At 58.9% G+C, this 55746-nt stretch overlaps 6 protein-coding genes across 10 annotated transcripts; 3 read left to right on the forward strand and 3 right to left on the reverse strand.

The window, feature by feature from the left end:
• Positions 1-532: 532 nt before the first annotated feature.
• Positions 533-6833, reverse strand: LOC120503949. Its single transcript, XM_039713040.1, has 8 exons — positions 6663-6833; positions 5756-6140; positions 5459-5493; positions 4964-5038; positions 4081-4211; positions 3884-4001; positions 2732-3088; positions 533-986 (listed from the first exon to the last, which is right to left on the reverse strand). Exons 1-8 carry the CDS (start codon positions 6831-6833, stop codon positions 534-536), a joined length of 1725 nt encoding a protein of 574 aa, XP_039568974.1. The 3' UTR covers position 533.
• Positions 6834-7871: 1038 nt separating this feature from the next.
• VPS72 (vacuolar protein sorting 72 homolog) lies at positions 7872-13036 on the forward strand. 2 transcript variants are annotated; one of them, XM_039713030.1, is made up of 7 exons: positions 7872-8021; positions 9343-9420; positions 9640-9714; positions 9786-9891; positions 10761-10940; positions 11560-11701; positions 12583-13036. In XM_039713030.1, exons 1-7 carry the CDS (start codon positions 7905-7907, stop codon positions 12935-12937), a joined length of 1053 nt encoding a protein of 350 aa, XP_039568964.1. In that variant the 5' UTR covers positions 7872-7904; the 3' UTR covers positions 12938-13036. The 2 variants fall into 2 exon arrangements, with proteins under 2 accessions (XP_039568964.1, XP_039568965.1); XM_039713031.1 differs by lacking the exon at positions 9343-9420 and having other exon boundaries at positions 7890-8021; positions 9562-9714.
• A 1705-nt stretch (positions 13037-14741) lies between these two features.
• Positions 14742-19245, forward strand: TMOD4 (tropomodulin 4). 3 transcript variants are annotated; one of them, XM_039713033.1, is made up of 10 exons: positions 14747-14912; positions 15371-15505; positions 15579-15735; positions 16220-16342; positions 17304-17393; positions 17662-17792; positions 17988-18095; positions 18296-18439; positions 18681-18825; positions 19165-19245. In XM_039713033.1, exons 2-10 carry the CDS (start codon positions 15383-15385, stop codon positions 19185-19187), a joined length of 1044 nt encoding a protein of 347 aa, XP_039568967.1. In that variant the 5' UTR covers positions 14747-14912; positions 15371-15382; the 3' UTR covers positions 19188-19245. The 3 variants fall into 3 exon arrangements, with proteins under 3 accessions (XP_039568968.1, XP_039568969.1, XP_039568967.1); XM_039713034.1 differs by lacking the exons at positions 18681-18825; positions 19165-19245 and adding an exon at positions 18550-18668 and having other exon boundaries at positions 14742-14912; XM_039713035.1 differs by lacking the exon at positions 19165-19245 and having other exon boundaries at positions 14743-14912; positions 18607-18746.
• Positions 19171-23028, reverse strand: SCNM1 (sodium channel modifier 1). 2 transcript variants are annotated; one of them, XM_039713036.1, is made up of 7 exons: positions 22713-23025; positions 21694-21764; positions 21528-21616; positions 20954-21039; positions 19931-20061; positions 19739-19850; positions 19171-19424 (listed from the first exon to the last, which is right to left on the reverse strand). In XM_039713036.1, exons 1-7 carry the CDS (start codon positions 22761-22763, stop codon positions 19212-19214), a joined length of 753 nt encoding a protein of 250 aa, XP_039568970.1. In that variant the 5' UTR covers positions 22764-23025; the 3' UTR covers positions 19171-19211. The 2 variants fall into 2 exon arrangements, with proteins under 2 accessions (XP_039568970.1, XP_039568972.1); XM_039713038.1 differs by having other exon boundaries at positions 19244-19424; positions 21528-21567; positions 22713-23028.
• A 94-nt stretch (positions 23029-23122) lies between these two features.
• On the forward strand, positions 23123-24323 carry LYSMD1 (LysM domain containing 1). The gene is made up of 2 exons (XM_039713039.1): positions 23123-23487; positions 23867-24323. The coding sequence occupies exons 1-2, from the start codon at positions 23189-23191 to the stop codon at positions 23988-23990; spliced, it is 423 nt and encodes a 140-aa protein (XP_039568973.1). The 5' UTR covers positions 23123-23188; the 3' UTR covers positions 23991-24323.
• Positions 24324-25029: 706 nt separating this feature from the next.
• Positions 25030-51855, reverse strand: ARHGEF11 (Rho guanine nucleotide exchange factor 11). Its single transcript, XM_039713046.1, has 40 exons — positions 51651-51855; positions 50938-51036; positions 50612-50661; positions 50351-50408; positions 49679-49815; positions 48137-48208; positions 47140-47256; positions 46151-46255; positions 45545-45625; positions 45371-45436; positions 45147-45248; positions 43841-43939; positions 43392-43434; positions 43134-43230; positions 42077-42199; positions 41932-41958; positions 40670-40693; positions 40343-40496; positions 39862-39946; positions 39553-39582; positions 38726-38852; positions 37470-37646; positions 36581-36628; positions 35570-35799; positions 34882-35028; positions 34393-34475; positions 34038-34163; positions 33012-33129; positions 32133-32311; positions 31377-31452; positions 30929-31099; positions 29957-30044; positions 29408-29506; positions 29073-29143; positions 28746-28952; positions 28081-28566; positions 26962-27054; positions 26416-26546; positions 25950-26136; positions 25030-25439 (listed from the first exon to the last, which is right to left on the reverse strand). Exons 1-40 carry the CDS (start codon positions 51853-51855, stop codon positions 25414-25416), a joined length of 4644 nt encoding a protein of 1547 aa, XP_039568980.1. The 3' UTR covers positions 25030-25413.
• Positions 51856-55746: the final 3891 nt, after the last annotated feature.

Genomic DNA, 55746 nt, shown 5'->3' on the forward strand with positions numbered 1-55746 from the left:
ATTCCCAGTCCATCCCAGTCCATCCCAGTAAACCCCAGTGATTCCCAGTAAACCCCAGTGATCCCCAGCCCATCTCACTGGTCATCACTCTCAATGGTGCCCCCTCTCCCTGGATGGACTCCATGGCCGTGGAGTAGAGCGCTCCCTGCCCATCCCAGTCCATCCCAATAAACCCCAGTGACTCCCAGTCAATCCCAGTGATCCCCAGTGACCCCAGCCCATCTCACTGGTCATCAGTCTCGATGGTGCCCCCTCTGCGCGCCTCCCCCTGGATGGACTCCATGGCCGTGGAGTAGAGCATTCCCAGTCCATCCCAGTCCATCCCAGTAAACCCCAGTGATTCCCAGTAAACCCCAGTGATCCCCAGCCCATCTCACTGGTCATCACTCTCAATGGTGCCCCCTCTCCCTGGATGGACTCCATGGCCGTGGAGTAGAGCGCTCCCTGCCCATCCCAGTCCATCCCAATAAACCCCAGTGACTCCCAGTCAATCCCAGTGATTCCCAGTGATCCCCAGTGATCCCCAGCCCATCTCACTGGTCATCAGTCTCGATGGTGCCCCCTCTGCGCGCCTCCCCCTGGATGGACTCCATGGCCGTGGAGTAGAGCGCTCGCTGTGCCGCGGGCCGCCCGCGCCCGTCGCCGTCGCGCTCGCGCTCCCCGGGGCCGCCGGCGGCCGCGCGCTCGCGCTGCGCCTGGTCCAGGCTGTGGATGGCCACCAGCAGGCTGTAGTCCATGATCTTGAAACTCTGCAGCACCTGCCCGGGCCAAGAAACGGGAGCTGGGGAGCGGCACCCCGCTGGAAACGGGCGGGAACGGGGCTGGAGCGGGGTCTGGGATTTACAGAAACGTGTTCTGTAGAGAACCCCGGGAACACGGGGAAGGCAGGAACAAGCAGCACAAACGTCCCCACAAAAAACAGGAAAAAGCACAGAACACCCCTGGTTTCCCCCAAAACCCATGAAAAAGCATAGAACAGCACAAATCTACCCCCAAAAAACAGGAAAAAAGGCAGAACACCACCAGTTTTCCTCACAAACAGGAAAAAACACAAAACACCCCCAGTTTTCCCACCAAAAACCCATGAAAAACACAGAACACCCCTGATTTCCCCCCCAAATATAGGAAAATGCACAGAAAAACCGCAATTTTACCCTCAAAGGCCAGAACACCCCCGATTTTCAAAAAAAACCCAGAAGAAAAGCACAGAACAGCCCCGACTTCCCAAAAAAAAACCAGGAAAAAGCATAGAGCACCCCTGATTTCCCCCAAAAAAACAGGAAAAAGCAGAGAACACATCTGATTCCCCCAAAAACCAGCAAAAAGCACAGAACACCCCTGATTTCTACCAAAAAACCAGGAAGAAGCACAGAACACCCCTGATTTCTACCAAAAAACCAGGAAGAAGCACAGAACACCCCTGATTTCTACCAAAAAACCAGGAAGAAGCACAGAACACTCCTGATTTTCCCATAAAAACCAGGAAGCAGCACAGAACACCCCTGATTTCTACCAAAAAACCAGGAAAAAGCACAGAACACTCCTGACTTTCCACCAAAAACCGGGAAGAAACACAGAACACCCCTGATTTCTACCAAAAAACCGGGAAGAAGCACAGAACACTCCTGATTTCCCCCAATAAAACAGCAAAAAACAGAGAACACTCCTGACTTTCCACCAAAAACCAGGAAAAAGCACAGAACACTCCTGATTTCCCCCAATAAAACAGCAAAAAACAGATACGGGGGGGTTGGGTGGGGGGGTGAGTCGAAATTGGAAATGAAATGTGTCAAATCCCTCTGGTTTGGGGGTTTGGGGGTTGGGGATGCGTCAAAATCGCACATAAAATGCAGCAAGAGCATCAAATCCCTCTGGTTTGGGGGTTTGGTATGGATTTTGGGGGTTTTCCATGGATTTTGGGGGTTTTCCATGGATTTTTGGGGTTTTGGGGTTGGGGATGCATCAAAATTGCAAGGATTGGTATGGATTTTGGGGGTTTTCCATGGATTTTGGGGGTTTTCCATGGATTTTTGGGGTTTTGGGGTTGGGGATGCACCAAAATCGCACATAAAATGCAGCAAGAGCATCAAATCCCTCTGGTTTGGGGGTTTTGGGGTTGGGGATGCGTCAAAATCGCACATAAAATGCAGCAAGAGCATCAGATCCCTCTGGTTTGGGGGTTTGGTATGGATTTTGGGGGTTTTCCATGGATTTTGGGGGTTTTCCATGGATTTTTGGGGTTTTGGGGTTGGGGATGCATCAAAATTGCAAGTAAAACATGGGGAAAGCATCAAATCCCTCTGGTTCTGGGGGTTTTGGGGTTGGGGAGGCATCAAAATTGCAAGTAAAACATGGGGAAAGCATCAAATCCCTCTGGTTCTGGGGCTTTCCATGGATTTTTTGGGTTTTGGGGTTGAGGATGCATCAAAATCGCAGGGAAAATGTGGGAACAATATCAAATCCCTCTGGTTTGGGGGTTTGGTATGGATTTTGGGGTTTTTAAATGGATTTTTAGGGTTCTAGGGATGGGGATGCATCAAAATCGCACATGAAATGCAGGAAGAGCATCAAATCCCTCTGGTTTGGGGGTTTGGTATGGATTGTAGGGGCTTTTCCATTGATTTTTGGGGTTTTGGGGTTGGGAATGCATCAAATTCGCAGGGAAAACGTGGAAAGAGCATCAAATCCCTCTGGCTCTGGGGATTCCCATGGATTTTTGGGGTTTTGGAGCTGGAAACGATTGAAAATTGCAGATACAACACGGGAAGAACATCCAAATCCTCCTGGCTTGGGGGTTTTGTTTGGATTGTTGGGGTTTTCCACGGATTTTTTTGGTGTTTTCCACGGCGTTCAGGGCTTGGGAAGGGCTCGCAGCCAGGGGAGGGCTCTCCAGGGCCGGAATTCCCAGGAATGGCCGGGATGCCGGCGCTCTCACCATGTAGTAGCCGGGCAGGAGCTTCTGCAGGAACTCGGCCTCCTTGTGCTGCACGGTTTTGATGATGAACTCGTCGTCGCTGGACACGTAGAAGAGCGAGCCGCTGGCGCCCGAGTTGGAGAGCTCGATGAGGGGCTCGCTGCACAGCGAGTACTGCGGGACACGCGACACGTGGGACTGGGAATTGGGGATTGCCAAGGAAAAAGGGAAGTCCAGGGAAGGAAAAACATAAAAGGGAAAGGGAAAAAGGAGCGCCAGGGAAGGAAAAGGGAAAAAGGAATTCCAGGGAATTCCAGTCAACGAAAAGGGAAAAGGGAAAGGTGAAAAGAGAAAGGAGAAAAGCAAAAAGAGAAAGGGGGAAAGGGAAGTTCAGGAAAGGGAAAAGGGGAATCCAGGAAAGGGAAAAAGGAAAGGGAAAAGGGAAAGGGAAAAGGGAAAGGGAAAAGGGAAAGGGAAAAGGGAATTCCAGGGAAGGGAAAGGGAACAGGGAATTCTAGGGAATTCCAAGCAAGGAATAGGGAAAGGGGAAAAGAGAAAGGAAAAAAGCAAAAAAGGAAAGGGAAAAAGGGAAGTCCAGGAAAGGGAAAAGGGAAATCCAGGAAACACAAAAGGGAAAGGGAAAAGGCAATTCCAGGGAAGGCAAAGGGAGTTCCAGGGGAGGCAAAGGGAATCCCAGGGCGTTCAGGCAAGGCAAAGGGAATTGCAGGGAAGGCAAAGGGAATTGCAGGGAGTTCCAGGGGAGGCAAAGGGAAAAGGGAAATCCAGGAAACACAAAAGGGAAAGGGAAAAGGCAATTCCAGGGAATCCCAGGGCGTTCAGGGAAGGCAAAGGGAATTGCAGGGAGTTCCGGGAAGGCAAAGGGAATCCCAGGGAGTCCAGGGAAGGCAAAGGGAATCCCAAGGAGTCCCGGGAAGGCAAAGGCAAGGGAAGGAGAGGCTCCCAGCTGACCAGGTAGTCGTCGGGGCGGATCCCGAAGAGCTCCCGGAAGTAGCGGAAGGCCACGGGCGCGTAGGTCTTGAAGCGGAAGTCGTTGTAGTGGTGGGCGGGGGTCAGGTTGCTGCCCTCGCTGCGGGGACACGGAACGTTCCGGAATGGGACCGGGCTACCCGGGAACGCGGCCCCCGGAGGGCGCGGGGAGCGCTGACCTGGGGAAGAAGATGCTCTCCACCACGTAGAAGTCCTGCATGAGCACGTCGCGCTCGGGCTTGGTGCTCAGGCTGCCCACGGTGTGCGTGATGCCCAGCTGGATGGCACCCTTCAGCGCCGACGACGTGGTCTGGGACAGGGGACACGGGTCAGGGGGGCAGGAATGGGAACGGGAACATCAGGGACAGGAGAGGGGCTGGGACACGGGACACGGGTCAGGGGGGAATGGGACACGGGACAGGAGAAGGTCTGGGACACGGGACAAGGGTTGGGGGGAACGGGAACAGGGACAGGAGAGGGGCTGGGACACGGGACACGGGTCAGGGGGGAATGGGACACGGGACAGGAGAAGGTCTGGGACACGGGACAAGGGTTGGGGGGAACGGGAACAGGTAACGGGTCATGGGGGAACAGGAACGGGGAAAGGAATGGGAATGGGAACATCAGGGATGGGATGGGGTCTGGGACAGAGAGCACGGGTCACAGGGCCACAGGGACACTGGGGACAGGACAGGGTCTGGGACACGGGATGGAACGGGACGGGGCTGGGAATGGCTGGAGCACAGTGGGAATGGGAGGGACTTGGTGGGAAAGGTGACGGGGGTTCAATGGGAATTCAGTGGGAATGGGAACTCAGTGGGAAGGGGAGAGATTCAATGGGAAGAGATGGAACTCAATGGGAATTGCAAGAATTCCACAGGAATTAGAAGAATTCAATGAAAATAGAAATCCAGCGGGAATGGGAAGTGGATGAGAATTGAAATCGGAAAAAAGCCCCCCAAAAAATTCCCTTTTCCTTCATTTCCATGGAATCTTCTCCCATTCCCACAGCAATCCCGGGCAGAATTCCTTGCAAAAAGGGAAAAAAAAGTGGGAATTTACCTTTTTGTAGGTGGTTTCTCCTGTGGAATCCACTCCTCTGTGGCCTTTCCTGATGGTTTGGGATCCTCCTGGCATCTTGGGAAATAAAAAAAGGGGAAAAGAAGAAAAAAGTTGGAAAATTCAATTTTTTACAGGATTTTTTCCCACCCAAAACCACCTGGAATCCATGGAAAGCTGGGCCGGGTTTTTCCCATGGGAATTCCAATGTTCTAGGAGGAATTTTGGGAAAGGTGCAAATCCCAGTCTGGTGATTCCCAGCCCAAGGACCCCAGGATTCATCCAGGAGTTGTTAAATTGAATTTGTCCAGGGATTTTGGGGGTGGTGCCAGGATAGATTTGGGGTTTGGAGCAGGAATTCCCTTGGGAAGTGTAAATTCCCAAAATTCCCACGGGAGGAGCTGCTCAGGGTCAAGGCAGGCTTGGAAGAAGAGCAGGAGAAGGAGAAAAAGGAGCAGGAAAAGCTGAAATTTGGGATTTTTCCAGCCTGGAACTCACCTCAGGAGTCAGGGACTTTTTGAAGGTGTTGGATCCTGCCAAAAGAAAGGAAAAGCCACGCTCAGAGAGGATCAACCCCAGGAAAAGAGGAAAAATCCCACGAAAACAGGGGAAAATCCTACAAAACCAAAAAACTGAATTATCCCACCCACACACGCTGCTCCCCCGGGGTTTCTGGCTCCAAATTCCAAAACAAAAACATGGATAAAGAGTCAGAAAATCGGGAATCAGCCCTTAAATCCTTCCAGGGAAAAGCGAGGAGCAAGGAACTCCTTCCCAGCTGGAATCCTTACGGACCTGAGCCCAAAATTCCAGGTGGAAAAGGTGACTTGGAGCTGAAAAAAAGCAGGATAAAGGGCTGGATTCTCCCAGCAGTTCTGCCAGGCTGAGGAAAAGCCAGGAAAAGCGAAAACGCCGGCTCCGAAAGCCAAAAATTGGGGTTTTTATCCCAAAAAGAGCCCGGGAGGCGGCGCGTTCCCGGTTTTCCAGCCCTTTCCCTGGCCCCAGCCCCGCTGAGCAGACAATCCCCGTGCTGGTTTTGGGATCTTTCTGGGATTCCGGGATCCCGGAGCCGCTCCCGCCCCCGTGAGTCACGGAGTCGGATTTCCCTGGCACCCACACGCTTCTCCCTCCCCGCGCCCACTGCTTTTGGCTTTTTATTATTTTTTTGGGAATTTCGGGCCTCTCAGGTGCCCCCCCCGTGCGTTCCCAGGGGTTTCGCAGGGAAAGGGAAGCTCGGGATTTGGATTTTCCAGGGAAAAGTTGGGTCCGGACTCCCCCCACGGCACCTCAGACACCCCCAGGAAGCTCCAAATGCCCCAAAACTCCCTCAGGAAGCTCCAAATGCCCCAAAATTCCCTCAGGAAGCTCCAAATCCCCCCAAAACTCCCTCAGGAAGCTCCAAATCCCCCCAAAACTCCCTCAGGAAGCTCCAAATCCCCCGGGGTAAGCCACGCCCCTAGCGCCAAGTAACACTCCGTATGTGGGCAAAGACACGCCCACTCGGTGTTTAGCCCCGCCTCTTCTCTACGCGGCTCCACCCTCTCTCAGTTAAGCCACGCCTCTTCCCCATCTGCCCCGCCCCCTCATGGCTAAACCACGCCCCCGCCATGCGTAGCGCCACCAATCACGCGTGGCCACGCCCCGCTCTGTGGTAAACCACGCCCTTTCCGCGCGCGGCCCCGCCCCTCCCGGCGCGCCCCACGCGGCCGCGGGCGATGGGGGCAGCGGGGGCCACGCGGGCCGGCCCGCACGGCGCATGCGCAGCCCGGACAGGCCCCGCCTCCCCCCGATCGCATTCGGCCGCGGGTGTCACGTGACGGGCGGGGGCGGGGCGGAGTGACGTCACAACGAGCACACCGTTAAATGACGTCATCCTCATGCACCACATCCCAGTCAGTGACGTCATGGGAGCACACGCGTTCTCTCCTGTGACGTCATAGAGCGCGCGTACCCATCTTGTGACGTCACACTGCTAACTTGTGAATGGATGTCGCTAGTCTATGACGTCACAGAGGCACGACCCTGTTCTGACACCCCGTGACGTCACAGAGCGCCCACACCCCGTAACATGACGTCACAGCTCGCGCACGCGCCCAATTACGTCACCCAGCGGCATTACGTCACTCCCGGTGACGTCACCCGCCGTCCCCGCGCGGTGGCTCCTCCCCCCGCCCATCGATCGATCGCTCGGCGCTCCCGGCAGGCGGCCCGGCAGGCGGGCGGGCCGAGCGCCGAGATGAGCCTGGCGGAGGGCCGCGCCCCGCGGCGCACGGCGGGGAACCGGCTCTCGGGGCTGCTGCAGGCCGAGGAGGAGGACGAGTTCTACCAGACCACCTACGGCGGCTTCAACGAGGCGAGCGGCCCCGCCGGCCCGGCGCCGGCAGCGGCAGCGGGAGGGGAGCGGGAGCGGGGCCGGGAGCGGGGCCGGGAGCGTGAGGGGAGCGGGGCCGGGAGCGGGGCTGTCCGGGCACGGGGGCATTCCCGGGATGTGCGGTTATCCAGGGAACGGGGGCGTTCGGGGATCCCCGGGTGAGCCGGCCCGCGCGGTTCGGGACACCGGGTACCGGGGGATCCATCCCCGTGCCCCCGGGGGTCCGGGACAAAGAGTCCGTGGGGACCCTGGGCGGGATCCCGCATTCCCGGCATTCCCGGCATTCCCGGCATTCCCGGGACTCGGGACGAGCCCCGCGAGGAGTGCTCCGTGGGGCTCGCTGCTCCCGAGGCACGACCCTGTTCTGACACCCCGTGACGTCACAGAGTGCCCACACCCCGTAACATGACGTCACAGCTCGCGCACGCGCCCAATTACGTCACCCAGCGGCATTACGTCACTCCCGGTGACGTCACCCGCCGTCCCCGCGCGGCGGCTCCTCCCCCCGCCCATCGATCGATCGCTCGGCGCTCCCGGCAGGCGGCCCGGCAGGCGGGCGGGCCGAGCGCCGAGATGAGCCTGGCGGAGGGCCGCGCCCCGCGGCGCACGGCGGGGAACCGGCTCTCGGGGCTGCTGCAGGCCGAGGAGGAGGACGAGTTCTACCAGACCACCTACGGCGGCTTCAACGAGGCGAGCGGCCCCGCCGGCCCGGCGCCGGCAGCGGCAGCGGGAGGGGAGCGGGAGCGGGGCCGGGAGCGGGGCCGGGAGCGTGAGGGGAGCGGGGCCGGGAGCGGGGCTGTCCGGGCACGGGGGCATTCCCGGGATGTGCGGTTATCCAGGGAACGGGGGCGTTCGGGGATCCCCGGGTGAGCCGGCCCGCGGGGTTCGGGACAGCGGGTACCGGGGGATCCATCCCCGTGCCCCCGGGGGTCCGGGACAAAGAGTCCGGGGGGACCCTGGGCGGGATCCCCCGTTCCCGGCATTCCCGACATTCCCGGCATTCCCGGGACTGGGGACGAGCCCCGCGAGGAGCACTCCGTGGGGTTCCCTGCTCCCCCATCCCGTATTCCCGGCATTCCCCATCCCGGGACTCGGTGGGATCCCACGGCTCCCCATCTCATATTCCCAATGTTCGACTCGGGACGAGCCCCGCGAGGAGCGCTCCGTGGGGCTCCCTGCTCCCCCATCCCGTATTCCCGACATTCCCCATCCCGGGACTCGGTGGGATCCCACGGCTCTCAATCTCATATTCCCATATTCCCAATGTTCCTGTTTCCCCCGGAATCCAGGGATAACGAGCCCTGTGGGGATCCTTGGGTGGGATCCCACGGCTCCCCATCCCAACATTCCTAACATTCCTGTGTTCCCAGGAGTCGAGGGATGATGGGAATCCCTGGGTGGGATCCCATGGCTCCCCACATTCCCTCATTCCCAACACTCCCCGATTCCCTCGTTCCCAGGAGTCGGGGGATGACGAGCCCCGCGGGGATCCCTGGGTGGGATTTCCTGGTTCCCAACCCCAACATTCCCAACATTCCTGTGTTCCCAGGAGTCCGGGGATGATGAGTACCACGGGGATCCCTGGGTGTGATTCCATAGTTCCCATTCCCAACATTCCCTGATTCCCACCATTCCCACACTCCCAGGAGTCGGGGGATGACGAGTACCGCGGGATCCCTGGGTGGGATTTCCTGGTTCCCATTCCCTGATTCCCCAATTCCCTCGTTCCCAGGAGTCCAGGGATGACGAGCCCCGCGGTGACCCCTGGGTGTGATTCCCTGGTTCCCATTCCCTGATTATTCCCACCATTCCCACACCCCCAGGAGTCCGGGGATGACGAGCCCCGCGGGGATCCCTGGGTGTGATTCCCTGGTTCCCAATCCCAACATTCCCACCATTCCCACACCCCCAGGAGTCGGGCGATGACGAGCCCCGCAGGGTTCCTGGGTGGGATTTCCTGGTTCCCAATCCCAACATTCCCTGATTATTCCCACCATTCCCACACCCCCAGGAGTCCGGGGATGACGAGTACCGCGGCGAGCACTCGGACAGCGATGACGAGGTGGACTCGGACTTCGACATCGACGAGGGCGACGAGCCGGGCTCGGTTCCCTGATTCCCCAATTCCCTCGTTCCCAGGAGTCCAGGGATGACGAGCCCCGCGGTGACCCCTGGGTGTGATTCCCTGGTTCCCATTCCCTGATTATTCCCACCATTCCCACACCCCCAGGAGTCCGGGGATGACGAGTACCGCGGCGAGCACTCGGACAGCGATGACGAGGTGGACTCGGACTTCGACATCGACGAGGGCGACGAGCCGGGCTCGGAGCAGGACGAGGCCGAGCCCCGGCGCCGCCGCCGCGTGCTCACCAAGGCCTACCGGGTACCGGGCCTGCCGGGGGGGAACACCCCGAAATGGCGGGGCTGGGGCTCCTAGCCGCGCTCTCCCTGCAGGAGCCGCTCCAGAGCCTGCGGGCCAGGAAGGCGGAGGGGCCGCGGGCAGCCAGGGGCAGGGAGGTGAAGGGGCTGCCCCTGGAGCTGCAGGAGGACGGCGGAGACAGTGAGCAGGGGAGCAGGGATGGGGGGAGTGGGGATGGGAATGGGGGAGACAGTGAGAGAGGGGTGGGAGTGCGGATGGGGAATGGGAATGGGAATGGGGACGGCGGAGACAGTGAGAGAGGGGTGGGGATGGGGGGAATGGGAATGGGGAATGGCAATGGGAATGGGAATGGGGGAGACAGTGAGCAGGGGTGGGGATGGGAATGGGAATGGGAATGGGGAATGGGAATGGGGACGGCGGAGACAGTGAGAGAGGGGTGGGAACGGGGTGGGAATGGGAATGGGGAATGGGAATGGGGATGGATGGGTGGGAATGGATGGAATGGGTGGGGAGGGGTGGAGATGGGGACGGGGATGTGATGGGAATGGGGTGGGAGCAGGGTCTGGGTGATCCCAGCTGGAAATGGGATCCTCTGGGGCAGCTCCTGGTTCTCCAGGGGCTGGGGTTGGGATCCCCTGGGAGCATTCCCAGAATTCCAGCTGGCTGGAGTCTCTCCACGCTGGCAGCACATGCGCCAGTCCAGCACGGAGCACACCCGGCAGACATTCCAGCTGGGAATGGGATCCCAGGGGAGAGCTCCTGGTGCTCCAGGGGCTGGGGTTGGGATCCCCTGGGAGCATTCCCAGAATTCCAGCTGGCTGGAGTCTCTCCAGGCTGGAAGCACATGCGCCAGTCCAGCACGGAGCACACCCGGCAGACATTCCAGCTGGGAATGGGATCCCAGGGGAGAGCTCCTGGTGCTCCAGGGGCTGGGGTGGGGATCCCGGGGGTCCCTGGGTGCCCCCGGGGGTCTCTGGGTGCCCCCGGGGGTCTCTGGGGATCCCGGGGGTCCCCGGCTCTCCGGGCCCGTGGTGACCCGCGTGCCCCAGGCCGGAAGCACATGCGCCAGTCCACCACGGAGCACACGCGGCAGACGTTCCTGCGGCTCCAGGAGCGCCAGGTGCAGTCCAAGAGGAAGAAGGGAGGCACCAGCCACGAGCGGCCCCTGACCCAGGAGGAGCTGCTGGAGGAGGCCAAGATCACTGAGGAGATCAACCTGCGCTCCCTGGGTGAGGAATGGGATACTGGGAATGGGATACTGGGAATGGGAATGGGGCAGGGCTGGGATCACCGAGGAGATCAACCTGCGCTCCCTGGGTGAGGAATGGGAATGGGATTGGGATTGGGAATGGGGCTGAGACAGGGCCAGGATCACTGAGGAGATCAACCTGCGCTCCCTGGGTGAGGAATGGGATACTGGGAATGGGATACTGGGAATGGGAATGGGGCAGGGCTGGGATCACCGAGGAGATCAGCCTGCGCACCCTGGGTGAGGGAATGGGGTTGGGATTGGGAATGGGATACTGGGAATGGGAATGGGGCAGGGCTGGGATCACTGAGGAGATCAGCCTGCACTCCCTGGGTGAGGGAATGGGGAAATGGGAATGGGGTACTGGGAATGGGATATTGGGAATGGGAGTGGGATATTGGAATCGGGAGTGGGGCTGGGCTACTGGGACAAGGACACTGGGAATGGCACAGGGATCCCAGGATCAGAGCTGGCAGCCCTGTAACGTCGCCGTGCTGGGCTGAGCCGTTTCTGCCCTTGTTCCTGCCCCCATTCCCACCCTTATTCCTGCCCCTATTCCCTGTTCCCACCCCCATTCCCGCCCCCGTTCCCGCCCCCAGAGAACTACGAGCGGCTGGAGGCGGACAAGAAGAAGCAGGTGCAGAAGAAGAGGAAGATCGTGGGCCCCGTGATCCGGTACTGGTCCCTGACCATGCCCCTCCTGCCCGAGCCCGGCCGCGAGGACCCTGTGGACGTGGAGGGGTGAGTGCCAGCGAGCCCCAAATCCCAGAATCCCCGTTCTGGGGTGGGTTTGGGCACCTTGGAACCCCCGAATCCCACGGGAAAAGCAGGTTTTGATCCCCTTAATCCCGTGGAATAAGCATGTTTTGAGTCTCCTAATCCCATGGGAAAATCAGCTTTTGAGCTCCACCTTGGCCATCCCAAATCCCACACTGGAGAAGCAGTTTTTGAGGCCCCAAATCCCATGGGAGTCGCAGCTCACCACCTTGGCAACCCCAAATCCCCCGTTGCAGCTGCACCCTTTGAGATCCCATATCCCATGGGAGTCACAGCTTTTGGGATCCCATATCCCTCGTTGCAGCCACACCTCTTGAGCCCCCAGACCCCTTTGGAATCGCAGCTTTTGAGCACCACCACAAACCCCAAATCCCCCGTTGGAGCCGCACCTTTTGAGACCCCAAATCCCACGGGAGTCACAGCTTTTGGGATCCCATATCCATGAGAGTCGCAATTCTCAGGCACCACCACAAACCCCAAATCCCCCGTTGCAGCCGCACCCTTTGAGCCCCCAGACCCTTGGCAATGCCCCCCTTTGCCCACCCCAAGCGCCGGGGGGGCACGCCTGGCCCCGTTCCTGGCCCCGTTCCCGGCCCTGTTCCCGGCCCCAGAGTCGCAGTTCTCAGGCACCACCACAAACCCCAAATCCCATGGGAGTCACAGCTTTTGGGATCCCATATCCATGAGAGTCGCAGTTCTCGGGCACCACCACCAACCCGAAATCCCCCGTTGCAGCCGCACCCTTTGAGCCCCCAGACCCTTGGCAATCCCCCCCTTTGCCCGCCCCGTTCCCAGCCCCGTTCCCAGCCCCGTTCCCGGCCCACCCCGAGCCCGTCCCGTTGCAGGCTGGGCCCCGAGGCGCGGCCGCCGTCGCCGGGGAAGTGCTCGCGCACCTTCATCTCCTTCAGCGACGACGCCACCTTCGAGCGCTGCTTCCCGCGGGCCAAGGCGCCGCGGCTGCCGGTGCGCGAGCTCTGCCCCGTCACGCACAAGCCGGCGCTCTACCGCGACCCCATCACCGACATCCCCTACTCCAACGCCCGCGCCTTCCGCATCATCCGCGAGGCCTACCGCAAGTACGTCACGGCCCACGGGCTGCCCAGCGCCGCCGCCGCCGCCGCCGCGGGCGCCGGGGACAGCGCCGGGGCGCGGCCCGGCCGCCAGAAAATCGTCATCAAGCAGAGCGTGCCCAGCGCCTGACGGCGGGAGCTGGGAGCTGGGGTGTGGGGGTGCTGGGGTGCGGAGTGTCCTTTGCAAAACAGCAGAAAATCATCCTCAAGCAGAGTGTTCCCAGTGCCTGAGAGATGGGAGCTGGGGTGTGGGGGTGCTGGGGTGCGGAGTGTCCTTTGCAAAACAGCAGAAAATCATCCTCAAGCAGAGTGTTCCCAGTGCCTGAGAGATGGGAGCTGGGAGCTGGGGTGTGGGGGTGTTCTTTCTAAAATCGTCATCAAGCGGAGCGTTCCGAGTGCCTGAGAGATGGGAGCTGGGATTTGGGGTGTGGGATATTGGAACGTCCTTCCCAAAAGAGCAGAAAATCATCATCAAACAGAGTGCTGAGAGTGCCTGACACCTGGGATCTGGGATTTGGGGTGTGGGGTATTGGAACGTCCTTCCCAAAACAGCAGAAAATCATCCTCAAGCAGAGTGTTCCCAGTGCCTGAGAGATGGGAGCTGGGATGTGGGGTCTGGGGTACTGGAATGTCCTTCCCAAAAGAGCAGAAAATCGTCATCGAGCACAGCGTCCCCACTGCCTGAGGTCCCAGATCTGGGGTTTGGGGTGTCAGGTTATTGGGACGGACAGCGGTGATGGTTTTGTTGAGGGGATCCTTTCCAAAGCGTTGGCAGTGCCTGAAATCCCGGGATTTTGGGATGTTGGGATTTGGGATTTAGGGATATGGGATCACCCGTGTGAGGGATGTTTTTTGGGGTCAGTGTTCCCCAGGGGTGTGGAGGGGTCATCAAACGGAGCATTGCCAGTGCCTGAGAGATGGGAGCTAGGATCTGGGATTTGGGGTCTCGGGGCGTTGGGATATGGGAGCGTCCAGACTCTGCATCCTCCCCAAAAGAGCAGAAAATCGTCATCAAACAGAGCTTTCCCAGTGCCTTACACCTGGGATTTGGGGTGCTGGGATTTGGGATGTGGGGTGTGGGAATGTCCTCCCCAAAAGAGCAGAAAATCGTCATCGAGCACAGCGTCCCCACTGCCTGAGGTCCCGGATTTGGGGTTTGGGGTGTCAGGTTATTGGGACGGACAGCGGTGATGGTTTTGTTGAGGGGATCCTTTCCAAAGCATTGGCAGTGCCTGAAATCCCGGGATTTTGGGATGTTGGGATTTGGGATTTAGGGATATGGGATCACCCGTGTGAGGGATGTTTTTTGGGGTCAGTGTTCCCCAGGGGTGTGGAGGAGGGAATAAAGTTGAACTGGGGGTTGGTTTGTGTGGGGTGGTGGGAGCCCCTTTTTCCAGGAGATCCTGCAATAAATAAAGAGGTTTGCAGAGCCCTTTTCCAGAAATCCTACCCAAAAAATGGGGTGGGAGCCCTTTTTCCAGGAAACCCTACAATAAAGGTTCATGAAGCCATTATTTTCCAGAAGACCCCACAATAATACCAGATTCCTTTCTCCAGAACAGCCTCAAATAAAGTTTATGGGATTCCCTTTTCCAGAAGACCCTACCAAAACTCATTCCCAGCTCCCCCAGACCCCATCTGGGGGCTCCAAACCCCCTTCACCCCCCGAATTTGGGGCTTGTGGGGCCAAACCCGCCTTGAGCTTTGTGGGGTTTGTGGGATTTGGGAGGGCTCCGTGCCCCCCTCACCTTTCCCCGTGTCCCCCTTTCCCCCGGCGGTTTTTGGGGTCGGAGCTCTGCAGGTTTATGGGACTGGGCAAGGATCCGCGCTCTGGCGGTTTGTGGGGTCGGGGGGGCCCCGCGGGGCCGGGGCGGGGCCCCCCCGTTCCCGATAAGGGCCGGGCGCGGATCCGCCCCTGCCGGCCCCAATAAAGCGCTGATCTCATGCCCCGCGCGGCCCCCGAGCTTCGGGACCGGCCCCGGCTTTTGGGATCGCCTTTGGGATCGGCCCGGGGCTCCGGGATCAGCCCCGCGTTCGGGATCGGCTGTGGGATCGGTTTTAGGATCCCCCCCGAGCTTTAGGATCGGCCGCGGGATCGGCCCCAGGTACGGCCCCGCTGTCCCCGCGCTGTCCCCGCGGTGTCACCTGCGGGGACCCCTCCCGACACAGACATTTGGGATTTGGGGATCCCGGAGCCGCTTCCCAAAGGAATTCCCACGCTGTGTCCCCACCCCGCTCTGGGGACACCGCGGGGCGCCGCTTGCGGGGCCGCGACATTTGGGGACTCGCGGTTTGTCCCCGCTGTCACCCCGGAATCTGGGGGGGACGCTGGGACCGGGGGCGAGGCGGGAGCGGGATGTGACCCTGGGAGGTGACAAAGGTCGGGGACAACTTTTGGGCTGTGCTCGGCGTCCCCAGCCGCTGTGGGGTGGCACGGCCAGCTCCCCCCTGTCCCCCCGTGTCCCCCCGTGTCCCCAGAGCCGCCAGTGCTGGCACCAAGGGGTGCCCCCCGTGTCCCCCCGTGTCCCATCGGTGCCACCCGCTGTCCCCGCGCTGTCGCCAGGTCCCCGCGGCCATGACGCCGTACCGGCAGGAGCTGGAGAAGTACCGCGACATCGACGAGGACAAGATCCTGCAGGAGCTGTCCCCGGAGGAGCTGGCGCAGCTGGACGCCGAGCTGGCCGAGATGGACCCCGAGGTGGGCGCGGGCGGGGGCCGCGGGACAGCAGGGGACAGCAGGGGACAGCAGGTGACACGGGCGCTGTCCCCAGAACGTGCTGCTGCCCGCGGGGCTGCGCCAGCGCGACCAGACCCTCAAGAGCCCCACGGGACCCCTGGACCGGGACGCGCTCCTGCAGCACCTGGAGCGGCAGGCGCTGGAGGCCGAGGAGCGCCAGGACCTCGTGCCCTTCACCGGCGAGAAAAAAGGTCTGGGGACAGCGGGGACAGCGCGGGGACAGCGCGGGGACAGCCTGGCCACGGGCTGGGGACAGCGCGGGGACAGGAGGGGACCGGGCCCCCGGGCTCGGGTATATTTAGCTCGGCCTCGCCAGCGGCTCGGGTGTCCTGGGCGAGCTGGGCCCCCGCCAGCCCCGGGCACGGCCACCAGCCCTGGCAGTGTCACCCCCGGGACAGCAGTGCCAGCCCCGGGATGGTCACAGCCCTGGCAGTGTCACCCCCGGGGACAGCAGTGCCAGCCCCGGGATGGTCACAGCCCTGGCAGTGTCACCCCCGGGGACAGCAGTGCCAGCCCCGGGATGGTCACAGCCCAGCGCCAGCCCCAGCGAGGCCACCCCGGTGATGCCACCTGAAGCCGTTTGTCCCGTGTCCCCGGTCCCCAGGGAGGCCGCCTGTCCCCGTGGCCGGTGTCCCCATGTCCCCGCGCCGCCTGTGACCCTGTCCCTGTCCCCAGGGAAGCCGTTTGTCCCCAAGGCGGCGGCGCCGGCGCTGCCGCGGGAGGAGCAGGTGACGCTGGAGCCCGAGCTGGAGGAGGCGCTGGCCAACGCCACCGAGGCCGAGATGTGCGACATCGCCGGTGGGTGGGGACAGCGGGATTGGGATCGGCATGGGATGGGAATGGGATTGGGATGGGAATGGCATGGAATGGGGCTGAGATGTGCGACATCGCCGGTGGGTGGGGACAGCGGGATTGGGATCGGCATGGGATGGGAATGGGAATGGGATTGGGATGGGAATGGAATGGGATTGGGAATGGGATTGGGAATGGGATTGGGAATGGGATTGGGATGGGAATGGGATGGGATTGGGATGGGAACGGGAATGGGACGTGCGACATCGCCGGTGGGTGGGGACAGCGGCACAGCGGGGGTGGGAATGGGATTGGGATGGGAATGGGAACATGGATGGGGTTGGAATGGGGGTGGGATTTGTAAAGGATGGACTTGGGATGGGACTTCCGTGGGATTTGGATCTGCTGGGCTGGGGTTTCCATGGGGTTGGGAGCTGATAGGGTGGGATGGGATTTCCACGGGGCTCCCATGGGATGAACGGGGCCGGGCTCTGCGCAGGCCGGGATCCCCGCGGGGCCGGGAGCGGCACCAGGAAGGGCCTTGGCCGAGGGTAACGCTGTCCCCAAGGGTGTCACACAGTGTCACTGTCACCCGGGGAGGGACACTTGTCCTTGTGTCACACACCTGAGTGTCACGCGGTGTCACTGTCACCTGGGGAGGGACACCGAGCACCGGGCCAGCACGGCACACCTGTCCTTGTGTCACTGTCACACACCCGAGTGTCACACGCATCCCTGTCACCCCCGTGTCACACACAGCTGAGTGTCACACGCACTGTCCCAGTGTCACACACTGTCCCACAGTGTCACACTCGGTCCCCCCTCACCCTCTGTGTCCCCTCAGTTAAAGCAGCCCCGACCCCCCCTCTGGCCCCCAGTGCCACCTCCCTGGGGGGACAGCGGAGTCCTGCGTGCCCCGTGTCCCCCGTGCCCCCGATGTCCCCATGCCACCCCGCTGTCCCCGCAGCCATCCTGGGCATGTACACGCTGATGAGTAACAAGCAGTACTACGATGCCATCTGCAGCGGGAACATCTGCAACACCGAGGGCATCAACAGTGAGTGACAAGGGGACAGGGACAGGGGGACACAGTGAGTGACAACGGGACGGGGACGGGGACAGGGGGCAGAGCCTGGGAATCCACAGTGAGTGACAAAGGGACACAGGGACAGGGGACAGAGCCTGGGACAGGGGACAGGTGCCTCCATGGTGTGGTTGGGGCAGCATTTGGGGACCAAACTCGCATGTCCCTGCGTCCCTGAGCCCGTCCCCATGGTGTCACGGTGTCCCCACGCTGTCCCCACGGTGTCCCCACGCTGCCCCAGGCGTGGTGCAGCCGGACCGGTACCGGCCGGTGCCGGACGAGCCCCCGAACCCCACGGATGTGGCCGAGACGCTGCGGCGGCTGCAGGACAACGACCCCGCGCTGCAGGACGTCAACCTCAACAACATCAAGGTGACACCGCGCTGCCACCGCCCCCTCCGCTCGCGTGAGGCTGGCACCCAAGGGTGCTCCCTGTCCCCAGTGCGTCCCCACGGTGCCGGGTCCCACCCCAGCCCCTGGTGTCCCCGTGTCCCCAGGACATCCCTGTCCCCGAGCCCCCTGGGGACACCCCCAGCCCCTGGTGACGCCGTGTCCCCGTGTCCCCAGGACATCCCTGTCCCCACGCTGGAGGCCATCTGCCAGGCCATCAAGACCAACACCCACGTGCGCAGCCTCAGCCTGGTGGCCACGCGCAGCAACGACCTGGTGGCCAACGTGAGTCCCCCACTGTCCCCAAGTGTCCCCAGATGGGTCCACCCCGTGCCTGTCCACCCATCCCTGGGACACCAAAGGCGGTGTCCCCACAGTGCCACTGTGGTGCCACTGTGGTGCCACTTTGGGGTCACTCTGGGGTCACTCTGGGGTCATTCTGGTGCCACTCTGGTGCCACGGCGGTGTCCCCGCGGTGTCCCCAGGCGGTGGCCGAGATGCTGGAGCAGAACCGGAGCCTGCAGAGCCTCAACCTCGAGTCCAACTTCATCACCAGCGCGGGGATGCTGCGGCTGCTGGCGGCCATCGGCCACTGCCCCACGCTGAGCGAGATCCGCGTGGACAACCAGGTGACAGCGGGGACAGAGGGACAGGGATGGCAGGGACAGGGGGGACAGGGACAGGAAGGACAGGGATACCAGGGGAGGTGACAGCGACCTGACTGTCTCCAATCCCGCAGTGCCAGCGCCTGGGGGGTGTGGCAATGACACTGACCGTGTCCCCGCTGTCCCCGCAGTGCCAGCGCCTGGGGGACACGGTGGAGATGGGGCTGTGGCAGTGACACTGACCCTGTCCCCGCTGTCCCCGCAGTGCCAGCGCCTGGGGGACACGGTGGAGATGGCCATGGCAGCCACGCTGGAGCAGTGCCCGTCCCTGCTGCGCTTTGGCTACACCTTCACCCTGCAGGGCCCGCGGGCGCGCGCCGCCGCCGCCCTCACCCGCAACAACGAGCTGCGTGAGTGTCCCCAGGTGTCCCCAAGGGTCCCCAGGGCCACCCCGGGGCCATCCCGGGGTCACCGCCAGGGCCCCACCCGGGAGGGCTCAGCCAGAGCTGGCCCCAGCTCACAATGAGCCCCCAAGTGTCCCCAAGGGTGGGTTTGGGGTGTCCCAGGGGTGAACCCACCTTAAAGGGAGCCCTGGGAGTGTCCCCAAGGGTCCCCAGGTGTCCCCAAGGGTCCCCAGGTGTCACCTGGGGGTCCCAGAGCTTGGAACAAGCTCCTGAGTGTCCCCAAGTGTCACCAGGGGCGGGACTTTGGGGTCCCACCCCTGACCCCCCTCTTTTCTCTCCCCCCAGGTCGCCAACAGAAGAAATCCTAAAATTCCCCCATGCCCGCACTGAGCTCAGGAATAAAGGGAATAAAGTGGAGAAATGGTCCCAAAAGATTCCCACTTTATTCCTGGGGCTCTGGGGACACTTGGGGACACCTGGGGGCTCCTGGGGACACTCGGGGCTGTCAGGCTGGTGGCAGTGGTGGCGGCTCCTCCTCGTCGGAGTCGAACTCGGCGTTCCCGTCCTTCACCCAATTCCCAGAGGGATCCTGGATCCAGCCCCGGCTGGGACACAGGAAAGGGATTGGGGACTCGCTGGGATCTCGGGGAGTTTATGGGATATTTTTGGGGCTTTTTTTTTGGTTTTTTTGGGGATAATTTTGGGATTTTTTGTGGGTTTTTTTGGGTTTTTGGGGTTTTTTTTTTTTTTGGATTCTTTGGGAAATTTTTGGGATTTTTTGGGGGTTTTTTTTGGTTTTTCGGGTTTTTTTTTTTTTTGGATTCTTTGGGATACTTTTGGGATATTTTGGGGGATTTCTGTGGGGGTTTTTTGGGGGATATTTTTGGGGTTTTTCCCAGCATTCCCAGAGCCCACCCACCTGCGCAGGTGCAGGTGGTGCCGCAGGATCCGCAGCCGCTCCGGGCTCGGCCCCTCGGGGCCCTCGGAGCTCCGGGAATTTCCTTTCCTTCGTTTCCTGTCCTTGGGAGCGCCTGGGGGAGCAAGGACGGGGCTGCCGGGAATTCCGGGACTGGGAATTCCCGGGAAAGCCCCTGCAAGGGCGGGCTCTCACCCTCTCTGTGCGTGGGGCCGGGGGTTTCGGGGTTCCCGGGGTTCCCGGGGTTCCCGGACGATTTTGGCGGCGTCTGGGGATTCTTTGGGATCACCCCGGGGATCCCGGCCCGGCAGCTGCTGCCCTTCGTCCTGGGAGGGGGAAGGGAGAGGGGGTGAATCCCAGCCCATTCCCTTTCCTGGGAATCCCAGAACTTTTCACGGTGTCTCTGAGCTCCTTTCCCATCTTCTCCCTTTTTTTTCTCTGTTTCTTTCCCATTTTTCCCCATCTTTTCCCCATTTCCCCCATTTTCCCGTTTCCCCACATTTTTCCCTGCTTTTCCCCCATTTTCCCTGTTTTTCCCCCATTTCTTCCATTTCCCCATTTCCCTATTTCCCCCCATTTCCCCATTTCCCCAGTGTTTTTCCGTTTCCCCCATCTTCCCCCCCTTTCCCCCCATTTTTCTCAGTTTTCCCCCATTTCCCCTGTTTTTTCCATTTTCCCCCCATTTCCGTCCCCATTTTTTCCCATTTTCCCTGTGTTTTTCCCCATTTCCCCCATTCTCCCTGTGTTTTCCCCCCATTATTTCCCCCATTTTTGTCCCCATTTTCCCTGCATTTTCCGGGCCCCGCCCACCGCGGCCACACCCATCACACCCAACCAGGCCACGCCCACTCCGTATATGACCAAAGGCCACGCCCCCATGGACACACCCATATAGGCCACGCCCCCGTGGAAGACACACACCCCCATAGGCCACGCCCACTTGGGAGACACCGTGGGGCCCCACCCACTTGGAGACACCCCATCACACACCCAACCAGGCCACGCCCACTCCGTATATGACCAAAGGCCACGCCCCCATGGACACACCCCCCATAGGCCACGCCCACTTGGGAGACACTGTGGGGCCCCACCCACTTGGAGACCACACCCACAGAGACCACACCCACACTGAGCCACACCCACATCGAACCCCACCCATGGAGGCCCCACCCATTCAGGGTCACGCCCTGGGGCCACGCCCAGCCTGGCCACACCCACCTGCCCCCCTGGCTCCGCCCCCGGGGGCTCCTGGGGTCCCTGCGGGGCCTCGTGGGGCCAGCGGCGCCCGAAGGAACGCTGCAGGCCTGGAACGGGGACAGGGACAGGGGACAGGGGACACTGTGAGGGGACAGGGACAGCAACGGGGACAGGGGGACAGCGAGAGGGGACAAGGAACAAGGACAGGGACAGGGATGGGGACAGGGGGACAGGGACAAGGACAGGATGAAGGGCAGAGACATGGGGACAGGAACAGGGTGAGGGGACAGTACAGGTAACACAGGGACAGCCCAGGGGACAGGGACAGGTGACATCCAACGGGGACAGGGGACAGCGAGAGGGGACAGGGACAGGGTCACGGTCAGGGGACATGGGGGACAGGAACAGGGTGAGGGGACAGTACAGGTAACACAGGGACAGCCCAGGGGACAGGGACAGGTGACATCTTGGGGGACACGGGGACAAGTGACACAAGGACAGCCCAGGTGACATCCCAGGGGACAGGGGCAAGGACATTGGGACAGTAAAGGTAACACAGGGACAGGGACAGCCCAGGGGACACCCCGGGGCTCACTGTCCAGGTGCTTCCTGCCCGCGCGGTGCAGCAGCAGCGTCTGCAGAGTGTCACACACGGGCCGCTGGGGACACAGCGAGCACGCCAGCCTGGGGACAGCACGGGGCACTCTGGGGACACCGCGGGGACACCGCGGGGACAGCCAGGGGACAGCGGGGACCCTCACCTGCCGTCGCGCAGCAGCAGCGCCTCGTCCTCGGGGATGGCGCTGGCCAGCAGCTCGGCCACGCGGCGCCTCTGGGGACAGCGGGGCCCGCGGTCACCTCCTGTCCCCACACTGTCCCCAAACCACCCCCACACTGTCCCCAGACCGGCCCCACGCTGTCCCCAGACCCGGACAGCCCCGGGCCGGGCTGAGGGGACACAGCGGGGCCGGGGAAGGACCCGCGGGACCCGGAGGGGACACAAAGGGACCGGGGAAGGGTCGGGGGTCCCGGGGGGTTCAGGAAAGGGCTGGGGACACCCCGGGGAGGGTGAGGGGACACAAAGGGACCGGGGAAGGGTCGGGGGTCCCGGGGGGTTCAGGAAAGGGCTGGGGACACCCCGGGGAGGGTGAGGGGACACAAAGGGACCGGGGGAAGGGTCGGGGGGCCTCGAGGGGACAAGGGGGCCCGGGAAGGGCTCAGGGCACCGCGGGGCTCAGGCCGCGGCCCTGGGTGAAGCCGGGGGGGCCGGGGCGGCCCCGCGGGAGCACCGCCTGCAGCCCGGGGACACCCTGCCGGGGCTGGCGCTGCGCTACGGGGTGACGGTGAGCGGACCGGGGACACCGGGGGGAAACCGGGGGAACGGGGGGCCGGGGGGAGCCCAGGGGTCATCTCGGGCCCGTGCTGGCTCGGTTCCCTTTGCCTGCTGATCCCGGTCCGTGTCCCCGTCCCTGTCCCTGTATTGTCCCGGTCCCGGTGCCGGTGCCGGTGCCGGTGCCGTCCCGCAGATGGAGCAGATCCAGCGCGCCAACCGCCTCTACTCCTCGGACACGATCTTCCTGAGAGCCACGCTGCTCATCCCGGGGCACGGCGAGCCGCCGGGGGACAGCCCCGGGGACAGCCCCGGCTCAGGGCACCGCGGGGCTCAGGCCGCGGCCCTGGGTGAAGCCGGGGGAGGCCGGGGCTGGGCCGGGCGCTGCCGGGGGTGCCCGGGGGGTGCCCGGGGAGGGGTCCCGGGGGCTCCCGGGGGTGCGGGCCCCACCTGCAGCGCCCCGAGCGGGCCCGGGTCGCTCTCGTCGCGCTTAAAGGACATGGCGGCGCCCGCTAGGCCGCGGTCTCCATGGCAACCGCCACCGCCGCTTCCGGGTGGCGCTTCACAGCGGGCAGCGCGCGGGGGGAACGACCAATCAGCGAGCGCCCAGCGCGGCCCCCGCGGGGTGATGGGAGTTGTAGTTAGAGCGCGGGAAGCTCCCGTGGGAATGGCGGCGGAGGCGGCCCGCGCGGAACTACAACTCCCAGCAGGGGCGGCGAGGCCGCGCCGGTTCGGCGGGGCCCGGGGCCGAGCGCTCCCCGTGAGCGGCGGGGCCGGGCCGGGACCCCCGGGCGGGACCCCCGGCCCAGGGGTCATCTCGGGCCCGTGCTGGCCCGGTTCCCTTTGCCTGCTGATCCCGGTCCGTGTCCCCGTCCCTGTCCCTGTATTGTCCCGGTCCCGGTGCCGGTGCCGGTGCCGTCCCGCAGATGGAGCAGATCCAGCGCGCCAACCGCCTCTACTCCTCGGACACGATCTTCCTGAGAGCCACGCTGCTCATCCCGGGGCACGGCGAGCCGCCGGGGGACAGCCCCGGGGACAGCCCCGGGGACATCACCGGGGACATCACCGGGGACAGCCCCGGGGACAGGGACAGCCCCCGGGACGGCCCCCGGGACGGCCCCGGCCCCTCCCGGCGCGACCTCTCGGCCTCGGATTTCCTGCGGCGCTTGGACGCCGAGATCGGGCGCTGCAAGGAGGCGGCGCGGGGGCTGCGGGGCCCGGGCAGGTGGGAACCGGGGAGAACCGGGGGGAACCGGGGGAAAATCGGGGGGAAAATGGGGGGGAATTGGGGTGGAACTGGGAGGAGATTGGGGGAAATTCCGGGGAAAAATTTGGGAAAAATTTGGGGAAAAAATTTGGGAAGAATTCTGGGAAAATTGTGGGAAAAATTCCGGAAAAATTGTGGGGAAAATTGTGAAAAATTTGGGGAAAATTTTGGGAAAAACTTGGGAAGAAGTGGGGTAAAAGTGAGGTGAAACTGGGAGGAGATCGGGGTGAGCCGGAGCGGAGCCTCGGGTGCAGCCGGGTGTGGTGGCACCGGGGCGGTGGCACTGCCACCCCGGCTGTCACGCGGTGTCACACGGTGTCACGCGGTGTCCCCACAGCCCCGGGGGTGGCCCCAGCCCCGCTCTGTCCCCCCGGGGGGCCCGGCTGGGACCCCGGCCCCTCACCAGGACCCCGCGGGCGGCCGCGCTCAGGGACAGCGAGGACGAGATCTTCACCTTGTGACAGCGGGGACACCGGGGACATGGGGACAGCGAGGACACTGGGGACACCCGGGACGAGATCTTCACCTTGTGACACCGAGAACCCGAGCCTGGGCACACCCAGGATGTGACACTGAGGACACCCGGGAGGTGCCACCAGAGGTGCCACCGCTCCTCGCGGCCGTGGGCCCCCAGGGGACACGGGGACTTTGGGGACGTGTCCTGCTGTCCCCTCCCTGTCCCCCTTTGGGGCCGCAGGGCCACCCCCGGGGCACCTGGGAGCCACTGGGGACAGGGACAGGGACGGTGCCACCACCCCCTGCCAGCTTGTAAATAAACCGGAGCATTGTCACCAGGCTGGGCTGTGACACCCCTGGGGACAGGGCCACACCCCCTTGGGGACATTGTCACACCCTGGGGACAGTGTGACACCTTGGGGACACTGTCACCCCCCCAGGACACTGTCACTCACACCCTGGGGACAGTGTGACAGCCCTTTGGGGACACTGTCACGTTCCCCTCCAGGGGCATTTGGGGACATCGCAGCCCCTGGGGACACCGCGGGGCTGGATCCCAGAACTCCCAAACCCCCAAACCCCAAATCCCAAACCCCAAATTCCCAAGCCCTCAAGCCCCTCCTGTCACCTCCAGGATCTCCAAACCCCAAATCCCCACCCCAGGATGACACCTTGGGGACACTGTCACCCCCCCAGGACACTGTCACATTCCCCCCCCAGGGGCATTTGGGGACATCGCAGCCCCTGGGGACACCGCGGGGCTGGATCCCAGAACTCCCAAACCCCCAAACCCCAAATCCCAAACCCCAAATTCCCAAACCCCCAAGCCCCTCCCGTCACCTCCAGGATCTCCAAACCCCAAATCCCCACCCCGGGATCTGAGACCCCTCCCCCAGGGATAAAGAACCCCCAAATCTTATAAAAAAACCCAAATCCCATTAAAAAAGCCCCAAATCCCGTTAACCCCCCCGCCTCCAAATTCCACTCAAAAAACCCCAAACCCCATTAAAAAACCCCAAATCCCACAAAAAACGAGTCCAAAAGTGGGGGATTCTTCCCAGCTTCAGCCCCCCGGGCTCTGATATTTATAATATTTATATGGAACCCCGGGATTTGGGGAAAATCCGGGCTTTTGGGGGGAAATCCCGGGATTTTGGGGGTGCCACCCCCCGATTGTCACCGTGTCACCCCCGATTGTCACCGGGAGGGGGGAGGGGACACCGGGGGTATTTACAGCGTGGGGGAGGGGCGTACGTACATATTTATAGGGGTTTTTTTTGGGGGGGAAAAGGGGGAATTCCCAACAAAGTGCATCTGTCCGTCTGTCCGGCCGTCCGGGGGGAATTCCCGGCCGGAATTCCCTGGAAAATCTTCCGGGGGGGGTCTGGGGGAGGGGAGGGAAATTCCAGCCCATCCCCCCCCTCTGGGTTAAAGGTGGGCGGGGGCGTCGGAGCCTGGAAGAAAAGGGGGGAAATAATGGGGGAAATAACGGGGGAAAAGGGGAATTAAATAATGGGGGAAATAAGGGGGAAAATGGGAAATTAACAGGGGGAATAATGGGGAGAATGGGAAATTAAATAATGGGGGGAATAATGGGAGAAATAGTGGGGGAAATAATGGGGGAATAATGGGGAAAATGGGAAATTAACATGGGAAATAATGGGGGGAATGGGAAATTCAGTAATGGGGAAATAATGGGAGAAATAATGGGAAATAATGGGAGAAATAATGAAGGAAATGGGAAATTAATGGGGGAAATAATGGGGGAATAATGGGGGAAATGGGAAATTAAATAATGGGGGAAATAATGGGAAAATAATGGAAATAACAGGGGAAAAGGGAAATTAATGGGGGAATAAAGGGGAAATGGGAAATGAATGGGGGATAGTGCGGTGTGGGGAAGGGGACACGCTGGGGACACGCTGGGGACACGCTGGGGACACGGACGGTGCACGGGCTCTCACCTGTGCCGTGGGTGGCGGTGCCAGCGCGGGTGGCGGTGCCACCGTGTCCCCAGGGCGAGCTCTGGGGGCTGGGGACGTTGTTGGGGACACTGGGGACGGCGCTGGGGACACTGGGGACGTTGTTGGGGACGGCGGCGTCGCCCCCGCCCAGCGAGCGCAGCAGCTGCCGGTGAGCGGCTTCCATGGCCTGGGGGGACAGGGACAGCTGGGGACACGCGGGGACACGGCTGGGCCAGCCCCTGTCCCCCGAGTGTCCCCCCCATGGCCCCAGTGGTGTCACTGTCCCCGTTACTGTCCCCAGTGTCCCCTCACCCTGAGGCTCAGCAGTTTCACATTCATGTCCCCAGTGATGTCCCCAGTGATGTCCCCAATGATGTCCCCATGTCCCCAGTCTCACCCTGAGGCTCAGCAGTTTCACATTAATGTCCCCATGTCCCCAGTGATGTCCCCATGTCCCCAGTCTCACCCTGAGGCTCAGCAGTTTCCCCCGCAGCTCCTCCAGGGTCCCCAGGAGCAGCTCCGTGTCCCCGGGGGGGTCCCTGCTGTCCCCTCCCAGCCGGGGGGGCCCCGTGGGGAGGCTCAGGTAGAAGAAATTCCCTGCAGGGGACAGGGGACATCAGTGGCCCCGGGGACCCCTGGTGGCCCCCAAGGGCTCCTGGTGGCCCCGGGGACTCTTGGTGGCCCTCCTGGGGGTGTTTCTGGTGGCCCTTCTGGAGTTTTTGGTGGCCCCAGGGATATTTTGGTGGCCCCAGAGGATTTTTGGTGGCCCCAGGAAGGAATTTGGTGTCCCCTGGTGGGGTTTTTGGGGCCCTTTTGGGGTTTTTGGGGCCCTTTTTGGGTTCTTTGTGGCCATTTTTGGTTTTTTTGGGGGCCCTTTTGGGTTTTTGGGGCCCTTTTTGCATTTTTGGGGGCACTTTTGGGGTTTTTGAGGCCCTTTTTGGGGTTTTGGTGTCCATTTTTGGTTTTTGGGGCCCTTTTGGGGTTTTTTGGGGGTGGGGGAGGGGCTGGTTACCCTCAGCGCTGGCTCCGCCTCCTTCCCGCAGCTCGGGCTCTGATTGGCTGCAGCCGCGCGGGGGCGTGGCCTCCTCCGGCCCCTCCTCCTGGGCTGGGCCCCCCAAAAAAGGGGGGGGAGGGGAAGGGGGAGCGGCCCCGCCACCGGAATGCGGTAATTAGCACCCCAATTAGTTAATTAGCACCCCAGTTAGCTCATTAGCACCTCAATTAGTTCATTAGCACCCCCAATTAGCACCCGAAATGAATTGGCACCCGAAATCAGCACCCCAAAGTTAATTAGCGCCCCTAATTAGCACCCAGCACCCCAAAATCAGCACCCGAAATTAATCAGCACCCAAAATTAGCAACCCAAATTAATTAGCGCCCAGCACCAAAAAGAAGCACCCCAAAATGCCAAAATTAGTGTTCAGAACCCCAAATCAGAACCCGCAATTCATTAGAATCCAAAATCAATTAGCACCCCAAAACCAGCACCCAAAATTAATCAGCGCACAGAACCCCAAATGAGCACCCAAAATTAATTAGCACCCAAAATTAATGAGCACCCAGCAGCCAAAGCTGGGACCCAAAACTGGCACCCAAAAGCAGCGCCCCAAAATTGGCACCCAGCACCAGACCCCAATCAGAGCCCGAAATCAGAGCCCGAAATCAGAACCCAAAATCAGAACCCCAAGATCAGAACCCCGAGATCAGAGCCCGAAATCAGAACCCCAAACGAACGCCCTGAAATCAACACCCAAAAATCAGCTCCAAAACCCAGAACCCAAAATCAGAACCCCGAGATCAGAACCCCGAGATCAGAATCCCAAACGAACGCCCTGAAATCAACACCCAAAAATCAGCTCCAAAACCCAGAACCCAAAATCACGATCCCGAAATCAGCGCCCAGGGAACGAGACCCCAAATCCCAAGAGGAGCAGGGAAGGAGACCCCAAATCCTGGGAATGAGAGAGACCCCAGATCCCAGCAGGGATCCCAGCAGGCACTGCAGGGAATTCCCATCGATTCCCCCACAAATCCCACCCCAAATTCCCCAAATTCTCCCGATCCTACCCCAAATCCCACAGAAATCCCTGCCCCAAATCCCAGAGGAATTCCTGCCCCAATCCCCCTTTACCTTTCCGGTTGATTCGGATCCCGTTGGGCTCCGGCCCCTCCGGCCCTTCCTGGCTGGACACCGGGAATTCCCGACCGGACTTTGGGAATTCCCGAGTGGACATTGGGAATTCCTGGCTGGACACTGGGAATTCCTGGCTGGACATCCCGGAATCCTGGCTGGACACCGGGAATTCCTGACTGGACGTTGGGAATTCCCAGCTGGACGTCCCGGAATCCCGGCTGGACGTGGCCGAGTCCTGGCCGGACGTTGGGAATTCCCGGCTGGACACTGGGAATTCCCGGCTGGACATTGGGAATTCCTGGCCGGACGTTGGGAATTCCCGGCCGGACGTTGGGAATTCCTGGCCAGACGTTGGGAATTCCCGGCCGGACATTGGGAATTCCCGGCTGGACGTTGGGAATTCCCGGCTGGACATTGGGAATTCCCGGCTGCACAGGCGGGGGTCCCGGAGCCGCCGGACAATCAGGAGCCGCAGGGCCTCCACTGGGATTGGGGAGGGAAAATGGGATTTGGGGTTTTCCAGGGGAAATGTCCCGGGATGGGGAGAGAGGGATCTGGGATGTTCCCCAGGGGGTGGAGGAAGGAAAACTGGGGGATTTGGGATTTCCCCAGGGAATGGGGGAAGGACATTTGGGGGATTTGGGATTGTCCCCAGCTCTCACCATCCTCCAGCGCTGCCTCGACCACTCCGGCGCTTCCCGGGGATTTGGGGATTCCGGGAACGGGGCCGGGACCCCCCGGGGCGGGGTCGGGGTCCCCCAGGCCGGGGTCGGGGTCAGGGTCCCCCGGGTCGGGGTCCCCAGCTCCGGCCCCCCGCGGCTCCTCCAGCAGCTCCTGCGCCCGCCCCGGGGGCTCGGGGTCACTGCCGGCTGCCGGGGGACACAGAGGGGACATGGGGACACCGTGGGGACACCGAGGGGACACGGGGACACCGAGGGGACATGGGGACACGGACAGGACAGGGACAGGGATGGGGCAGGCCCGCATACCTGAGGAGCAATCCTCGGGCTCGGTGTCCCGGGCCAGCTCCGGGGACACGGCGGGGTCCGGCAGCAGCAGGCTGGGAACGGGAACGGGAATGGGAATGGGACAGGGACAGGGATGGGGACAGGGAAAGGGATGGGGACAGGGACAGGCAGCCCCAAGTCCCCATCCCAGAGACCCTCTGGGGACACCGGGGACCTCCTGAGCTCCATCCCCGTTCCCATCCCCTCCCCATTACTCCCGTCATTCCCACTCCCATTCCCCTCATTCCCACTATCCCCTCATTCCCATTCCCATCATTCCCATTCCCGTTATCCCATTGTCCCATCCCCAGTCCCACCTGGCCCCGTCCCCGCTGGCCTCGCTCTGTCCCTGCTTTGGTGGCCCCGGGGGGCTCCTGGTGGCCCCTTGCACCGCCTGCTCCAGCAGCTGCATCCACCTGCGAAAGATTCCAGCCAGGAATTCCAGCCGGGACCCCCAGCCCTTCCCGGGGACCCTCCCTCTCATCCCCGGGAGGAATTCCAGCCCTTCCCAGGGACCCCCAGCCCTTCCCGGGGACCCTCCCTCTCATCCCAGGAGTTCTGTCCCCCCGGGGAGGAATTCCAGCCCTTCCCAGGGACCCCCAGCCCTTCCCGGGGACCCTCCCTCTCATCCCAGGAGTTCTGTCCCCCCGGGGAGGACAGAAAAAACCAGTCAAGGGATTTTCCAGCCCCTCCCAAGGGATTTTCCAGCCCTTCCCAGGGGCTTTTCCAGCACTTCCCAGGAATTTTTGTCCCCCCAGGGAATTTTCCAGCCCATCCCAGGGGATTTTCCAGCCCATCCCACGGATTTTTTTCCCCCCAGGGACTTTTCCAGCCCATCCCAGTGGTTGTCCAGGGTTTCCCCTCACGTGTTCTTCTCCGAGGACGTCAGTGCCACCAGCTCGTAGATTTGGGGTCCCAGCTCCGAGGTGCAGATGATGAACAGGGCGCGCTTGTCTAGGAGGGACAAAATTCCCAAAATTCCCAGAATTCCCAAAATTCCCAGCCCCAGAATTCCCAAAATTCCTGGAGTTCTGGGATTTCCCCTCTCACTTGTGGCCACGGAGCAGATGAGCCCAAGCTGAGCTGAAGCCCCATTCCCACACCCCTTTTTCCCCCCAAAACCCTTTTTCTCCACAGAAAATCCCAGATTTTTACACAAACCCCCCATTTCCCCCCATATCATTCCCAGAATTCCCGGAATTCCCTGATTTCCTTGCCCTCCTGTGGCCAGAGTGCACCAGCAGTGAGCTGAGCTTGAGCACAGGGCTGAACCCCCGTTTTCCCCCAAAAACCTCATTTTTTAATGCAAAAAAACCCCATTTTTTTACAGAAAAAACCAATTTTTTTACACAAACCCCCCATTTTTTAACAGAAAAAACCAGTTTTTTTACACAAAACCCCCATTTTTTTACACAAAACCCCCATTTTTTTACACAAAACCCCCATTTTTTTACACAAAACCCCCATTTTTTTACACAAAACCCCCATTTTTTTACACAGAAACCCCATTTTTTTACAGAAACCCCCCATTTTTTTCTAATGCAAAACCCCCATTTTTTTACAGAAAAAAATGATTTTTTTACACAAACCCCCCATTTTTTAACAGAAAAAACCAGTTTTTTTACTCAAAACCCCCATTTTTTTACAGAAAAAAATGATTTTTTTACACAAACCCCCCATTTTTTAACAGAAAAAACCAGTTTTTTTACACAAAACCCCCATTTTTTTACACAGAAACCCCATTTTTTTACAGAAACCCCCCATTTTTTTCCACAAACCCCCAGAAATCCCCGTTTTTCCCCCATTTCATCCCGGAATTCCCTGATTTCCCTGCCCACCTGTGGCCACGGAGCGCACCAGCAGCGAGCTGAGCTTGAGCACGGGGCTGAAGCTCTGCTTGGTGTCCGGGGCCCCCCCCAGGCCACCCTTGCTGTGACACTTGAGCAGCCAGCGCTCGTCCTGGCGCTGCAGCAGCACCAGCAGCTCCTCCAGCAGCAGCACGTGCAGGTCTGAAAAATTCCAGGGGGTTGGGGAATTTTTGGGGATTTTTTCTGATTTTTTTGGGAATTTTGGGGGATTTTTTCCGATTTTTTGGGGATTTTTTCCAATTTTTTTTCGATTTTTGGGGATTTTTTAAATTTTGGCGACCTTTTTTAATTTTTAGGGGATTTTTAGTGATTTTTTGGGGGGATTTTTTTAGGTTTTTGGGTTTTTTTTCAGTTTTTGGGGTATTTTTTGGGGGGGATTTTTGGATCCCAGTCCCGCCCAGTTGCCCCCAGTCCGTACCCACACTCTTGTCCTTGCCCACTCTCCAGGTCAGGGGTCCCTCGTGGATCATCCGGTGTGTGGTCAGGTCCAGGTTCTGTGGGACCAAAACCCATGGAAACACCCCAAAACCCAGGGAAAACGCCCCAAAATCCATGGGAAACAGCCCAAAATTCATGGGAAAGACCCCAAAATCCATGGGAAACAGCCCAAAATTCATGGGAAAGACCCCAAAATCCATGGGAAACAGCCCAAAATTCATGGGAAAGACCCCAAAATCCATGGGAAACAGCCCAAAATTCATGGGAAAGACCCCAAAATCCATGGGAAACAGCCCAAAATTCATGGGAAAGACCCCAAAATCCATGGGAAACAGCCCAAAATTCATGGGAAAGACCCCAAAATCTACGGGGAACACAAAGCAACAGTGGCGTTCTGCAAGGAAAATCATGGGATTTCCACAGAAAAAATGGGGGATTCCCATGGAAAACTGGGGTGCAGCAATGGGGACTTCCAAGGAAAACCGAGGGATTCCCATGGAAAAACGGGGGATTTCCATGGAAAACTGGGGGATATCCATGGAAAACCAGGAGATTCCCATCAAACCCATGGGTTCCCATGGAAAACCAGGGTGCAGCAATGGGGACTTCCAAGGAAAACCGAGGGATTCCCATGGAAAAATGGGGGACTTCCATGGAAAACCGGGGGCTCCCCACAAACCGCGGGGATCCCCAGGGGAAGGCGGGGAGGGCCCGTGCCCCGGAGCAGCGGGAATACCCGGAATTCCGCGGCCAGGGGGTTGCTGGTCCTCTCCAGCGCCGAGGTGTCCAGGCGCCGCTGGTGCTCCCGCAGGCGCTGCCGGTTCTCGGCGCGCCGCACGGCCTCGTTCACCGCGCGCAGCACCTCCCGGCTCTGCTCGTGGGCACGCAGCAGCTTCTGCTGCTCCGAGGAGCCCGCTGGGAACGGGGAGAAACAGGGAGAAATGGGGAAAATCCAGGGAGAAATGGGGAAAATCCAGGGAGAAATGGGACTGAGATCATTGATCGGGCACGCAGCAGCTTCTGCTGCTCCGGGGAGCCCGCTGGGAATGGGGAAAAACGGGGAAAATCCAGGGGAAAATGGGACTGAGATCATTGATAGGGCACCCAGCAGCTTCTGCTGCTCCGAAACGGGAAAAATGGGGAAAATGCAGGGGGAAATGGGGAAAATCCAGGGGAAAATCCAGGGGAATATGGAACTGAGATCATTGATAGGGCACCCAGCAGCTTCTGCTGCTCTGGGGAGCCCGCTGGGAATGGGGAGAAACGGGAAAAATGGGGAAAATGCAGGGGGAAATGGGGAAAATCCAGGGGAAAATCCAGGGGAATATGGAACTGAGATCATTGATAGGGCACCCAGCAGCTTCTGCTGCTCCGGGGAGCCTGCTGGGAACGGGGAGAAACAGGGAGAAACCCATGGGATAACGGGAAAAATCCATTGAAAGATCCGGGGAAAAATGGGATGAAATCCAAGGAAAGATCCAGGGGAAAATGGCGAAAATCCAGGGAAAAGCAGGGGGCTGACAGGGAAAGCAGGGCAGGGGAAGTGGGGGCTCTCCAGGGCGAAGGGAACGAGGAATCCCAGGACAGACCCTGGGACGGGGCGCTCCGTCCCTACCCGGGGTGCACTTGATGACGTTGTCCAGCAGCAGCGGGTACTTGGTGAGGCGCTGCATCTCCGCGATCAGCAGATCCTTCAGCTGCAGCCGCCGGCACTGCGGGTTGCTCTCGGCCTCCTGGGAACGCAGGAGCTTGAGATCACCAGCTCCTGATCCCACTGCTTCCCGGAATCCCGGAGCTCCTGATCCCTCTGCTTCCCGGAATCCCGGAGCTCCTGATCCCCCTGCTTCCCAAAATCCTGGAGCTCCTGATCCCCCTGCCTCCCAAAATCCCAGAGCTCCTGATCCCACTGCTTCCCGGAATCCCGGAGCTCCTGATCCCTCTGCTTCCCGGAATCCCGGAGCTCCTGATCCCCCTGCTTCCCAAAATCCTGGAGCTCCTGATCCCCCTGCCTCCCAAAATCCCAGAGCTCCTGATCCCACTGCTTCCCAGAATCCCGGAGCTCCTGATCCCACTGCTTCCCAAAATCCCTAAGTTCCTGATCTCACTGCTTCCCAGAATCCTGAAGGTCCTGATCCCCCTGCCTCCCAAAATCCTGGAGCTCCTGCTCCCTCTGCTTCCTGGAATCCTGGAGTCCCTGATCCTCTGCCTCCCAAAATCCCAAAGTTCCTGATCCCTCTGCCTCCCCAGATCCTGGAGTTCCTGATCCCTCTGCTTCCTAAAATCCTGGAGCCCCTGATCTCTCTGCCTCCCAGAATCCCAGAGCTCCTGATCCCACTGCCTCCCAAAATCCCGGAGTTCCAGATCCCACTGCTTCCCCAAATCCCAAAACCCTGGAGTTTCTGACCCTCATTGGTTCCCCAAATCCCAGAGTTCCTGACCCCACTGGTTCCAGGAATCCCAAAATCCTCAGCGAGCCCAAAAATCCCGAAACCGCCGAAATCCCCAAATCCCGAAATTCCCGACCCCGCCGGGCGACATAAAGGAGAAAAAGGGAAAAACCAGGTGGGAACAGGGAAAGAGAGGGCGCAGACAAAGGCGAGGAAAGGTGGGAAACGCGGGAGGATCCCTGGGAAGCGCAGACCTGCATGAAGAGCTGGAAGCGGCTCTCCTTGCGCTGCTTGGTGCGGATCAGCTCCAGCGCCACCGACTGCGAGGAGCAGAAGGCGGCGGCCACGCGCTGGAACTCCTCCTTGGCAGCGCCCTCGAACTGGGACCAGCGGGAAAACGGGCTTGGGACCCCGGGAAAACGGGCTTGGGACCCCCGGGAAAACGGGCTTGGGACCCCCGGGAAAACGGGCTTGGGACCCCGGGAAAACGGGCTTGGGACCCCCGGGAAAACGGGCTTGGGACCCCCGGGACTGCCAGCATTCCCGGGATTCCCGAAGTTCCCGGGGTTCCCAACATTCCCGGGGTTCCGGGGAGGGGGGGCTCCCTACCCGGGCCAGCATCAGGTCGCCGATCTCGCCGATGATGGGGCCCTGCTCCTCCCGCAGCTTCCTCATGGATTCCGAGAGGGAATCTGGGAATGCAGGGAGGGGAGAGGGCAGGGGGGGGAAAGGGGCGAAAAGGGGAAAAAAGGGAGGAAAAAGGGGGAAAAAGGGGAAAAAAAGGGGGGAAAAAATGGGGGAAAAAGGGGGAGGAAAAGGGGGAGGAAAAGGGGGGAAAGGGGAAAAAAGGAGGGGGAAAGGGGGAAAAAGGGAGGTAAATTTGGGATTTTGGGAATTTGGGAATTCTAGAGATTTGTCTCACTCTGCACATCAGTGAGGTCAGGCAGGTTGGGGAAGAGCAGGACCCCAGTGGGATCTGGGGAAAGCAGAGGGGTCAGGAAGTTTGGGATGTCAGGATTTGGGAATTTGGGGATTTGGGATTTCAGGATTTGGGAATTTGGGATTTCTGGGATTTCAGGATTTGGGGATCTGTCTCACTGTGCACGTCGATGAGGTCGGGCAGGTTGGGGAAGAGCAGCCCCAGCTCCTCCCGGCTCAGGAGCTGCTCCCGGCGCAGGCGTTGGAAGAAAAGCAAATCCAGAACGCGCAGGATGCGCAGGTGGGACAGCTCGGTGACAAACAGCTCTGGGGACACACAGGGGACATTGGGGACACGTTGGGGACATTGGGGACAGACTGGGGACAGACTGGGGACATCCAATTCCCAAGGCAGCCCCCGGAGCAGAACCCGACACCCAGAACCAGCCCCAGCACCCCAAAACCAGCCCCAAATCCCGGGAAAAAACAGGAATGAGATCCCGAATCTCGGGAGTGAGACCCCAAATGCAGAAGTGAGACCCCAAATCCATCAAGGGACAAGGAATGAGATCCCAAATCCTGGGAGCGAGACCCCAAACCCAGCAAGGAACAGGGAACGAGACCCCAAATCCTGGAAAAGGGCTGGGAGTGAGACCCCAAACCCCAGGAATGAGCCCCAAACCCCAGGAATGAGATCCCAAATCCTGGGAGTGAGACCCCAAACCCCAGGAATGAGCCCCAAACCCCAGGATTCATCCCCCAAACCCCCAGAATGATCCCCAAACCCCAGGGTTCGTCCCCCCAGAGCCCCCCCCGCCCCAGCCCCCCGGCATTCCCGGCATTCCCGGCATTCCCGGCCGCTGCCCACCGTTGATGACCTCCTGGCGATCCACCTCGCGCTGGGGCAGGCTGGCCAGCAGCTCCCGGCTCACCGAGTGCTGCCAGCTCTGGGAATTCTGCTGCCAGCTCTGCTGGGCATTCGGGGCCGTCTGGGAGTCGGGCTCCGGCTCCAGGTCGGGCACGGGGCCCTGCTCGTCCTCCAGCAGGTGGGGCAGGAAGGGGTCGGGCCCCAGGCCCAGGCTGGGGGAATCCATGCTCCTGGGAAGGGGAAAAACCGGGAAAGAAGGGGGGAAATGGGGAAAGGATGAGGAAAAAATGGGGAAAATTGGGGGGAAAAATGGGGAAAGAAGGGGGGAAATGGGGAAAGGATGAGGAAAAAAGTGGGGGAAAACGGGAAAATTGGGAGGCAAAAAAAGGGGAAAGAAGGGGGGAAACGTTGAGAAAGAATAAGAAAAAAAGTGGGAGAAATGGGGAAAATTGGGGGAAATTTGGGAGGGAAAAAGGGGGAAAGAAGGGAGAAAAACTGAGAAAGAATGAGGAAAAAAGTGGGGAAAAAAGAGGGAAAAATGGCGAAAATTGGGGGGAAAAATGGGGGAAATTTGGGGAGGGTTAGACAAGACATTAGTAAAAAATTTCTTCATGGAGTGGGTTGTAAAACATTGGAAGCGTCCTAAACCCCGGAATTCCTGTCCTAAATCCCAACATTCCCATCCTAAACCCTGAATTTTTGATCCTAAATCCCAAAATTCCCGTCCTAAACCCCGGAATTCCTGTCCTAAATCCCAACATTCCCATCCTAAACCCTGAATTTTTGATCCTAAATCCCAAAATTCCCAGCCCAAATCCGAAATTCCCGATTCTAAATCCTGAATTTCCCATCCCAAATCCCAAATTCCCCATCCCAAATCTCAAAATTCCTGATCTTAAATCCCAAAATTCCCATCCCAAATCTCAAAATTCCTGATCCAGGGAAAAAATGGGGAAAAAAGAGGGAAAACTGGGGAAAACTGGGAATGGGAATTCCAGGGGGGTCACTCACCTGCGCCCCATCTTTGGCGTGTAGGGGGGGGTGGGGTTTTCCAGGGATCTGGGAAAAGAACGGAAAAATCCCCCTGGGCTGTCCCAAAATCCCAAGTTTTCCCCGATCTTGACGAGTTCACCCTCAAATCCAGGGATTCAGCCCCAAACCCGTTACGTTCTACGGATTTTTCCATGGATTTTTCCATGGATTCTGCAGAAATTTGGGAGCTGAAGGAATAAAACCCCCTCCCTCCAGCCCCCTAAATCCCACTCCCAAAAACCCCAAATCCCAAACTTCCCCCGATCCCAATTTCCCCTCCTTTCCCAGACTTCCATCCCAAACCCCAAAACCTGGAGCTGGGCCCTCTGGAATTGTGGGAATTCCATGATTTCTGGGATTTCCCACCTGCTGGAGAGGCTGGAGGTGCAAAGCCCTTCCAAAAAACCCCAAATCCCTCCATCCCCATGCTCCCACCTGGCCAGAGTTTGCTCCCAAACCCCCGTCACCCCAAAATCTGGGGCTGGACCCTCCAGAATTCCGGGAATTCTGGGATTTCTTGGATTTCCCACCTGCTGGAGAGGCTGGAGGTGCAAAGCCCTTCCCAAAAAACCCCAAATCCCAAATTCCCCCTATCCCCACGCTCCCACCTCCCCAGAGTTTGCTCCCAGAGCCCCGTCACCCCAAAACCTGGGGCTGGGCTGCCCGGAATTCCGGGAATTCCGGGAATTCTTGGATTTCCCACCTGCTGGAGAGGCTGGAGGTGCAAAGCCCTTCCAAAAAACCCCAAATTTCCCCAATCCTGATGTTTCCACCTCCCCAGCGTTTGCTCCGAGAGCCCCGTCACCCCAAAACCTGGGGCTGGGCTGCCCGGAATTCCGGGAATTCCGGGATTTCCGGGATTTCCCACCTGTTGGAGAGGCTGGAGGCGGAGGAGGAGGCGGAGTGCAGCCGGGCGGGCTCGCTGCCCGTGTCCATGTCCACGTCGCTGCGCGAGCGCGGCACCAGCTCCGAGCGCCGTGAGCGCCGCAGCTCCTCCCGGCCCTTCAGCGACTCCGAGCGGCCCAGGCGCACCTCGCAGCGGGAGCTGCTGGGAATGCCGGGGGAAAATGGGAATGCTGGGCAAAAATCCTGGGATTTGTGGCAAAAAATCCCCGGGAATTACGGCAAAAATCCCCGGAATTACAGGAGAAATCCTGGGGTTCACAGGGAATTGCCCCATAGGGATCAGGCGCACCTCGCAGCGGGAGCTGGGAATGCCGGGGGGAAACGGGAATGCTGGGCAAAAGTCCCGGGATTCACGGGGAAAAATCCCCGGGAATAACGGCAAAAATCCCCTGAATTACAGGAGAAATCCTGGGGTTCATAGGGATCAGGCACACCTCGCACCGGGAGCTGCTGGGAACAGGGAATTCCAAGGGAAACATTGGGAATTCTGGGCAAAAATCCTGGGATTCGTGGGGAAAAATCCCCTGAATTACAGGAGAAATCCTGGGGTTCACAGGGAATTGCCCCATAGGGATCAGGCGCACCTCGCAGCGCGAGCTGGGAATGCCGGGGGAAAAATGGGAATGCTGGGCAAAAATCCTGGGATTCATGATGAAAAATCCCTGGGAATTACGGCAAAAAATCCCCAGGAATCATGGCAAAAATCCCAGGAATTACAGGAGAAATCATGAGGTTTAGAGGGAAACGCCGGGATCAGGTGCACCTCGCAGCAGGAGCTGGGAGTTCCAGGGGAAAAATGGGAATTCTGGGCAAAAATCCTCAGATTCATGGTGAAAAATCCCGGGGAATTGCAACAAAAATCCCCAGGAATTGCAGCAAAAAAATCCCAGGATGTATGAGGGAAATCCTGGGGTTTAGAGGGAAACGCCGGGATCGGGCGCACCTCACAGCGGGAGCTGCTGGGGATGGGGGAAAAAATGGGAATTCTGGGCAAAAATCCTGGGATTCACGGCAAAAAATCCCCAGAATTAAAGGAGAAATCCCCGGAATTAAAGGAGAAATCCCCAGAATTAAAGGAGAAATCCTGGGGTTTAGAGGGAAACGCCGGGATCAGGCGCACCTCGCACCGGGAGCCGCTGGGAACAGGGAATTCCGAGGGGAAAAATGGGAATTCTGGGCAAAAATCCTGGGATTTGCGGGAACAAATCCCGGCCCCACCTGTCGGGCTCCAGCAGCTCCTCGGGGATGCTGCCCGTGGACAGGCGCTGCTGGCCCGGCTCCGGGGGCTCCCCGTGGCTGTTCTCAAAGTGCTGGATCATGGTCCGGACGTTCCCCGGCTTCACTGCTGGGAAAACACGGAATTCCGGGAGCTGGGGGGGCCTCAGAGACAATTCCCATCCTAAATCCCAAAATTCCCGTCCTAAACCCCGGAATTCCTGTCCTAAATCCCAACATTCCCATCCTAAACCCTGAATTTTTGATCCTAAATCCCAAAATTCCCAGCCCAAATCCGAAATTCCCGATTCTAAATCCTGAATTTCCCATCCCAAATCCCAAATTCCCCATCCCAAATCTCAAAATTCCTGATCTTAAATCCCAAAATTCCCATCCCAAATCTCAAAATTCCTGATCTTAAATCCCAAAATTCCCATCCCAAATCTCAAAATTCCTGATCTTAAATCCCAAAATTCCCATCCCAAATCTCAAAATTCCTGATCCTAAATCCCAAAATTCCCATCCCAAATCCTGAATTCTTGATCCTAAATCCCCAAAATTCCCATCCTAAAATCCCGAATTCCCATCCCAAATCCCAAACCTGATCCCAATTCCCAAATTTCCCTTCCTAAATCCCAAACCTCCAATTTCCCTCCTAAACCCCAAATTCCTAAATCCCAAACCCTGATCCTAAATGCCAAATCCCAAATCCCAGAGTTCCTCCAGGAATTCCACCAGCGAAGAAAAAAATGGGAATAAACCCCAAAACCAAGGGGAAAAAAATGACTCAAAAATGAAGGAAAAGCAACGAAAAATTTGGGAATTTTTACCTTCCGCAGGGGACAGGGGGACATGAAATGCTGGAAAACAAAGAGGAGATGTCAAAATTCCCAAAACCCCGGGGGAAAACCGGGAATTCGGGAATGCTGATGGGATGAGAACGGAAAAGAACGGGATGGGAACGCGGGAATGAGGCCGGGATCTGGGAATTCCAGGGGAAATCCCAAGAAAATCCCAGGAAATGGATGGGAAACCCCTGGAAAATTCCAGAAAAATTCTGAAGACAATCCCTGTAAAATGCCCAGGAATTCCCGGGATCCGCAGGCATTCCCAGATTTCGGAATTCCGGGGTCACTCACTGCTCTGGGAGGAGCTCCGGGGTTTCCCGATGTATTTCAGGATCGGGTTCTGCCTCTGCTCCTTCTCCTTCCTGGAGCTGCTGCTCTGTTGGGAAAAAATCCTGGAATCGCTCGGAATCCCGGGAATTCCCCAGCCCAAAGCCCAAAATCCCATCCCGAATTCCCAGGTCCCATCCTAAATCCCAAATTCCCATCCCAAATTTCCACCCTAAATCCTAAATCCCCATCTCAAATCCTAAATCCCCATCCCAAATCCCGAATTTCCGTCCCAAATTCCAAATCCCCACCCCAAATCCCAAATTCCCACCCCAAATCCCAAATTCCCACCCCAAATCCCAAGATTTGGGTCAAAAAATCCTGGAATTCACGTCTAAAATTCCCAGGATTTGGGTGAAAATGCCCAGGATTCCCCCCAAAACCCCCAGGTTGGACCCCTGGGATCTCCTCCCGGGAATTCCTGGGAATTCCCGGCAATTCCCACCTTCTTGGCCTTGGGGAAGAAGGGCAGCCACTTGTCCTTGTCCGGGAGCTTCTCGGGGGCTCCGGGGTTTCGGGATTCCCGGGATTCCCGGAATTCCCGGGGCCGGATCCCGGCGTGGGCCATGAAGGTGCTGAGGGCGAAGGCCATGGGAGAGCTGGGGAAGAGAATTCCAGAGGTGGGACGGGCAGAATTCCCGGGATTCCCGGCATCCCCGGATCCGCTGGGAGAGGGGGAAGAGGGAAAACTGGGAATTCCAGGGGAGGATTCCACAGGGAAAGTCGGGAATGGCCCAAATTCCTGGATTTTTTCCCCGCTGGATCCGCTCACCTCCGCTCCTCCTCGTACTTGGAGCTGCGGGAAAAGGAATTCCTTGGAGTCTTCCATTCCCAGTCCCAAAATTCCCATTCCCAGTCCCAAAATTCCCATTCCCAGTCCCAAAACTCCCACTGCAGCCCCACAATGCCATCAGGAATTCCCGAATCCCACCAGGAATTCCCAGTCCCAGCTCTCACAGGATGTCCTTGAGGTGCCGATCCCAACGATCCCATAAGAATTCCCAAAGATCCCACAGGAATTCCCAACGACCCCATGGGAATTCCCAAAGATCCCAACAGGAATTCCCAAAGATCCTATGGGAATTCCCAACGATCCCATGGGAATTCTCAATGATCCCATCAGGAATTCCCAAAGATCCCATGGGAATTCCCAATCCCCTCCTCACAGGACGTTCCTGAGGTGTCCATCCCAACAATCCCATGGGAATTCCCAGTGATCCCCATTGCTCACAGGATGTCCCCGAGGTGCCCCAGCTGCCTCCCATCCCAACGATCCCACAGGAATTCCCAGGGTAATTCCCATTCCCCAATCCTCACAGGATGTCGCCGAGGTGCCCCAGCTGCCTCCCATCCCAACGATCCCACAGGAATTCCCAGGGTAATTCCCATTCCCCAATCCTCACAGGATGTCGCCGAGGTGCCCCAGCTGCCTCCCATCCCAACGATCCCACAGGAATTCCCAGGGTAATTCCCATTCCCCAATCCTCACAGGATGTCGCCGAGGTGCCCCAGCTGCCTCCCATCCCAACGATCCCACAGGAATTCCCAGGGTAATTCCCATATCCCAGCTCTCACAGGATGTCCCCGAGGTGCCCATCCCAGGGGAATTCCCAGCGATCCCACAGGAATTCCCAGAGGAATTCCCAATCCCCATTGCTCACAGGATGTCGCCGAGGTGCCCCAGCTGCCTCCCATCCCAACGATCCCAAGGGAATTCCCAGAGGAATTCCCAATCCCCAAAGCTCACAGGATGTCCCCGAGGTGCCCATCCCAGCAATCCCATCAGGAATTCCCAGCGATCCCACAGGAATTCCCACAGGAATTCCCAGAGGAATTCCCAATCCTCACAGGATGTCGCCGAGGTGCCCCAGCTGCCTCCCATCCCAGCGATCCCACAGGAATTCCCACAGGAATCCCCATTCCCAAAGCTCACAGGATGTCCCCGAGGTGCCCATCCCAGCAATCCCATCAGGAATTCCCAGCGATCCCACAGGAATTCCCACAGGAATTCCCAGAGGAATTCCCAATCCTCACAGGATGTCGCCGAGGTGCCCCAGCTGCCTCCCATCCCAGCGATCCCACAGGAATTCCCACAGGAATCCCCATTCCCAAAGCTCACAGGATGTCCCCGAGGTGCCCATCCCAGCAATCCCATCAGGAATCGAGGTGCCCCAGCTGCCTCTCTGCCAGCGCCCGCTCCCGCTCCCGGCGCTCCCGCGGCTCCCGGGCGCCGCTGCCCGGCTCCAGCTCCTGCAGCTCGTTCTCCCCGTAGAGGCTGCCCAGCCCCAGCGTGCGCTTCGTCCTGGGGGGACAGGGGATTGGGGCCCGGGATTCCCGGCATTCCCGAAATCCTGCTTGGCTCTCCGGGAAAAGGTAAAAACCAACGGGATTGGGGCCCGGGATTCCCGGCATTCCCGAAATCCTGCTTGGCTCTCCGGGAAAAGGTAAAAACAACGGGATTTGGGGCCCGGGATTCCCGGCATTCCCGAAATCCTGCTTGGCTCTCCGGGAAAAGGTAAAAACCAACGGGATTGGGGCCCGGGATTCCCGGCATTCCCGAAACGAAATCCTGCTTGGCTCTCCGGTCATCCTGGGGAAACAGGGGATTGGGGCCCGGGATTCCCGGCATTCCCGAAATCCTGCTTGGCTCTCCGGGAAAAGGTAAAAACCAACGGGATTGGGGCCCGGGATTCCCGGCATTCCCGAAATCCTGCTTGGCTCTCCGGGAAAAGGTAAAAACAACGGGATTGGGGCCCGGGATTCCCAACATTCCCGAAATCAGGATGTCCCGCTTGGCTCTCCGGGAAAAGGTAAAAAAAATGGGATTTGGAGCGCCCAGAAAGACCCGAAATTCCCCAAATTTGGGATTTTCCGCTTGGTTCTGCGGGAAAACAAAAAAAATAACAGGATTGGGAACTCCCAGAATCCCAAAATCTGGGATTTACAAAAAAACGGGATCAGGAGGTCCTGAAATTCCCAATTCTCCTGAGGTTTTCATGGGAAAAAACAAAAAAACCAGGACGGGGAGCTCCTGAAATTCCCAAAATTTGGGATTTTCCCCAGGTTCTGGTGGGAAAAAGCAAAAAAAACGGGACTGGGAGGTCCAACAACTCCCAAAATCCGGGGTTTTCCTGAGGTTCTGCCCTGAAGAGGGATGGGGGAGCTCCTGGAATTCCCAAAGCTGGGGATTTTTCCGGGATTTTTCCGGGATTTTTCTAGGATTTGGGGGGTCCCACCTGTAGTCCTGGAGCTGCTCCTGGATTTCTGGGATCAGGAATTCCTGCGCCTCCAGCAGCGCCGGCCGCAGCTCGTCGCCGTTCCGCAGGCGCAGCTCTGGGAATGGGGAAATTTGGGAATTTGGGAATGCTCCGGGGGCTCCTCTCACTGCAGAGCTGATTCCCAACTTTCCTGGGGCTCTGGGAAAAGTTTGGGAATTCCCAATCCCGGCCCTGGGCTCCTTTTCCAGGGGGAAATTCCCGGAATTCTGAACTCACCGATCTCGGCCAGGAGCTGCTCCGGCAGCTTCACCCGCAGGGGCTGGAAAGGAGGGAAAAGCATCCCAAAATCCAGGAAATCCATCCCAAAAATCTCCCAAAATCCTGGGAAATCCATCCCAAAATCTCCCAAAATCCTGGGAAATCCATCCCAAAACCCATCCCAAAATCCTGGGAAATCCATCCCAAAACCCATCCCAAAATCCTGGGAAATCCTCCCCAAATTCCTGAAAATCCTCGTTAAATTCCTGAAAATTCTCCAGCATAGCAGGAAATCCTCCCCAGACTCCAGAATATCATCCCAAAATTCTTGAAAATCCTAGAAAATCCTCTCTAAATCCTGGAAAATCCTCCCGAAATCCCTTTAAATCCCCCCCAAACCCCTGGAATCCCCCCAAAACCTTGGGAATTCCCCTGAATCCCGGGAATCCCCGAATGCCGGCGCTCACCGCCGCCCTGTCCAGGAAGATGTTCCAGATGTCCCTGCCCAGGGCCCGGCTCTCCCGGGGGCTCTGCTGGCAGCAAACCTCGCAGCACAGGTGGAAGAGCTGCGGGAAAGCCGAGGAAATCCCGGGAATGCCGAGGAAATCCCGGGAATGCCGAGGAAATCCCGGGAATTCTGCTCCTGGGAACGCCCCGGGGCTGGGAATGGGACCCCAGGGAGGAGGAAATCTGGGGATTTATTCCCAGGAATATCCTTGGAAGCTCTGGGAAGGCTCTGGGAGGTGCCAGAAGTGGTGGAAGAGCTGCGGGAAAGCCGAGGAAATCCCGGGAATGCCGAGGAAATCCCGGGAATGCCGAGGAAATCCCAGGAATGCCAGGAAATCCCGGGAATTCTGCTCCTGGGAACGCCCCGGGGCTGGGAATGGGACCCCAGGGAGGAGGAAATCTGGGGATTTATTCCCAGGAATATCCTTGGAAGCTCTGGGAAGGCTCTGGGAGGTGCCAGAAGTTGGGAATGTGATCCCAAGGGTCGGAAAATTCCATGAATGTTGAGGAAATGTTGGGAATTTTTGAGGAAATCCCGGGAATTCTGCTCCATCCCCACCCTACACCCGGGGAGGTGCCATGGGTTGGGAATGGGATCCAAGGAGGAAATCCCAGAATTCCTGCTCAGTTTTTAGGCCCAGGAATATTCCTGGAATGCTCTGGGAGGCGCCGGAAGTTGGGAATAGGATCCCGAGGGTCAGAAAATCTGGGAATTTTGAGGAAATCCCAGAATTTCTGCTCCCAGGAATATTCCTGGAATCGCCGGGAGGTGCCAGAGGTTGAGAATGGGATCCCAAGAGCAGAAAATCCCAGGAAAATTTGAGGACATCCTGGGAATTCTGCTCCATCCATGATCTTGGAATGCTCTGGGAGGTGCCAGAGGTTGGGAATGGGATCCCAGGGGTCAGAAAATCCCGGGAATTTCGGGAATTCCTTACCAGGGGAGTGGGATCAGCCTGGGAGAAGAGGAACCTCAGGAAAACTCCCAAATGGGCCGGGCGGGATTTGAGAATTCCCAAATCCTGGAACACGGAATCGCTCTGGGAACAGAGAGAGGGAGAAGTGGGAAGCGCCAGGATCCCAAAAATCCCCCCCAAAACCCCCCCTGCATCCCCAGCCCCCCAAGAGCAGAAAATCCCAGGAAAATTTGAGGACATCCTGGGAATTCTGCTCCATCCATGATCTTGGAATGCTCTGGGAGGCGCCAGAGGTTGGGAATGGGATCCCAGGGGTCAGAAAATCCCGGGAATTTCGGGAATTCCTTACCAGGGGAGTGGGATCAGCCTGGGAGAAGAGGAACCTCAGGAAAACTCCCAAATGGGCCGGGCGGGATTTGAGAATTCCCAAATCCTGGAACACGGAATCGCTCTGGGAACAGAGAGAGGGAGAAGTGGGAAGCGCCAGGATCCCAAAAATCCCCCCAAATCCCCCCTGGCATCCCCAGCCCCCCCCAGGAATTCCCAAATCCCCATTCCCGCCGGGATCCTCACCTCGTTGCTGCCGCTGCCGGGCTCACAATCCTCCTCGGGCCCGATGATCTGCGGCCTCCCCGATCCCTATCCCAAAAAAAAAACCGGGATCAAGCTCCGGGAAGGGCTCTGCGGGGGATCCCCGTGGGGATTTTCCCGGATTTTCCGGGATTTTCCGGGATTTTCCAGCCCCACCGGATCCGTGGAGAGGCGGGAGCCGAGCACGGGGGAGCTGCGGGGGCTGCTGGGCTCGGAAAAGCCGGAATTCCGGGACACCTGGGAACGGGAATTTCGGGATCAGCATCCCCAAAACCCCCCCCAGGGGAGGCGGGGATCCCAAAATCCCTTGGAATTCCCAGGGAAAAAGAGCTGGGAATTCCAGGGGATCCCAAATTATGGGGGAGCTTTTCCCTCTCCTGGAATTTCCCCCCCTTTTACCAAACTTTCCCTGGAATTCCCCCCGTTTTTCCCAGAATTTTCATCCCCTTTCCCCAGATTTTTCCTGGAATTATTTCCCCCCCTTTTTCCTGAATTTCCGCCCTTTTCCCCTTGCTTTCCCCTCAATTTCCCCCCCCACCTTCTCCCTGGAATTTCCCCCCCAGGCTTTTCCCAAACTTTTCCTGGAATTTCTCCCCCTTTTCCCCAAACCTTTCCTGGAACTTTCACCCTCTCTTCCCAGGTTTTCCCTGCAGTTTCCCCCCTCTTTTCCCGGATTTTCCTGAACTCCTCCCCACCCTTTTCCCGTATTTTTCCCGAATTTCTCCCAGACTTTTCCCGATTTTTCCCGGATTTTTCCCTCACCTCTGCGGACTCCAGCCCCGGGTCCCCATCCTGGGCATCCCTGGGGAATCGCCCCGGGAGCTGCGGGGAGCCCCGCAGAGCCTCCCCTTCCAGGGAGCCCAAATCCTGGGAAAGGGGACACGGATCAGGGAAAGGGGAACTCCCGGGGCAGGGAATTCCCAGGAAAGGCAGAAATGGGAAAAGGGATCCCAGAAATCCAGGAATGAGGGAATTCCCACCTTCACCCCAATTCCCACCGAGCTCCTCCATCCCCAGTTTTATTTTTTGGGAAAAGCAGAATTCCCAGAGCTCGGAAAGAACTGGGAAGGGCTCGGGGGCGATCCCGGGATTATTCCTGGGATGATTCCTGGAATTCCAGGGATCATTCCCAGATCCATTCCCGGCCCATTCCCACACCCATTCCCGCGTTATTCCCGACCCTTTCCCATGATTATTCCCAGCCCATTCCTGGCCCATTCCCACATCCATTGCCAGATCCATTCCTGGCCCATTCCCGTGTCATTTCCGTGACCATTCCCACGATTATTCCCGGCCCATTCCTGCTTTATTCCTGGCCCATTCCCGTGATTATTCCCAGCCCACTCCCAGATCCATTCCCAGCCCATTCCCGTGTCATTCCCGTGTCATTCCCGTGTCACTCCCGTGTCATTCCCGTGTCATTCCCATGTCATTCCCGTGTCACTCCCGTGTCGTTCCCGTGTCATTCCCGTGTCATTGGCCCATTCCTGCGTTATTCCTGGCCCACTCCCGTCATTATTCCCAGCCCACTCCCACATCCATTCCCAGCCCATTCCCACACCCATTCCCGTGTCATTCCCACATCCATTCCCAGCCCATTCCCGTGTCATTCCCGTGACCATTCCCGGCCCGTTCCCAGCCCATTCCCATGTCATTCCCGTGTCATTCCCGTGTCATTCCCATGTCATTCCCATGTCATTCCCGTGTCACTCCCGTGTCGTTCCCGTGTCGTTCCCGTGTCGTTTCCGTACCGCTCCGCGCGCCTCCTGCAGCACCTTGAGCTGCAGCTGGCTGAGCCGGCGCCGCGCCCCCTGCAGCTGCTCCTCCAGCGCCGCGCCCGGCTGCCGCTGCAGCAGCTCCTGGAAGCGCTGGGACAGAGGGGACCCCTCAGCCACCCCGGGAGACAGCCGGGAGACAGCCCGGAAACAGCCGGGAAATACCCAGGAAATACCCGGGAAATATCCAGGAAATCCCCGGGAAATATCCAGGAAATCCCCGGGAAATATCCAGGAAATATCCAGGAAACAGCCGGGGAACAGCTGGGAAATACCCAGGAAATATCCAGGAAATATCCAGGAAACACCCAGGGAACACACGGGAAACAGCCAGGAAATACCCAGGAAACAAACAGCCGGGAAACACCCAGAAAATACCCAGGAAACAGCCGGGAAAAACCCAGGAAACACCCAGTAAACACCCAGGAAGCAGCCAGGAAACAGCCGGGAAATACCCCGGGAAGAGCCAGGGAACACCAGAAAATTTTTTTTAAAAATTCCAGAAAATAATAAAAAAAAATCTCAGGAAAATCCCCAAACATGCCACTGATCTGTCTGGGGTTTTCCAGGATTTTTCATGGAAACGCTGGGAGGGAGAGGGAATTCCCACAGCGTTCCCAGGAAAACACCCAGAAAAAATAATTTTAAAAAAAATCTCAGAAAATTCCAGAAAATAAATAATAAAAAAAAAAAAACCCAACTCAGGAAAATCCCCCCACATGCCACTGGGGTTTTCCGGGGTTTTTCATGGAAATGCTGGGACTGACAGGGACAGAATTCCCACAGCGTTCCCAGGGACAGCCCGGGAAAACACCCAGGAAACACCCAGGAAAAATAATAAAAAAAAATCCCAGAAAATCTCCCCCCTGAAATAATCCCATGAAAATCACAAACCCCCAAAAAAACCCCTCAGAAAATCCCAGAAATTCCCAGAAATCCCCCCAGGAAAGCGGGAGAGGAGGAAGGGCAGCACCTGGAGCTCGGCCTCCTCCTGGCGCAGCATGTTGCGCAGGATCTGCGCCGCGTGCTTCTGCACCTCGGGGTCCTGCGGGCACGGCCGCGTGAGAGCGGGAATAACGGCGGGAATAACGGCGGGAATGACGGCGGGAATGACGGGAATGGCAGCGGGAATAACGGCGGGAATGACGGGAATGGCAGCGGGAACGGCAGTGGGAATAACGGGAATAATGGGAATGGCAGCGGGAATGGCAGCAGGAATGGCATTAGGAATAACGGGAATGGCAGCAGGAATGGCAGTGGGAATGACAGCGGGAATAATGGGAATAACAGTGGAAGTAACGGGAATGACAGTGGGAATGGCAGCAGGAATAATGGCAATGACAGTGGGAATAAAATGGGAATGGCAGCGGGAATTACAGGAATGACAGGGGGAACGGCAGTGGGAATGACAGTGGGAATAATGGGAATAATGGGAATAACAGGAATGGCAGTGGGAATAACGGGAATGGCAGCAGGAATGGCAGCGGGAATGGCAGTGGGAATGGCAGCGGGAATAACGGGAATAACAGTGGGAGTAACGGGAATGACAGTGGGAATGGCAGCAGGAATAATGGCAATGAGCGGGAATGGCAGCGGGAACAGCAGCGGGAATAACGGGAATAATGGGAATGGCAGTGGGAATGAGAGCGGGAATGAGAGCGGGAATGGCAGCGGGAACAGCAGCGGGAATAACGGGAATAATGGGAATGGCAGTGGGAATGAGAGCGGGAATGAGAGCGGGAATGAGAGCGGGAATGAGAGCGGGAATGAGAGCGGGAATGAGAGCGGGAATGAGAGCGGGAATGAGAGCGGGAATGAGAGCGGGAATGAGAGCGGGAATGAGAGCGGGAATGAGAGCGGGAATGAGAGCGGGAATGAGAGCGGGAATGAGAGCGGGAATGAGAGCGGGAATGAGAGCGGGAATGGCAGCGGGAACAGCAGCGGGAATAACGGGAATAACAGTGGGAGTAACGGGAATGACAGTGGGAATGGCAGCAGGAATAATGGCAATGACAGTGGGAATAACAACGGGAATAACAACAGGAATAACAACAGGAATGACAGTGGGAATAATGGCAATGACAGTGGGAATAGCAGTGGGAATAATGGGAATAATGGGATAATGGGAATGGGATTGGTGGGTTAATGGGAATGGGGGGAACAGTGGAATTCATGGGAATCACGGGATGGGATGGCAATGGGAGTGGGTACGAGGGGTTGGGATCCCCTCAGGCAATTCTGGGATCTCCTGGGGGAGTTCTGGGGTCACTTGAGGGAATTCGGGGCTCCCCCTGGAATTCCGGGCTCCCCCTGGAATTCGGGGATCCCCCTGGAATTCCGGGCTCCCCCTGGAACTCCGGGCTCCCCCTGGAATTCTGGGATCCCCCTGCAATTCCGGGATCCCCCTGGAACTCCGGGCTCCCCCTGGAATTCTGGGATCCCCCTGCAATTCCGGGCTCCCCCTGGAATTCCGGGCTCCCCCTGGAATTCGGGCTCCCCTGGACCTGCGGCTCACCTGCAGGGGCCTGGGCTCCGTGATGCGCTGGGGGGGCCCCTGGGGACACCCCGCGGGCTCCGGCTCCTGCTGGGACCCCGGAACCCCCACGGAGCCGGGGGGGGACCCCAGCAGGGTCAGGGCCACGTAGGCACCGGCTGGGAACAGAACGGGACACGGGAACGTCAGCGGGAGCTCCGGGAAAGGTCTGGGATCGAGGGGGGCTGGGGGGCCGGCGGGGAAAATCCACAAGGGAATAATTCCAGGAGGAATGGGAGCGGGAAGGATTCCTGGGAAAACGTGGGGTGATGAGGGGGATTCCAAAAAACTACTGGGAAAAAGGAGCCAGGAGGATTTCCAGGAACGGGGGGAAAAGGATTTCCAGGGAATATCTGGGATAAGGGGGTGAGAAGGATTCCCAGGAAAAACTTGGGAGAAGAGGTGAGAAGGATTTCCAAGGAAAAATTTCCAGGAAAAATTTCCAGGAGAACTGGGAGTGGGAAGCATTTCCAGGGAGAATGTGGGATGAGGGGTGGGAAGGATTTCCTGGAAAAACGTGGGAAAAAGGGCTGGAAACACTTCCGGGCTGGCCCCGAATTCCCGAGGGATGGAAAACGTCCTCCCCCTCCCCCAGCGCCGCCGAATTCCCACGGAATGGGAGCAGAATTCCCAGGAATTGAAGGCAAAACTCACACTTGATCAACTTCACCACCTCCAGGTGGGAGCTGTTGGTCACCATCGTCCCGTTCACCTGGAACAGCGGGCAGGGCTGGGAAAACGGGAATGTCCCCGGGAATGTCCCCGGGAATGTGGGGAGGGGGCTGGGAAAGGGCTGGGAAAACGGGAATGTCCCCGGGAATGTCCCCGGGAATGTGGGGAGGGGGCTGGGAAAGGGCTGGGAAAACGGGAATGTCCCCAGGAATCTCCCCGGGAATGTGGGAGGGGAGTGCCCACCTTGAGGATGCGGTCACCCTCCTGCACGCCGGCCCTCATGGCAGCCCCACCTGCACACGGGACAGGGCAGAGCTCAGATTTCTTCTGGAACGTTCCACAGGGCCTTCCCCACCCCCTCGGCCCCGCCCCTGCCAACCCCCCAGACAGGGAGCGCTTCCCCAGGGACGCCCCGCTGCCCCCACACTCCCTGCCATCTTTCTCCACCATTTTCTGCCCCAGGCTGAGACTGGGGATGGAAGAGGGGACCCTGGGAATTGTCCATCCGTGTCCACCCTGTGTCCATCCGTGTCCACCCTGTCCCCCTGTCCCCCTGTCCCTGTCCCCACCGGGCCGCACGGACTGCACGAGCACCACGCGGTCGCCGCTGACGGTGAAGCCGAAGCCATGCTGGTCCCGCTGGATGATGACACAGCGCTGCACCAGCCCTGCGGCACCACAGACGGACACACGGACACAGGGATACACAGGGGACACAGGGACACACAGACAGAGAGAGGACAGACGGACACACAGGGGACACACGGACACACAGGGACACAGGGACACACAGGGGACATGGGACACAGGGACACACAGGGGACACAGGGACACACGGACACAGGGACACACGGACACAGGGACAGGAGCAGGAGGAGGCAATGAGGCTCTGCAGTGTGGCTTTGGCCCTGAGGAAGCCCCGGTCCCAGGGCCTGCAGGGCCTCGGGGTCACTGCCCAGCCTGGGCCACCACTCCCGTGGCCACCCTGACCCCATGGTCACTGTCCACCCCTGACCACCACTCCCGTGGCCACCCTGACCCCATGGTCACTGCCCAGCCTGGGCCACCACTCCCGTGGCCACCCCTGACCTCGGGGTCACTGCCCAGCCTGGGCCACCACTCCCGTGGCCACCCCGGACTCCCCAGCCCCAAATTCCCCCTTGTGGGACCCCAAATCCCAAATCCCAACGTTCCAAGAGTGTGGGAAGATCTGGGCCCGCGCCCCCAGCCCTGAGTGCCCGCTGAGTGCCCAAACTCCGGAACTCCCCAGGGAAATCCCCACCTGTGGACTCCGAGGCGTCCGAGGGCTGCCGGCGGTGCCCGGGGGACCCGCGCTCCGAGGGGGACTCGCCCAGGGACGAGGAGAGGCCGCTCAACCTGGGGGGGAACGGGAGCTCGGGAACTGGGAACGGCCGGGATGAGCCCCGGTCACCCCCGGACAGGGGGGATGGCCACTGGTCACTGCCAGCACAGCTCAGATGATTCATGGAAAAATCATCCCAAATTTCCCACCCTGGCACAGCTCGAGGCCGTTCCCACTTGTCCTGCCCCATTCCCTGGGATCAGATCCCAAATCCCCCCTGGCAGATCCCAACCCCTCCTGGCAGATCCCAAACCTCCCTGGCAGATCCCAAACTCCCCATGGAAGATCCCAAACCTCCCTGGCAGATCCCAAACCCCCCCGGACCCCCCTTTTCTCCGGGATCAGCCCCCACCAAGGCAGAAATCCCAGGAAAAATCCCTGAGGATTTCCCAGCCCCTTTTCCACACAGAGCCCAGAGCTGGGCGCTGCCCTGGACGTTCCCGGCCAATCCACGGAAAACCAGGATTAACCCTCGGGATTATCCAGGGCCAAGCCCGGGTCAGCCCTTGTTATCCACCCAAAATCCCTTTTTTCCCCAAAAATCCCCGAATTGCGGGACCCGTGGCATTCCCGAGATGATTTCCCTCAAAAGCCACAATCCAGGAATGCCCAGGTCAGCCAGGGGGATCCAAGGGGATCCAGAGGCTTTTCCTGCCCCTCGGGAAGCAGCCGGGGCTTAGCCAGGCTATAAAAAAGTCGTTTAATTCGGCTTAATTAAAGCTCCTTAATTGCCTGGGGGCGGCCCAGCCACGGCAATTCCAACAATTCCCACAATTCCCATTCCAGAGGCGTCTCCAGAGGGACCCCAGCCCTGCCCTCCCTTCCCAGCTCCCAAAAATCCGAAATTCCCAAAAGACTGGAGCTTGGAATGGGAAAAAAATTCCCTTTTCCCAACATTCCTGACCTCTGGGTTCCTTCCCACAACAGGTTTGGAATTCCCAGCTGGAAAATCCCATGGAAACCTGGGATAAACCAGGGTTGAAAGCAGGAAAAATGGGAAAAAATCCCATTTCCAACATTTCTGACCACTCAATCCCCTCCACGCCGGGGTTTTCCAAGGAAAAGCAGAATTCCAGGGCAGCTGGGGGGAGCTGCAGGGTTCTTCCCATAAAATTCCCAGTTGTTTTTGTTGGGAATGCTGCAGGATAATCCCACAATTCCCAGCTTTTCCCTGCATCCCAAACCCTTCCAAGCTGTTCCCAACCCCTGCCGGTCATTCCCGGGTTTTTTTGGGATCTGATCCCGCTGGGAATCTCCTCTCTTCGAGGAGCCAGGATTCCCAAAATCCCACCAATTTTCAAGGGAACAACCCCGAATTCCCAAAGCCCTCGGGGAAAACGGGAACGTGGGAACTCCGGGCTTGGATTCCCAAATTAACAAAAACTCTCAGGGGGAAAAAAAAAAAAAAAAAAATCTCGGGGGAATTTTTTTTCTTCCCACATTCCGAGTCCTGGGAGGAATTCCGGGAGTTCGGAATTTCTCCTCGGATTTGCAACATTTGGTTCCCTCCCTGCCGGGGGCTGCGGCTCCGCTGCCCTGCCTGGGAAAGCACCAGGGAAACCACGGAGACACCCGAGGAAAACGGGAATTCTTCCCATTTTTCCCACTTTTTAAACTGGTTTATCCCGAGTTTCCATGGGATTTTCCAGCTGGGAATTCCAATTCCAGTGTGGGAAGGAACGCAGGGGTCAGAAATGTTGGGAAAAGGGATTTTTTTCCCCATTTTCCTGCTGGGAAGGAACCCAGGGGTCAGAAATGTTGGGAAAGGGGATTTTTCCCCATTTTCCTGCTTTAAATGTGGTTTATCCTGGGTTTCTGTGGGATTTTCCAGCTGGGAATTCCAGTTCCAGTGCGGGAAGAGACCGGAAGGAACTCAGGGGCCAGAAATGTTGGGAAAAGGGATTTTTTTCCCCCATTTTCCTGCTTTAAACGTGGTTTATCCTGGGTTTCTGTGGGATTTTCCAGCTGGGAATTCCAATCCCAGTGTGGGAAGGAACTCAGGGCCCAGAAATGTTGGGAAAAGGGATTTTTTTCCCCATTTTCCTGCTTTAAACGTGGTGTATCCCGGGTTTCCGTGGGATTTTCCAGCTGGGAATCCCAACCCCTTATTTTTTGGGAAGAGATGGGAAGGGATCCCAACGGGACGACACCGCCCGGAGCGATCCCAAACGTTGGGAAGTGGGAATTTTCCCTGGCTTTTGCTGGGGTTTTTTCGGGAATTCTCCACGGGAATTCTCCAGGAAGCTGCTCCAAGGGCTCCCGGCAGGGTAATGATTAACGGGAGCCACTCCTGGAAAAGTGGGAAGTGGCAGAGCTGGTTTGGCCGGGAATTCGGGATCCTGGAATTCCCTGGCCCGGGGGGATCCTTTTCCCTTTCCCTGGCACGGGAATCCTCGGAATTCTGGGGCTGGGAGCGATCCCAAAAGCCCGGGGCTGAGGGAGGGAAACCTCTCCCTGTGCCCGGGGGAGCCGGGATGGAACCGGGCACTTCCAGGGATGGAAATCCATGGAATAACCTGGGATAAAATCCAGGATTTACCCCGGAAATCCCAAACCAACCAGCCCAGGGAATCCTGGAATTCTTTGGGATGGAAAAGATCCTTAAATCCCCCAAAAAATCCCACCCGAATTCCAATCCCAGGGACGTTCCCACCATCCCAGGGATCCATGGAATAACCTGGGATAGGAGCCAGGGCTGATCCCTGGAATCCCAAATAATCCAGGGCAGGGAATCCTGGAATTCTTTGGGATGGAAAAAGCAGGGAAAAAAACCCTGGGAATTTGGTGGGAAAATGACCCCCGAAATTCCCGGGATCTGCTTCACTCCCAGGGCCCCAAATTCCTCATTTTCCACCCAAATTCACGTGGGAAATGCCGTGGCTGGAGCAGGGATCCCAGTCCAGGAATCCTCAGCTAAATTCCTGAATTTATCCCAGAAAAACCTCCAGGGTTTTCCAAGGGTTTATCCCGCAAAAAAAAAAAAATCCCCAAATTTGGTTTAAAATGGAGCAAAGCAAACTGGGAAAAAGCCAATTCCCAGCGGCGGATACTGGAAATCTCCCAAAAACCAGAAAGGTTTGGGATATTCCCACCCCACTCCCCAAATCCGGGGGTTTTATCCCAAAACGCTGCTCCCCTGAGGGATTTATGGAAGTGTGGGATGGGCTGAGCCCTCCCCATTCCCAAAATCACAGAATTTTATCCCAAAACGCTGCAAGGACGGGGTGGGAGGTCCCGGGCTGGGCTGAGCCCCCCCAGAATTCCCAAAATCCCAGAGTTTTATCCCAAATTCCCCCCCAGGAATGGGGTGAGGGCTCCAGGACGAGCTGAGCGCCCTCCCAGATCCCCCAGACCCCCAAAATCCCAGAATTTCACCCCAAAGCGCTGCAGGGATGGGGCAGGAGCTCCACCCTGATCTAAATCCCTTCCCCTGAGCCCCAGAGCCCCAAAATCCCAGATTTTCACCCCAAAATCCCAGATTTTCACCCCAAATCCCCGCTTTTCCCCCCGAGACATGGGGCGGGAGGTGCAGACGGGGCTGAGCCCCCCCCAGAGCCCCAAAACCCCAGAATTTCACCCCAAAACGCCCCAAATCCCAGCGTTTCACCCCAAACCACCGCCGGGGCGGGGTGGGGGCTCCAGGACGAGCTGAGCCCGTTTTCCCCCAAGCCCCCAGACCCCAAAATCCCAGAATTTCACCCCAAATCGCCGCTTTTCCCCCGAGACGTGTGGTGAGGGCTGCAGGACGAGCTGAGCCCCCTCCCAGAGCCCCAAAACCCCCGAATTTCACCCCGAAACACCCCAAATCCCGGCGTTTCACCCCAAATCCCGGCATTCTCCTCAAATCCCGGCATTTCACCCCAAACCCCGCCGGGACACGCTGTGGGGTCCGGGACCAGCCGAGCCCCCTCCTCTAAGCCCCCAAACCCCCCAATTTCACCCCAAAGCGCCGCTTTTCCCCCCGGGAGCGGCCGAGCCCCCTCCCCGCTCCCCGCACCCCCAAAATCCCCCGTTT

The sequence above is a fragment of the Passer montanus genome, unplaced genomic scaffold (assembly GCF_014805655.1).
Source record: "Passer montanus isolate IOZ18808 unplaced genomic scaffold, ASM1480565v1 scaffold272, whole genome shotgun sequence".
Classification (NCBI taxonomy): domain Eukaryota; kingdom Metazoa; phylum Chordata; class Aves; order Passeriformes; family Passeridae; genus Passer; species Passer montanus.

Excerpts from the sequence above, each read along its gene's own strand:
- LOC120503949 (XM_039713040.1), bottom strand. The coding sequence starts at position 6,833 with ATGACGTCATTTAACGGTGTGCTCGTTGTGACGTCACTCCGCCCCGCC. Across the intron at positions 5,494-5,755 it reads ACCTGGAATTTTGGGCTCAG|GATCCAACACCTTCAAAAAG; the intron begins GTCCGTAAGGAT and ends TTCTTTTGGCAG. Across the intron at positions 5,039-5,458 it reads AAAAGTCCCTGACTCCTGAG|ATGCCAGGAGGATCCCAAAC; the intron begins GTGAGTTCCAGG and ends TTATTTCCCAAG.
- VPS72 (XM_039713030.1), top strand. The coding sequence starts at position 7,905 with ATGAGCCTGGCGGAGGGCCGCGCCCCGCGGCGCACGGCGGGGAACCGG. Across the intron at positions 9,715-9,785 it reads TGCTCACCAAGGCCTACCGG|GAGCCGCTCCAGAGCCTGCG; the intron begins GTACCGGGCCTG and ends CTCTCCCTGCAG. Across the intron at positions 10,941-11,559 it reads GATCAACCTGCGCTCCCTGG|AGAACTACGAGCGGCTGGAG; the intron begins GTGAGGAATGGG and ends TCCCGCCCCCAG.
- TMOD4 (XM_039713033.1), top strand. The coding sequence starts at position 15,383 with ATGACGCCGTACCGGCAGGAGCTGGAGAAGTACCGCGACATCGACGAG. Across the intron at positions 15,506-15,578 it reads TGGCCGAGATGGACCCCGAG|AACGTGCTGCTGCCCGCGGG; the intron begins GTGGGCGCGGGC and ends CGCTGTCCCCAG. Across the intron at positions 15,736-16,219 it reads CTTCACCGGCGAGAAAAAAG|GGAAGCCGTTTGTCCCCAAG; the intron begins GTCTGGGGACAG and ends CCCTGTCCCCAG.
- SCNM1 (XM_039713036.1), bottom strand. The coding sequence starts at position 22,763 with ATGTCCTTTAAGCGCGACGAGAGCGACCCGGGCCCGCTCGGGGCGCTG. Across the intron at positions 21,040-21,527 it reads GGGCAGGAAGCACCTGGACA|GCCTGCAGCGTTCCTTCGGG; the intron begins GTGAGCCCCGGG and ends TCCCCGTTCCAG. Across the intron at positions 19,425-19,738 it reads CACCACCTGCACCTGCGCAG|CCGGGGCTGGATCCAGGATC; the intron begins GTGGGTGGGCTC and ends CCTGTGTCCCAG.
- LYSMD1 (XM_039713039.1), top strand. The coding sequence starts at position 23,189 with ATGGAGCAGATCCAGCGCGCCAACCGCCTCTACTCCTCGGACACGATC. Across the intron at positions 23,488-23,866 it reads GGGCTGCGGGGCCCGGGCAG|CCCCGGGGGTGGCCCCAGCC; the intron begins GTGGGAACCGGG and ends GTGTCCCCACAG.
- ARHGEF11 (XM_039713046.1), bottom strand. The coding sequence starts at position 51,855 with ATGAATCATCTGAGCTGTGCTGGCAGTGACCAGTGGCCATCCCCCCTG. Across the intron at positions 31,453-32,132 it reads CCCTGGCCGCGGAATTCCGG|AACCTGGACCTGACCACACA; the intron begins GTATTCCCGCTG and ends TTGGTCCCACAG. Across the intron at positions 29,507-29,956 it reads ACGTCCTCGGAGAAGAACAC|GTGGATGCAGCTGCTGGAGC; the intron begins GTGAGGGGAAAC and ends AATCTTTCGCAG.